At 33.5% G+C, this 72,089-nt stretch overlaps 3 protein-coding genes and 1 long non-coding RNA gene across 11 annotated transcripts; 2 read left to right on the top strand and 2 right to left on the bottom strand.

The window, feature by feature from the left end:
- The first annotated feature begins 836 nt into the window (after positions 1-836).
- Positions 837-10,638, top strand: LOC120077673 (uncharacterized). Of its 3 annotated transcripts, none has more exons than XM_039031628.2 (8): positions 837-1,513; positions 4,158-4,307; positions 5,015-5,164; positions 5,783-5,869; positions 5,956-6,072; positions 7,048-7,329; positions 8,440-8,957; positions 9,915-10,638. In XM_039031628.2, exons 1-8 carry the CDS (start codon positions 967-969, stop codon positions 10,527-10,529), a joined length of 2,466 nt encoding a protein of 821 aa, XP_038887556.1. In that variant the 5' UTR covers positions 837-966; the 3' UTR covers positions 10,530-10,638. The 3 variants fall into 3 exon arrangements, with proteins under 3 accessions (XP_038887556.1, XP_090169827.1, XP_038887555.1); XM_090313701.1 differs by having other exon boundaries at positions 843-1,513; positions 8,443-8,957; XM_039031627.2 differs by having other exon boundaries at positions 843-1,513; positions 8,437-8,957.
- A 13,760-nt stretch (positions 10,639-24,398) lies between these two features.
- Positions 24,399-30,068, top strand: EOL1 (ETO1-like 1). 2 transcript variants are annotated; one of them, XM_039031669.2, is made up of 6 exons: positions 24,399-24,780; positions 25,092-25,293; positions 25,377-27,098; positions 27,962-28,253; positions 28,737-29,046; positions 29,572-30,068. In XM_039031669.2, the coding sequence occupies exons 2-6, from the start codon at positions 25,166-25,168 to the stop codon at positions 29,790-29,792; spliced, it is 2,673 nt and encodes an 890-aa protein (XP_038887597.2). In that variant the 5' UTR covers positions 24,399-24,780; positions 25,092-25,165; the 3' UTR covers positions 29,793-30,068. The 2 variants fall into 2 exon arrangements, with proteins under 2 accessions (XP_038887597.2, XP_038887598.2); XM_039031670.2 differs by having other exon boundaries at positions 24,467-24,780; positions 25,097-25,293.
- A 203-nt stretch (positions 30,069-30,271) lies between these two features.
- LOC120077725 (kinase superfamily protein) lies at positions 30,272-61,809 on the bottom strand. Of its 5 annotated transcripts, XM_039031690.2 has the most exons (23): positions 61,371-61,809; positions 60,794-61,052; positions 58,881-58,986; positions 58,656-58,797; positions 57,579-57,840; positions 57,025-57,392; positions 55,236-55,309; positions 47,735-47,885; positions 46,875-47,055; positions 45,651-45,870; positions 43,676-44,170; positions 42,418-42,475; positions 41,935-42,022; positions 41,173-41,247; positions 40,953-41,036; positions 38,396-38,539; positions 34,927-34,999; positions 33,793-33,875; positions 32,782-32,836; positions 31,745-31,865; positions 31,487-31,664; positions 30,799-30,907; positions 30,272-30,562 (listed from the first exon to the last, which is right to left on the bottom strand). In XM_039031690.2, the coding sequence occupies exons 1-20, from the start codon at positions 61,657-61,659 to the stop codon at positions 31,797-31,799; spliced, it is 3,276 nt and encodes a 1,091-aa protein (XP_038887618.1). In that variant the 5' UTR covers positions 61,660-61,809; the 3' UTR covers positions 30,272-30,562; positions 30,799-30,907; positions 31,487-31,664; positions 31,745-31,796. The 5 variants fall into 5 exon arrangements, with proteins under 5 accessions (XP_038887618.1, XP_038887617.1, XP_090169961.1 ...); XM_039031689.2 differs by lacking the exon at positions 30,799-30,907; XM_090313835.1 differs by lacking the exon at positions 30,799-30,907 and having other exon boundaries at positions 40,953-41,031.
- Positions 39,328-39,773, bottom strand: LOC150035873 (uncharacterized). The gene is made up of 2 exons (XR_016529691.1): positions 39,642-39,773; positions 39,328-39,545 (listed from the first exon to the last, which is right to left on the bottom strand). It is a non-coding gene; the product is annotated as an uncharacterized LOC150035873 (long non-coding RNA).
- Positions 61,810-72,089: the final 10,280 nt, after the last annotated feature.

The raw sequence follows: 72,089 nt of genomic DNA, 5'->3' as shown, positions 1-72,089 counted from the left end.
TCGTCTACACTCTATCGTATACACTCTATCGTTTACACTCGTGGGTCTATCGTGTAGTGTCTTGCCTCTATCGTTTACACGCTCAACTCTGTCGTGTAGTCTCCTGCCTCTATCGTCTACACTCTCATCTCTATCGTGTAGACTTCTGCTTCTGTCGTTTAGTCTCTTGACAACGATGGTTTACTCTCCGCTTCTCTCTATCGTTTACATCTACAATGCCGGTTATATACCGAAATTGTAGCCTAATTAAAATTTATCTTTAATGGCGGCTTAAAACCAACACTAAAGATCCGTTTTTTTAAAAAAAAAATAAAAAATCAACATTATACATCCGTTTTTAGTTTTTCCAACCGACATTAAAGTCTAAATTTCTTGTAGTGTTCATTTTGTTATCTATGCAGGGAGTCAATTATTTTAATGAAATAAATATAAAGCCAATTATTTTAATGAAATAAATATAAAGTATGTTACAAAATTGTCGGCTAATTAGAAGTTAATTCTAAGTTTTCTTACTCATAAAAGCAGATGACGTTTTACAAAGCCCATATATTCCCTCACATACCTAAACCAAACTCTCACACTCTCTGCTTTATTCTGTTAGTGTGTTATATTATATGTACTATATGCTTTTCCTTGTATTCAAGCTATCTATATATATAATGAATAAATAAATCAAAAGCTTTGAGAAGGCAAACACATCTTTAAAAAGTTGTCACTCCACTTTAACCTTAATTAAACCAAGAAGGATCGAGGTAGATTCATAACTTGATATCCAAGTTACAAAATGGAACTCCACTTCCCCTCCCCATATATCCCAATAATACCAAATCTCACATAAAATAATAATTAATAATATATTTTTTAATTGAACGATACTGAGATGCATCTAAGCTGAACGCAGCAAGGATGCACCCAAAGGTTTTTATTTCACTATATAAAAGCATGAATAGGTGGTAGAGACTAATTATGGAGGTGTCGAGAAAAGAAAGGAAGGAAATAATGGAGTTGGAAAGCCTGAAGAAATTCTTGTTCAAGAACGCGATGAAAGGAAGATGGAAAGAAGTGGTGAAGAGGTACGCAACGGATGTTCGAGCTCGGGAGGTGAAAATCACGAAGCGTGGAGACACAGTGTTGCACGTGGCGGTGTGCGACGGGCAAGTCGGGGTAGTGGAAGAGCTGACGACAATAATATCGGCCGAGGAGAAGAAAGGAGGTGAGGAGAATAATAGTAAGAAATTGGTTGCAATGGCAAACGACAGAAGCGCCACGGCGCTGCACTTAGCGGCTACGCTCGGGAATGTGAAAATGTGTTATGATATAGCGAATGTAGATCATAGTTTGGTGGGGATTAGAAACAATGACGGCGAAACGCCGCTGTTCTTGGCGGCTTTGCATGGCAACAAAGATGCTTTTCTTTGCCTTCACTCATTCTGTGCTCACACAACGGATCACTGTCGAAGATCTAAAGATGGGCAGACCATTCTTCATTGTGCCATTATGGGTGATTTTTTCGGTCAGTTACATTTTTCTCTTTTATCTCTCCATTTTCATCTCTTTAGTTTTATAATTATTTCATTTTTAAAAATTAGTTTGATTTTCATCTTTATTGAGGAAATATTTTAATTTTTAATCAAATTTTAAAATGATAAAAAATGTACTTTAGTCTCTAAAGTTAGGTTAGTATCTATAATTTGATCGTAAAGTTTAAAAATGAATACTTTAATCCTTAAAGTGTATTTGGGCCACCAACTTCGGTGGATAGAGTAAATTATTATAGCTCACTCCATGTTTAAGCTTAAATTATAATTATAATTCACAATTAACCACAATATTATTATTTCAAATCCCTAATCTCACTATTTGTTATAATATTTATTATTTTCTACTCATCTTTTTTTTTTTTTTTTTTGTAATAAGCTACTGATTATAATCCACATACTATAATAATCAATCTAAATACCCGCTAATGTTTGTAAATGGTTTCTTGATTAATTTGACCTGTGTGACATGACATATTAAGTTGATATGGTATTCGATTCTATCCCATTTTATTGCTCTCTTTTTTCATTTTTCTTTTTCAATGTGGTTTCTACAATTGTTTCAGAACTGGGTTGCTTCTGTCTTTCTTGGATTAATCTTTTTCTTATTTAAACTTTATTCTTTTCTACTTTCTCTGGACAACAAGAGAGGAACTGGAATTTATTGATTTGGGTTATTGTTTGTGGGATGAGGGAGATGGGATTAATGAACAGTCTTGGTGGTTTTTGGGGGTTCAGAATATACTCTTGGATTAGTCCAATGGCTTTCAAATTTGATCCAATGTAGGGCATTAGACTTGACTATCAGAACTCGAATGGCCGAAGATGAGCATGTCTTTAAGAGAGTGTTTGGGACACGAGTGAAATAGTGAGTTCCAAAAAATTATGAAATCTAAGGAATCGTGAATTCTTGGAATTCACCGTGTAAGAAGTTGATAAGATATAAAATTGATGTTTTTTAATAGTGAGACCCTATAAATTCTTTGGATCAAACAATGAGTGAAGTTTATAATTCCTACTTTTCAACCCCTAAGACTAAATACCTTCTAAGAGATCACTTTTCTCTTCTATAACCGAAGATTTCAAAAGAGACGGCATAAATCCAAATCATCGAAAAACAAATAATATATTAGTAAAAATTATCACCTCACTTAAATTTTACCAACTTAACATGATGGCGTGAGTATTTTTCCAAACCTTAGAAATTGAAGTGTCACAAAAGAGTCAAATTCTTAGTCCATTTCAAAAAAGAAAAAGTTTTTAAAAAACTATTACTTTTTCTTTCAAAACTTAGCTTGGTTTTTTAAAATATTGGTAAAAGGTTAATAACAAACCAAGAAATTTAAAGGTAAGAATGTTGTTTATAAGCTTAAGTTTTAAAAACTAAAAATCAAATAATTACTAAACGAGACCTTAATTTTTACTTTTTATTTTATTTTATTTTATTTTTATTATTATTATTATTTTGTATTTGACTAAGACTTCAACGTTTTTTTAAGAAATGTGAAACCCATACCAAAGAAAATAATAGTGAATATTATTATTTTCATTATTATTTTTTTTATTTTATTCATGAATAAAATATGCATAAATTTCAAAAAGTTAAAACTACGAATAATTTCTCGCTTTTGGATTTGTTTTGTTTTTTATCTATAAAAAACAAGTTTATAGATACGGCTTCCAACAATAAGTTTCTATGTTTTGTTATTATTTTTTACTAAGATTTTAAAAAGTCAAAAGTTTGAAAACTTGTTTTTATGTTTTGGAAATTAAACCAGCAAAAATTAAAATAAATAAATAAATAAATAACGAAGCCATTACAAACGAGGTTTAATTTGTACTCAGTTTGCTTTTTTTCTTTTTCTTTTTCTTTTTCTTTTATTACAAACGTTTTTAATGTATTACTTTATCATTTTTTACTTCTAAAACGCATAACAAATCTTTCTAAATTTTTATGTGAAATTTTGTCATTTTTAATTTAAAATTTCAAAGAATAAGAAATAATAAATAATAACCAAACATATTACTGTTTTTCCATAAAGAAAAAACAACAAACCTGAAACATTTACCAAAGCACGTAATTTCAATTTTTTTAATTAAAAATGGAAAACAAGAAATAGAAACATTATTATAAAAAAAATTCTTAGCTTACTTCCACACAAGCATATTTTCTTTTACATCCCCTTTTTCCTTTTTTTGGGTCAAATTTAATCCATAATCTTTTTAAATTTTCAATTTTACCCCTGAGAAGACTCCTTCATTGTTGATGCATTGTTAAATAATTGTCTGTTAACATATATTTAGACACATGTATTGTATACATATACCACCATTTTCAATTTTATTATTATTATTATTATTATTGCTATTAAATTGTATTTATGTTCACTTAAAGACTAATAATTGATAAATTTTAACTCATAGAAAATATGTCAAATTATTTATAGAAATAATAAAAAAAAAAAATTAATAGACAATCTATCGATGATATCAGTTTCTATCTGCCTCTACCAATCTCTATTAAAAAATAAAATAAAATTTTGCTATTTAAGGTGAATAATTCCCTTATTTTTCCATTTTTAAAAATCCTTCTTAATAATTTGATTAATGGATTAACAGAACTGGCACTTTATATCATAAAACTATACAAGGAGTTAGTGAACTCAGTGAATGTGCAAGGTTTCACTCCACTCCATCTTTTAGCCACCAAGCCTTCAGCTTTCAAAAGTGGAACCCACTTAGGAAGATGGAAGATGATTGTTTATCATTGTAAGTATATATATCTATTTAATCACACCTTTCTACCTCTAAATTTAATACAAATTTTTATTATTTTGTCTATTAATATCTAAATTTTTTATCTTAGATCCTCTTTATATAGACTAGTATATATCAATATGAATATAATTCAATTACTTAAAATATGTATCATCAATCAAGAAATCAAATATTCAAATTTTCCTAATTCCATCCGTTTTAAACCCAAAAAATGATAGTCGTATAAGACTAAATATATATATTTAAAGTGGATATATATCCTTTCCTACAAAATAAAGAACCAAATTGAGGACCTTTTATCAATACTATTAATCTATCTACGAACGTTTTAAAATCGTCTAAAGTTTCAAATATTGATGTCAACGTCTCAATTTTATGGAAATAACGAATAAAATATTGATGTTGATGAAAATTTCTAAAATATTATAAAAACATAATATGAAAATATTTAGATTAATTAATAAACATTTTACACTTTTTAAACAAGTTATTATTTTTTAGGATAATTGTATTGGATAGTACTTTTAAAAATAATAATTAAGTGTAAATACATGATAGTCCCTTACTAACAATATGATCTATCACGGATAGATTTCAAAAGTAAATCTAGATTTTGTTATATTTATAAATTCTTTTACATTATATTATATTTATAAATATTTTGGATCTAATTACTCTATTTGCAACGACCATGGAAGGTGTATTTGTTGACGAAACGAAGATGGATCCAACGTCATTTCTTCGGGGTTTTCTGACAAAGCCGCTATCGTTTCGCCGACGATTGCTTCCACCCAACTACACAACATGCGCCCACTTCTTCAATTTTTTGTGGAAAGCATTTCGATTGGGTTAGTAATTTCTTTTAATTCTCTCTTTTTTCTTCTTCTAATGCACAAAATTATCCTCCCTTTAACTAAACTTCTCGGCAAATTATTTAGGATAATATTTAGGTGCTATCTGGGTGGCGCTTATTTTTGTATAGCTCAGACAGTTGTCTAATAAAAAATTAGCGTGTGATAATTTGGAGCATATGTTAGATGCAGCCTAGTTGTTCATTATGTAATTAAGATGGTTAAGGCAATGTGGTTGAAAACTTTGATCCGTTAAATGTATGCAATAACAACCCGTTAAATTGATATCATATAGTTTTAAAAAGAGTAATTCTTTGGTGCATCTCGAAGTGCAACTATCTTCGTGTAACTTTTTCCATTCACCTAAGGAGAAAAACTCCAACATGTTTTTAAAAGGAAAAAGAAAAGTTTGTCACGTGATGGTTGGACAATTGAATGTGTTACACTCATTTTTGTACAATTTATTTAAGTTTCTAGTCATAAATGAACGTAGCAAAATTTTCTTTTTAAGAAAAGATATTATTTTATAATTATTTTTTTCATTCAAGTATTACTCTTTTTTTTTTTCTTTTTTTAAGAAACCATATACAACATTATTTGGTCTTTTCTTTGTAGTGTGTAGTGTGGGGAAGACGGAGAAAAATCCAAACAACAATGATGAAGCTAAAGACACTATAGATGCAGAGAATCCTCATCAAAAAGGTTTTGAATTTGAAATTTTAGGTTGAGTAGAATTTTAATCTTATTATCTTTAACTGAATTGCTTATAATTAATATTATTATTACAGATGAGTATGATTTAACGGTGAAACATCATGGGCTTGCAATTTTCCCAGAAAATTATGCAACCTGCTTCAACTTTCTCAAATTGGTCTCCAAGGCCGTGCTCATAATCATGGGGCTAGGTATTTATAATGAATTATTAATTGTCACCTTAGTCATGGGCCCCCTATATATGTCCGTTTAGAACGTCATGATTGAAAGGAACTTTAAATTGTAACGAATTTTTAAGGATGGTTTAAATAATTTATTCATAAATATAGCAAAATTTTATTCACTGTGCGATGGCCATCTAGAAGTGTAAGTGATAGATGTCTATTGCAGTATAGCCATTTGTCCGTTTATATCGTTAATAAACGGTGACCTTTTCCTATACTTGAAATTTTTTCAAATCTGGGGTGATTTCAAGTCTTGTTTTTACATTTTTTTTTTTAAAAAAAATGAACTTTTCAAACTAAAATAGTCAAATATTTCAGGATTCCGTAGAAGTTAATTTAGAAAGTAAATTACTTATATAATTTTGCCATGGTATCATTTTTAGTTAACAAATTATAAATAAAAGTATGTAATTTAGGGGTATATATTGGTCGGTATCAATTTTAGGAGAAAATTGACACTGAAAACCAACCAAAAAGGTGCGTGAAATCCAGTCGATCGGTTATGTAGTGGACTTGAAATTTAGGCAACATATAAAAGAAAATAATAAATCAATACCAAGACAATAATATTTATACTTACTTTTTAGGGGGAAAAAAATAATTAATATTTATATATCGGTCGGTCGATTTTCCAAAAATTTTTAATGTGAAAATCGACCGTCCACCTCATCTCGATCGATTTCGATTGATCAGATTGGTTTTTGATGTCTTTATCCTCACCTCTATGTATTAGTAAACTTCTTAACCTTTTTTTATTTCTCGGCTATCAACCATTCAAATACAATTTTAAATACATTCATTTAAAATATTTTCCATTTTAAAGGGAGTAAAAATACAATAAAATAAAATCATTTCTAGATTAAGGTGTAGTATTATTTAATTTATTTCTTGACATTCATGTAGCTAGTGAAATTAATATGTTAATAAATATTATATTGAAAGGATCCAGAGGAATAAAGAAGATTGAAGAGAAGAAAGAGAAGCACATGTGGTCATATGAAGTTATGAACCAACTTCTAAAATGTGCTTCAATTTATGAATATGATGACAATGGAAGTACACCAATGGAAACTACACAAGAGGAAGAAACACAACCTTATAACTTTGCCAATGGCAATGTCACATTTGATGATTACAACATCTCTCAACATGGAGTACCTCCACCACCACCACAACAACAACCAAACATCATCTCCGACTTCTACGACAACGTTAACCACGACGGTATGAACGTTAATATACCTTATTTTCGATTCAGATTCTCTTATTGAATTATGTTATGTTATATATATTTGCTTTCTATGTCATTGATACGAATGTTGGTCATTATATAGGTGTAATATCTAAGATTCTTATATGAAAGGGATAACCAATGACAATGATATAGGTGGATTGATATATTCCAATGGATATATATGATTTTGATATATTCAGTTTGTATATTTAAAAATATGGAATGGGTAAAAACAGAATAACTAAAGTCGTGTTTGATAGTAATTTCATTTTTTTTTTGTTTTTGAAATTTATGTTTGTTTCATATATCCCAATTTTCTAAATTATGGTTTTCATCATTTTTGTTAAAAACAACACTTGAATTCTAAGTCAAAATCTATAAACAAAAACAAGTTTTTAAAAAACTATTTTTTTTAGTTTTGAAAACATATGGGACTTTTAAAACTTTGAGCAGGAAGTATTAGATAACAAAACATAAAACATAAAACATTATAGGTAAAATAATAATGTTTATAAGTTTAGTTTTAAAAAAAAATGTTATATTGGTTAACTATTTGATTTTTTTTGTTTTTTTTAAAAAATTATATTTGTTTTCTAACAATTTCTTACTCATAGTTTTCAATTTCTTATATAAATTTTAAATTTTTAGTTAATTTCCAAAAATAAAAATAAGTTTTTGAAAACTACATCTTTTAAATTTTCAATTTTTGGCTTTGATTTTTAAAACACTCCTAACATGTGTAGAAAACAAATCATTGAAACTAATAGATAAAAGTGATGTTTATAGACTTAACTTCAAGAAACAAAAAACTATATGGTTACGAGTTGTAGTTTTCAAAAGGATAATTGTTTTAAACGACAAAACTACTTGAAATATTTACAAACATAGCAAATTTTCATTGTCTTTCAGTGATAGACAATTTGATATTTATCACTGTCTATCACTGATAGTCAATGACATTTTACTATATTTGTAAATAAATTAGTTCATTTTTCTATATTTAAAAACAGTACTTTCGTCTTATAGAAATTTCAATCTCTTAAATATTAAAGAGAGTAATAATAATTGTATGTGGTTAATTTCATGTTTGATGATAGTAGTAGAAAACAAAGAAGGAGCAGCAACAACAACAATTATTATAGAATCAAAGAGCAGCATTGCTGATAAAATCCTAAAACATTTCCCAATAAGCATTGGAGACAAGAACAAGAACAAGAAAGTGATTCTTAGAGCAGCAACAACTACATCAAATACAGGGGAAAAAATAGAGCTTCATCATAGTCAAAATATGCAATATGTAAGACAAGAAACCCCTGTGTTGATAGCAGCAAAGAATGGAGTGGTTGAAATGGTAGAGAAAATCCTTCATTTATTTCCTGTGGCAATTCATGATCTTAATGCAGACCAAAAGAATATTGTTCTGTTGGCTGTGGAGAATAGACATCCCCATATTTATGAACTATTGCTCCATAAAAATATTCTAAAAGAAAGTGCTTTTAGAATGGTGGATTCTCAAGGAAACAGTGCTTTGCACCTTGCAGCAAAGCTTGGAGATCATAAGCCTTGGCTTATCCCTGGTGCTGCCTTACAAATGCAATGGGAACTTAAATGGTATAAGGTAATTGGTTAATTTTGTTTTATGTTTTCAAATTTTGACGAATTCAGTTAAGTGACTATGAATTTGAAATCGATTTAGTTTCAAAATTCTTTGTTGTATCTAGATTTTGAATTTGAAATTTTACGTTTTCATTGATTATCTAGATTTTTTAAAATCTAATTTGAAACATATATATGAAAAAATGGAAAAACTGCAACTTTTTTTTTTTTTTTTGTTGAATTTCTTGTTTTCAAGTTTTTGATTTCTTATAAACATACCCAAAAGTTACTATATATAAATTCAATCATCATTTTTCATAAGAAAAATATTTACTTATTAGTTGAGTTACATCTATTTTTTTTCTCAATCTAACAATCGATCATAATTTACCACGTAACAAATTTTTATTTTTATTATTATTATTATATTTTGTCTTTGTTCTACTTTGTTCTTGGACTGAGTTGCAAAATATGAGTGCATTCCTGCTTAGCTACCAGGTAAGTATTGTTAACAAAATATAGCACCATTTGTAGCAGTTTGTCAAAGGGACCCATGCCACAATTCATTTTTGTTACAATTTGAATAATGGTTTAAATTGGGATTCGGCTTTAAAATCTACTATCAAACACATATATGAAAACACAAAAATACAAACTTTTTTTTTCTATTGAATCCTTTATTTTCAAGTTTTTGTTTTTAGATTGCCTACCAAACATTTCCAAAAGTTATCAAATATAAAGCCAAGAATCATTTACTCATAAGAAAAAATACTTATGTGCTAGTTGGGTTACATCCATTTTTTTATCTCAATCAAGCGACCAAAGATTACCCATTTTTTTAAAAATAAATATAATTTGTGTTTTTTTCCTATCGCATTATTGGTCCGAGATGCATAAATGATGACGTAGTCTAGCTAGCAGGTAAGTATCGTGATCGATCATAGTATTATTAACAAAGTATAGCACCAATTTGTGACAGTTTGTGAAGGGATCCATGCCACCAAACTTCTTTCCCACATACAACAAAGAAGGAAAGACTTCAAAAGTAATGTTTTGTGAGACTCATTGTCAGCTAGTAAAAGATGGAGAAGCATGGCTAACAAGCACCTCTGAATCATGTTCTTTAGTAGCTGCCTTAATCGCAACCGTCGCGTTCGCCACCTCTGCTACTGTCCCGGGCGGCAACGATCAAAATCAAGGCACCCCTTTACTCCATGGCAAACCCGCCTTCAACATATTTGCCATAGCATCACTCATTGCCCTTTGTTGCTCAGTAACTTCTTTAGTAATGTTTCTCTCAATCTTGACCTCAAGATTCCAAGCAAAGGACTTTGGAGGCAATCTTCCAACAAAGCTTTTGTTGGGATTGTCGTCTCTTTTTGTGTCAATTGCAGCAATGTTGGTTTCGTTTTGTGCTGGGCATTACTTTGTGCTTAGTGATAAGCTTCAATATGCTGCATTGCCTGTGTATGCAGTGACATGTTTGCCAGTGACATTGTTTGCCATTGCGCAATTTCCTTTGTATGTGGATCTTGTGTGGGCTACTATTAAGACTGTTCCTACCAGAAGCTATTCAGCTATCTCACCGATCTAGACTTTTCTCCAGTCATTTGTGGGGTTGAATTTTGGAAAGGAAACTATATTTGGATGCTTTCGGGTGTTGGACCAATAAATTGATTCATTGTCATTTGTCACGTGGTAAATTCTTCTTCCTTTTTTTTTTAAATATTTTCAATTCATCTTTTGTGTATAGTTGGTGGGAGATGCATGAAGATGAGTACATTATACCCAAATTTTTCTCCGTTGAAAAAAGCTTTACCAGCTATATATCTCATCTAATTCCTATGACGTTTTGAATTTTTCATAAGTAGGCATTTTTTATATTGATATAGTTTTTTAATATTTTTTGTTTTTTAAAATTTATGTGTTTGTTTCCTTTCTATTTTTTACTGTTAAAAATAGAAAGGAATCTAGCGTACAGTTACGGATGTTAAGAACAATGATGTAACACTTTGCAAAGCAACACAAATAAAGTCAGAGAAGATAATCATATATGCAATACATAAATTGAAAACCCAATTCAGTGAAATATTACTTACGTCTGGGGGCAGTGTGCCTAAGGAAAATAAATCCGCTAATATAAAGTAAAACAATTACAATATTGTACTTATCTGTAAAAACAATATTAGAACAATGATACATGAAAGCTTGACTTCTTAATTTGACACTTAGGACTCCCACAAATGTGAAACTCCCTCTCAAAACATCTTAGGATCCTCCAAATATAGGTATATTAGTACATGAACATTCAAGCTCCCCCAAGTGTAAGACTTCTTCTTTTCAAGAGGTTTATCTTTCTCTCTTTAAGTGAAGCTCACTCTACTCTATAAACTTAGGATCCTCCTTGAAGGGATCAAATCCCCCAACGGAAGCGAGTGATCACTTATTGCTTGACATTTGTTTTGAAATTTACATCACAAAAAAGATAAAACAGTACAAAACATTGGTCACAATGCTGCAAAATTACAAGTTAAGCATCAAAATTAAAAAAAAAATAGAGAAGAAAGAAAACATTACCTTTGAAGAACTATTTTTCAAATTTTCTCCAGGTCTTCACCAATTTCAGAAGAAAAAAATCATCTTCACTTTTGAGATCTCCCATGAATAGTATGAAGACGCTACCAGAAAGTCTTCCTCGCTATTCTCTTGATAAGGACCAGTTTCTGGGAACCGACTTTTTGAAAGAGCAAAGAAAATGTGTGATTTTTGGTGAGTATTGTCATAGAGATCTCTTTCTCTGTGAAAAACTTGAGAGAATTTCTGAAGGAGACAATAAACTGCACAAAGATAAAGTAACTTCTACCCTTTCTTTAACGTGAAGTGTGGATGAACTCCTACTTCATCCACTTCCTATTTAATTAATTAAATGAAATCCATTTTAATTAGATCATATAACTTCTCCCATTCTTTATCATGAAGAAGTGGTTAAAGTAACCACTCATGACTTTAATTAAACTAGACATTTTAATTTAGTTAATCATTATTAATCATAATAATTAATAATTAAATTAATTCGTTAATTTACAAAAATTAAATATCTTATATTTATTTTATTATATATTTGAGTTTTGTGCAAATATTTATCTCTCTCATGATCTATAGTTTTAATATGAATCTAATTCACATTAAATTTTGACCTATAGTATTAATATGAATCCTACTCATATTAATTATTTGAATAATATTCAAATAATAAATCTCCTTGTATTATAAAATTTAGTTTTGAATCTCATTCAAAATTAACTTCATATTACAATGTATCTAGATACATTATATTAATTGTATCATATCCAGTTAATGTTATTTCCTTATCTTATTTGAACAATTCAAATTTCAAATTCTTTCAAAACTCGTGCTCGTTGTTTACCCATTGTGAGCTAACAAGGGACCTAATAGTAGGGGTGTTCAAATAACCCGAACAACCCGGACTATCTAACCTAAAATGGAAGGATGGATTGGGTTAATTTTGTTCTTGGGTTGGGTTGGGTTCAAGTTTTTCTATTTTTGTTGGATTGGGTTGGGTCGTGGGTTGGCTAAAAATAATTTGGGTTGACCCAACCTAATCCAAATTTTATATATATTAATAATATATATACATCTTTGTTTAAAGTTTGATTAGTTTGCATTAATTAATTTGTGATTTTTTAATTTTTTTTAAATTGTTATGATATTTGTCTTTGTTTAAAGTTTGCAATAAATATCATAGATATTTGGAATTTAGCATTTGAATTTTATGAAATTTTAGTTATTAGTCATGTGTTGTATATAAATTTATATATTTTTAATTAAAAATAAAAAATAAGTTATAACCCTAAACTCAACCCAACCTAATTGGGTTTGAGACTTTATTTGGATCATTTGGGTTTCCAACCCAACCAAACCGAATTTTCAGGTTGGTCCTAAAAACACCTTAAACCCAATCCAACCCAACCCAACCCATGTACATCCCTAGCTAATGGATATAGATTAGGAGCTCCAATGACTCGACATTAACTAATTAAACTCTTTAATTAAGTTAATGAATATTCATTCACTGTGGGTCACTCCGCTAAAGACCCACAGCTACGCTCTACACACTGTAAAATATTTTTGCGTCCATAGATTTAACCATTACAAGTAAATCGATCCTTCACGAGTTATTGGTAATTACAGCTAGGTCAAATTATCATTTTACCCCTATAATTGCATCTTACTCCTTAAGTACTACTGATCCCTCTAATGAACAACCAGTTTATAATCCTATTATAAACCAAATCCTCTTGGGCCAATGAGAGAGCAGATGCCCTTTGTTCAAGACCCGGAATCAACACTTAAGCAACTACTCATCTATTTACCCTAAAGGTATGAATGAGTGAATTCCATTTTGTGTAGCTATGTTCCCAGCTCTCTATTCAAATAAATCCCCAAAATGGTAGGCTTATTGAGTCGACGAGTCGAGCCACTCTCACCCATACAAATCGAAGAACTACCCTTACAAACAGGAGCCAATAACTCACTCAGGATTGAGATCGAGTTACATGATTATCCTATGAAATATGAATCTCTTCAATCAGTAGTGTTATAAAGTGAGTAAATATTTCGCAGTCCAGTCTTATACAAACTCTTTGTATAGGATATCCCCACTCGCATGTCTCCGCATAAACGATTTGGATCACATCTTTTGTAATACTTTACAACAATTGTAACATTTATAAGGTGGGTCGTATCCATTGTATTACCATGATAAAGCACCCAGCCTTATCCATATACTATAGACCCTTTAGGTTTTTACTTGAACATGATCCACCTATATATCTACTATATACTGTTCAAATCTCACTAACCTTGGATTTTTCCTTAATGAATAATTTCTTATATAAAATAATCAACCATTATTTCAAATAACTTATCAACTACGAGGATTTAAGGCATACATCCCAACAACCTTAAGTTAGAGAATCCTTCTCCTCTCCTTTTACTACTTTATCAGTAGTCTCTATATGAAAACTATTGAGATACAGAACTCATGGTCTTCTCCACGAAGATTACACACTTGCAACTCACCTCAAAAGATCACACGACAGCGGCAATATGGTTCTCTAACCTCTACTACAAAAATTGGATTACTTGACGTTTTTCCAATGACGTTTTTCGAGTGTCAAGTATAGTGTGATAACTTGACTCCGAAAAAACGTCAAGACAAATGTTTCTTGATACAATTTTCGTGTCAAGAAAGATAATACACTTGACATTGGTGGTATGTCGAGTTTATTGATTCTTGACATTGATTGTGTATCATATATGATAACTCTTTGACGTTTTTTATGTGTCAAGTATATGTCTTTTTAAAAAAAATAAAAAATTAAATGCCCCAATCGATATTCTCATTTTTTGCCTTGTATTCTAACAATACAATTAAATCAATTAAATAAACATTATACATTGAAGATCTATCAACTCAATATATTCACTAAAAATCCATATGTTCAACTATGACCTTTCATATGAACACTCCTCACAAATTACAACAATATTTCTCTTTCACATGTACATGCACAAAATAAAATCTCAACTATTGCTTTTGTATACAAAACTCAACTTTCAATAAACACAAAAGTGAAAAATTGTTTAATAAGTAACCTCTCAACAAAGTACATTATTTAATCTATACATTGAGCTTTGAAGTCTAAAGATTGAGAATAAAGGGTCAGGCAAGTCATATTTAAGCAAAGTCAACCTGTAAAATAGAATAAAGGGCGATAACATCAAATTTCAAAATATATAAATAAGCATCAAGATACAACAACGACAAAAAGTCACGCACAAGGAAAAATGTACATAATTGGCTTACTTTATGCAATGGAAAAATATCATACTCGAAACTTAAAAAATATCTACAACTTAAAGTTATGGACTTACTGAGATTTCATTCATTCTCTTTTGACCATATCCAGCCTCAGGAGGAACAATTACCTTTCGCTGCAAAACAAAGGAAGATGGAAGAGATTTGAGAAAATATAATAAAGATGAAGAAGATTATCAACAAATCAAGCATAGGCTAAAATTTAAAATAGAAGAATGCAGATACCTTTCCCCCAACTTTCACAAAAAAAATAGAGAATATTGGAAGCTCAATCTTATCTACAAGCAATAAAAAATTTCTTCAAAATTTTATTCATCAAAATAACCAATTAACTCTAAATAAATTACCCAAAGTGTGGCTTGATTCGAATGCCACCTCAAAACTACAACAAAGTAATCCAACCTACAAAACGTTCAATAATAATGGTTACAAAACGCAAATTCCAGCAACTATGTAATAATTTCAAAAGAGTTCAAGGCCTCAATACCTATCAAAACATCTAAACATCATTAACTTTGCTGGACAGTGGCTCCAATCCTTTGAAATCTTTGAATTGAACATCAAAAATTAAAAATAGCTCAATTATTAGACCAATACTTCAATAGGTAACAAATAACTATTAATACTACCCTCCAAACTTACCAAAATCTTGCCAAGATCGGTCTCAAACCTATTAGACAGAAACTCAACTCCTTCCAATACTTCAAAATCAATCATTAGAGAAGATGCTACAATTCTTCATGGCTACACAACTTTGCTTCCAACAATCTTTTTTCATATGGTTATCTAAGTAAAATATTTAATTAAAATATGTTTGATAAGTACAAGAGGAATCCTGCTTCAAATTAGCCTTAGAATGATATCTGATAAAGAAAATTTAGAATTCACCTAAGCACAAATGGAAGGCTATTTAAGTAAAATATTCCAATACTTCCAACATATTTATTGATACCCAAACAAAACACTTCACAGCAAAGTATTCTATTTCGAAAGGTTATTTAAGTAAAAAATTTAATTAAAATCCCAAACAAAAAATTTTGAAAACTTCTTACACAAATCAATCAAAGACTAAACAATTAAACCTTACCTTAACTCCTAGCAGAAAATTGACCGAACTATTTGCCAGAGTTGGCAAATCTGAAAACTCTCTGCAGAGCTCCCAGGAGGACTGCGTTTGGATCACCAATGTCTCAGTCAGATTCCATTTACACCGCCGGATCTGTAACAGTAAGCGTTAGAGACCATGGATCTTTGTTTGGCTGCCGATAGAGGTTAGAACCGCCGCCAGATCGACGGTGGAACAGGAGAGGGAGAGCGGCAAGGGCTGGCGGACAAAACGACGAGGTGGCGCAAGCGAGGGTTGGGCTGACGAACAAGGGACAATGGGGTTTGCTAGGCTGACGAAGGGCAAGGGGAGGGGTTGCTGGGGTGACAAACGAAGAGAGGGATAGTGGATCTGCAAGGTTGACAAACGGAGGTTGGTTGTACGACTGTCGGCGGTGGGGAGAGGGAGAGGAAAAGTCGACTCCTACGAAGAGGGAAATGAAAATGGGGAAGGAGGGAAACAAAAAGTAAAGATTAAAAAAATATTATTTTTTATATTTTACTTGACACGGAAAATATGTCAAGTAAGAGCTTCTTATACTTGACACGAAAAACGTGTCAAATAATGGTTTGCGTGAAAATATCTGAAAAGTTTCGTCAACATCCGCTTTTTTAGCTCTTTTACTTGACATTTTCTTTTCTAAAAGGTTATTACTTGACATTTTTTCCAAAGAAACGTCAAGTAATTAGAAACTACAAGTGTCAAGTAATGTAGATTTTGTAGTAGTGAACAATATATTATAAGCCCAACATATAAAGGAACAAAATCGAATAGAATAAGCTGCCAAAATTTTTCCGATAAGGAAACTATCAAACTGCAAAATTTTCATCTTAACATAATACCAGGTTACCAAAAACCACACATGTTGAGATATTCCAACAAACACCTATTGAAAAAGGACAACAAAGAGCATATAGTAAACATAAATAATCCTTAAACAAATATTCCAATAACACAACTCTAATAATTATAATTTTCATTTTTTTTTAATGAAACACTTGGATTCTTAGTTTAATTATAAATAAAGAAATAAATAGACATGTTTATGAAAATTACATGCATATTTTGACAATTACCCATTTGGTTTTTGGTTGTTGATTTTGGGAAATTTTGCTGATTTTGGTTCGACTTTTTTAGTAGAATTTTCACCTTTTTTAACCGAATATATGAAGTCAAACTCCATCTTTTTCGGCCAAAAACATACGAATTCGACTTTTATGACAATTTTTTCTCTCTCCTTCCAAGATTTGGCTTTCTTCTTGTGTTATGAAAACCATAATTTGTTGTAACATTTATAAAATACTCTTGAAAAGTAGATAAGAAAACAAAGAAATCATGAATGGATGTAGTGTTTATAAGCTTTGGGAAAAAAAAGGAAAATAAAACTACTCTAAATAACAGATGCTAAAAACAATGTTGTAACACTGAGTAGAACAACTCAGAGAAATAGAGAGTAAAGCAAACAGAAGCAACACAAGTTCAATGAATACCACTTACATCTGAGAGATGGTGTGCCCAAGAAAGATAAATCCACTAATGTAAAGTAAAACAATCACAACATTGTAATTATTTATTGAGACAGTCAATAACAATGGCACATGTCTACACCTTGAAATAACACTTAGACTCTCCCTAGATGTGAAATTCTCTCTCAATATATCTTAGGCTCCTCCTAAGAATGAGTATTGTGGATAAACGCTTAGGCTCTCTCTAAGTATGAGACTTCTTCTTAATGTGTTGTTTATCTTTCTTACTTCAAGTGAAGATCACTTCACTCTATGAACTTAAGCTCCCCTTAAGTTAGAGAATCACTCTCAACTTCAATATGAACTTAATAAGTGTTCTTTAAGTGAGAATGTATAGGCACCAAACACACAGCTTTCAAAGAGAAGGACACACAATAGTAAGGTTTTCAAGAAGATCACAAATGATAGCCAACAATAATCCTTTTCTCACCAGAATCGCTAACCTTAGCAAACAATATCACGACCCTTAAATATGCACTAAAATGAAAAAGGAAATCCTAAAGATATTTTGGATCTTGCAGAAAAGGAACCACAATCGAGGAAAGTAGGCTACCAAAATCTTTCTGATAAGGAAACAAAAAGATTTTCAAGAAACACATCTTAAAAACAACAGTAGCCTATTAGAAACCACAAGTGTTAAGATATTTTGTCCAACATCTACTGTAAAAACACCACAACACGACTTAAATAAATACTATCAACCACATAACTCTAACAAGCTTGATTTTTAAAAAATAAATGGTTATCAAACATGTCTTCTTTTTTTCTTTTTTTTCTTTTTTAAAAAAAATCTTGACTTTGTTTTTGAAATATTAGTGGAAATGGATAACAAAACAAAATACATAGGTAAAGTAGTGTTTATAAGTTTAACTGTCAAAAAAAATAAATCAAATAGTTATCAAACTGAGTCTAAGTAATAACCCTAAATCGATGAGAAGATTTCGATAAGTAATAGGGAGGTGATGATGAAATATTCCAAAAAATAATAATAATTAATTTTGTATTATTACAATTGAATGATATTATGCTAGTCAAAGAGTACAGCATACATCTATTCTAAAATGTAAGGAGATGTTTGGGAAGTTGAGTTGAGTTATGAAATTTGAAGTTAATATGTTGAAGTTAGAATGTTGAGTTGAGTGCAAAGTTGTGAATGTGAAATTCATCGATAAATGTGCAAGGAAAAAAATGAAAAATAAAGTTTTTCGATACTGGACAAACTTTAATAATAAAACACAATTGAAGTTAGTTATTTAAAACTGATTAATGAATTCAAAAGGCCAAACAACCCCTTAAATATTTAATTTTGCACACAAAACAAAAATAATATAATAAAGAGTCATTTTGAATACAAATCAAGTTATCAAGATATTGTACTACCAACTTAAAGGTTGAATTCCCACACTTGTATGTATTGAAATAACAAAAATGAAATGGTAATATGAAGTTTACGAGCTAGTATTTTAAATGCATGTTTGTGAATGATTTTAAAATTGTCAAAATCACTTTTGTCATATTCAAAATCACTTTGGACAAAAGTAATTTTAACCATTTATAAAATCACTATCAAACATGTCCTAAATAATGAAAAATTTGTAATTAAATTCCTTCTCTTAGACCAACTAGCCTATTTGGCTTTTCAAATTACTTTGAGTCGACTCTCTCACTTGACAACCAAGATAGAAAGATTGTCAAATATAGTTTTGTAATGACATTTTTTTTAGAGGAATTGAACATCTGATGTCGAAATTGATAATACCAAAATTTTATTGGAAGTTCTCATTTGGGCTAATCTTGTAATATAATTTGGTTGTACAAACTCCAAATCCCAAAATCCCATTTTCATAAAAAGAAGAAATAAAAGAAAATCCCAAAAACCCTCCATATGAAAATTTTCTCTACATAGTGGTGTGTGCATTTATAGGAACCCTATACAACACCCGAGGCCAGATTTAAAAAGAAAAAGGCCAATGGTCAACCAAACATGCTTTTTGAAAGCTGAGTAACCCTCCCATTTCAAACCCTAAAATAATATGATATTTGACAAACATTTTATATCAGGAAAAATTAATTTTGTGTTACTAACTTATATTATACGTTTTATTTTTTTTTTAATTGTTATATAAAATTAGATTTGTACTGTAATCATAAGTTTAGTCTACAAACTAATGCATAATTCCTAAAAGTTAGGATTTTGAGATTAATAAAACCTAGGAATTTCTCCCATAATAATAATTCTGTCAAATTAAATTACAAGTTAAATTTTGTCAAATTTTGTATATTTTTTGTTTCTAAATTTTAAAATATGTTGAATAAGTCCATAAACTTCAAATTTTACGTTTAATAGATACCTGAACTTTAAAAATGTTCAATAAATTCTTCAACTTTCAACCTTTTGTCCAATATAGATAGACATTTGAAGTATTCAAATATTTTTTTAAAAAAATAATTGATTTAATATAAATAAAAACATTTTTTTTTACTCTAATGAGACCCTAAACTTTTACTTTTGTAGAGAATATATCTGTGAATTTTTGAAAAATGTGTAATAGAGTATAAACTTATTGAACACAAAATTAAAAATCCAATGATGTATTAATAAAAGTTGAAAGTTTAGAACTGATTAGGTACGTTTTAAAGTTCAGTGACCAAATTTTTTTAAAAAATAGTTCAACAGTTTAGGACTAAACTTATAATTTGAAAATTTTAAACCCTGTTTAGTAACTATTTTTTTTTTTTAAATTAAGCCAATGGGCATTATATTCAATTCCAAATTTTTTCCTTTGTTATCTACTTTTCACCAATAGTTTAAAAACTCAAGCCAAATTTTGAGAACACAAAAAAGTAACTTTCAAAAAATTGTTTCTATTTTTAGAATTTGATTAAGAATTCAACCATTATGTTTAAGAAAGATGCAATTCATGGTAAGAAACGTGGATGATATAGGCTTAATTTTCAAAAATAGAAACAAAAAACGAAGGCTCTATTTGATAACCATTTTGTTTTAAAAAATTAAGCCTATGGACACAACTTCCACCTCTAAGTTTCTTTTTTTGTTATCTACTTTTCACCAATGGTTTAGAAAATCAAGCCAAATTTTAAGAACTAAAAAAATAGCTTTCAAAAAGTTGTTTTTGTTTTTAGATTTGGTTAAGAATTCAATCATTGTATTTAAGAAAGATGAAAAATCATTATAAGAAATGTAGATGAAATAGGTTTAATTTTAAAAATAAAAACCAAAAATCAAATAATTATCAAATGGAACATGAATAATAACCGGATAGGACGTTAGGGATTTAACTAAAAATATATGAAAATGGAGAGAGGAAAATAAAATTTAATATAGGAATAAGTGGATAATCTTGTAAGTTCCAATCACATTGGAGGATAAGTATAACCAAGTAGAGGGTGAGGGGCAATTTAGTAATTTGAGGCGATAAAATTGCGAAAACATTGGCACTTGGCTGGTTTGATTGGGTGGCCTGATTGCCTAATGGTATGAGTTGTTAATTGCTTTTCTGACCCCACGCTAATTGTTTCCGTGTGCTCACTCATACCATTTCCTAGCATGCTTTTCCCCGGTCCCACGTAACACCAAATTTCCCATTTTGTCCCTCATTCAAAATTTTCACCTCCTTTTTATTTGCTCTAATTAATTATTTATTTTTAGATTAAAAAAAATAAAAATAAAAAACTATTTACACAAAATAGCAAATTTTCAATCTTCTTTGATAGATCGATAGAAGTCTAGCTGTATCTATTAGTGATAGAAACTAATAGAAATCTATTATTGATAGATATTGATAGAAGTTGTCTATCGATTTTTTTTCTATTCCGATAAATAATTTGACTTTTTTTTATCTGTAAAATTTTTTCATTATTTTTCATTATTATGTTTATGTATTAACTCTTCGATAAGCTTGCCTAACCTCTCAAAGGTGGGTTTGGTTGGATAACTTGTACTCAATTAACTTTGAATAAAAATATTACATTGAAAATAAAGTCTATGATTTGTATTAGCTTGACATTTAAGAGAGGTGGTTAAAGAATTGAGAGTTTTTGCCCATGATTCAAAGAAAGAATAATAGAAAATCAATTAAATCCTTAAAAAAAAAACTCAAAAAAATTATTTAAAAAAATCTTGAGATTATCTAAATATTAATTTAGTAAAATTTGACTGTAATTTATAAAAGAGAATTAGGTGCAACATCCATCCTCACAAAATACGGAGGAAACTCATTGAATAAAGAAAAAAAAATAACAGAACAAAGATCCCTAACAATCACTAAAATCTCGTCCATATTGTTAAGTTAAATATGCGAAAAGGGGGCTAGAAGCATTAGAATCTGAACAGAGGTAAAAACATAAATTACTATGGTAAAAAAAAAATGTTACAAATATAAGAATAAAATATTTGTGACAAATAATTGAAATAGGAGTAATTGGATTGAAATGATTTGTGTGTAGGGAACGAGGAAGGGGTGAAGAGTGGGTCCCACATCCCACAGTTACATGGAATGAGGACCCCAACATTCCATCAACAATCCGTTCGTACCAAAGACAACGGTACGAGCGCAACATACCAACATTACTCTCCCATTCATTTATTCTAAATCGCGCACCACATTGACACATTTGTGGCTTTCGATAAATTTTGGGCAATTTTTGTAATAGACAAAATGTGAATTTTGACCTTCGATTTGTTTCATGGTATCTATTTGGACACTAAATTCCGTTTTTTTTTTTTAACTCTAAACTTATATAAATATTGCAAATTTAACCTTTTAACTCAATTTTTCCTAGCTCACTTACAAATAGAAAAAAAAAATAATGACATTTTGATAAACTCGTTAATTTCAATGAGAATACAAATTAATCATTGAATAATATATTCAAAATCAATAAAAATGATGTTGGGAGCAAAGAGTGAAGTTATTTAGTCTTGATTAATCATGAGCACACTTTTTATTTTTAGAAGAAAAATATCAAAGCATCACACAGTTAACAAGGCCAAATCAGCCTCAATCAAACAGTAGAGCTAATTAGGAAAATCATTCTACCAAGAGTGAGAATCATCCTCTTCAGCAGCCTATCGAGCTATACCATTAGCCATCAGGTTCTAAATACGTCGATATGTCGAAATTGGATTACCCACTATGCTTTCATGAATAGAATATCTTTTGCCACAAATTTCACCATGGATAACGTCTTTTCCTCTCTTATCAACAATCGTATTGTTGTCACATTATCCAACTCCACCACCAGAGGCAACTGCACTGCCAAACTTGGTGTTTGCAACCCAACAGTAAACAGTCAAACCTCTGCAAACAAACACATCAAATAGGCTTCCCCCCACCACAATTATCACACCATTATGATCCTGAAAAATCCAACTGATACCACCCTTACACTCCAATGCGTCCCAAGCAACATCACAAAGACAAGGCAAGCCACTGATCAAGGGCACCTCTGCCATCCTGTTCGTTGTCAATTATCATACCACCTATCATCATTTTTTTTGGCCTGCGAGCACACCTGTCTCCAAAAACTCCACAAATAACCCCCAAACCGAGGCAATTAGAGTCGTCAATGAACCATCATCTCCATTTACGAGTTTCCTAGATGGGCACAGCAACTCTGATCTACAATGCTCTCAAACTCATTCGAAGTGATATAACACCAATGAGGTATTCCTACCACATAAAAACAAAAACAGCATCAGTTGGTAAAAAATGATGCCAAATGTCCTTAATCACATGACATTTCCAAAATAGGTGCATTGTCATCTCCGATTCATCGTGACACAAAGGACACCCATTATCGACATTGATACTCTTGAAAGTCAAATTCTTCCTCATTGGAATAATGTTGTTTAGGATTTTCCAACAATAAATCTTCACTTTGTGAGGCAACTGACACTACCATAAACTTTTCCACAAAGTCACACCAATTCTATACTAGAAGACGATCCTAAACTCGTTGAATCCAATATGAGCCCCAATTTATACACACTTTGAATTGTGAAAATCTCTACTTAAGGGCTCAATACACCTCATTATCCCTCCACAAAGAATCAATGGGAATGTCGATAAAAAAAAACCCCTAACCCAAGACAACAAGGAGGCCACAAACGCATCTCTAAAAGACTCGTGCAGCAACAAAAGTTTACTCCTACCTACACCTGGAACCCAAATATCATCCTAGATATTAATAGAATGACCATTACCCACCTGGCACCTAAACCCCTTACTGAAAAAGCTCTCAACCACACAAAATGGTTTGCCATGTATGAATTCAATTCGAACTTAATGAAGCTAACATGAATGATCCAGTCTGAAGGTGTTGCCCTCTCAACATTCACCCAAGAAGATTCTCAAGGTTTCTCACGAACCTCCAACATTGTTTAGCTAGCAAAGTCTTATAAAGACCGACTTTTTTTTTTCTTAATAAGTCATAAAATTGATGTTTTTTAGTTATGAGATCCAATTTTTTTTTTTTTTATCCAAACATGTCCAAAATTACAACAAAAAAAAAAGCCATATTATTGTTTTTCTCTTAAAAAAAATTATAAATTTATCAATTTCACATATTTTATAATTTATTAAACCCATAAGAAGGGACTTTTTAAACGACATTTGAAGTAAATCTTACTAATAATTGAAATAATTTTAATTTTTAATGTTAAAATTGTAATACCAATATAAATTTAGAGTCAAAATGGATGAAATCGAAAATAGAGTTGAACTTAAAAGTCAAAATCGATCTCTTTCCTATCTAATATAATACAATACAACCAGAGAACAATGACCAGATTAGAAAAGAAACAGAAATTCGAATGAAACGACAGCGTTTTAACAAGCCTTGTCAAACTTGAGAAATTCCATTCAATTCCAGCAGTTAAAAAAAGAAAAAAGAAAATGATTTTTGTCTAAAAAATTTCGAATAAAAATAATTAATTTGTAACAATATTTTCCCTTTTAACGAAAAACAGTGGCTGCAATCTTTTCTGGAGTCCCAACGGAAAGAACGTGAGAAAGGAAGACAAAAAGAAGACAACTTTCCTTTTAACCAAAACGCAAAAAAAAAAAAAAAAGAAAAAAAAGAAAAAAAAGAAAAAGAGAAAAAAAGAAAAAATGTTAAACTCCAATTTGTTCTTCCTTTTCTCTTCTTTCAATTTCATCTTCTTCACGATTCCAGAGTTCTTCTTGTAATCTCCACCATTATCTTCCACATCTATGAAGGACTTGGATGGATCCTGTTCTTCGTTTCTTCAACCACCTTCTTCTGGAAGTGAGATCTTACGTTATCTCTGGTCAGTTTTTTGGCCCTAATTTTCTTCTGTGATTCCCTACAATTTTTTATTCTTCGGATCCTAAATTGCTCGGATTTTAATCCTGGAACAGAACTGGTTTTGATTTTGATTCATTGAGTTATTTCGATTTTGCGTTTTTGTCCCCCTTTTTCTTTAAGAGATTTTGAGCTGCTTTTCCGTTGTTTGAGAATCTGTGTTGAATGCTTGGGGATGGAATTTTCCGACCGGATTAGGTTTTTGCGATCTGACGATTTTGTTTTTCTGTTTGTAATCTATATGTTTCAGTGTTCTCTCTTTTTGGTATTTGTTAGGTTAGTTCGGTTGGGGAAAGATAGCAATCTGGCATTTTTAGAGATCTGGAAGTCGTGTTGATCTCTTGTGCGCGATGAGGACTTTCTTCCCTTCCGAGTCCTGTAAAGAAACGCAGCTCAATGCTTTCTATCCACAGGCTTGGCTTCAGGTTGAAAGAGGGAAACTTTCCAAACTCTCGTTACAGTCCTCTTCTTCTTCGATGTAAGATGCGTTTTTGTTTTCTTCCATTGATGTTTTGTAGTATAGTATTTATTAATTCCTTAGGGTTGATTAAATTGTTGTAGAGAATCTCTTATCAAGGTCCCCGAGCCACCAATTCTGCCGTACTTCAAACCTGTTGATTACGTACAAGTATTAGCTCAAATTCATGAAGAACTTGAGTCATGTCCTGCCCATGAGAGATCGAATCTCTATTTGCTTCAGTTTCAGGTCTTTAGGGGGCTTGGCGAGGTTAAACTTATGCGAAGAAGTCTTCGCTCTGCTTGGCAGAAAGCTAGCATTGTTCACGAAAAGCTTATATTTGGAGCATGGTTAAAATATGAGAAGCAGGGGGAAGAGATTATTACCGACTTACTTGCAACCTGTGAAAAATGCGCACAAGAGTATGGACCTGTTGATATTGCTACCCAATTCCCTGTAGATAATGGGGTAGATGCTGGAAATCCCTATGACACTTGTGCAGCTGATGGGAACCCACTATCGAAACATGTCACGTTTAGTATTAATGATGAGGACATCGTTTGTGATAGGCAGAAAATTTCAGGTCTCTCAGCTCCTTTTCATGCTATGCTTAATGGGTGCTTCACTGAATCAAACCGTGAGGTAATTGATCTGTCTGAAAACAATCTTTCCCCTTCGGGTATGAGGGCTATAAGGGAGTTCAGCAATACAGGGAATTTGGGTGAAGTTTCTCCAGACCTTTTGTTGGAAATATTGATTTTTGCAAATAAATTTTGTTGTGAAATTCTCAAAGATGCATGTGATAGAAAACTAGCATCTCTTGCATCCACTAGAGAAGATGCTGTGGAGCTCATGGACTATGCCCTTGAAGAAAGTTGCCATATTCTTGCTGCATCATGTCTGCAAACTTTTCTAAATGACCTTCCTGATTGCTTGAGCGATCATCGTGTGGTGGAAATATTTATGCATGCTAATAGACAACAAAGGTCAATTATGGTGGGTCATGCCTCATTTTCCCTTTATTGTTTATTAAGTGAAGTTTTCATAAACCTTGATCCTCGATCAGATAACACTGCTTGTTTCCTAGAAAGGTTGGTGGAATTTGCCGAAACTGATAGGCAGAGACTCTTTGCCTGTCATCAATTGGGATGCGTGAGGCTCTTGAGGAAAGAGTATGATGAAGCCAAACGTTTATTTGAGGCTGCTTTTAATGCAGGCCATATTTATTCTGTCGTTGGGTTGGCTCGGTTAAGTCACATAAATGGTAACAAGCAATGGTCCTATGACAAGCTGACCTCTGTTATCTCTACTGGTGTCCCACTTGGGTGGATGTATCAGGAGAGAGCATTATATTGTGATGCCAATAAAAAATTGGCAGATCTTGAGAAAGCAACTGGCTTGGATCCAACTCTGACTTATCCCTATATGTATCGAGCTGCTTCCTTAATGAGGAAACAAGATGTTCATGCAGCTCTTGCCGAAATCAACCGTATTCTTGGATTTAAACTTGCACTTGAATGTTTGGAACTCCGGTTTTGCTTCTACCTTGCTCTTGAAGATTATGAAGCAGCCATCTGTGACATTCAAGCCATTCTTACTCTCTCCCCTGATTATCGGATGTTTGAGGGGAAAGCAGCCGCATCTCAACTCCGAACTCTTGTGCGTGAGCATGTTAACAATTGGACAACGGCAGATTGTTGGATTCAGTTGTATGATAGATGGTCTTCAGTTGATGATATTGGGTCTCTGTCTGTAATCTACCAGATGCTTGAGTCTGATGCAGCAAAAGGTGTTCTGTACTTTAGGCAGTCCTTGCTTCTTCTACGGTATGCTATTAACCTCAGCTTGTGACTTTTTTTATTTTAGTTATTTTGGTTTGGTGGTCAGCGATGATTGGCTGGATGCAACTTTCTGTAAGCAATTGTTAGAATAGAAGGCCTAAACTTTTCCTGATGGGTCAATAAGTCATCTTTTTGTGTCTAGGCTTTAGATGACTTCTTTTCTTTATTTATTATTATTCTTGTTTCTATAATTATTTATTTATTTATTTTATTTGGACACGAAGTTATAGATGGTTTTTTGGCACTGTTTACTTAAATTAAATTTTGGTAGATTATTGGATATGTGCTAGGTTTTTTTAGATATGATAAATCAGTAACATCGAACATGTAAACTTCATTGTAAAATCTATGCATGCTGAATGCATAACCAGCGACAAGACAGGTATGCTCTGGATTCAGGCTGTTGATTTCTAACTTAGACATGCTGCTCTTTTCAAAGTAACGTGAAGAATATGCTTTCTCGCACATTCAACATTTGATCAGCTTTGATTAAAGGCCTTACATCATAACTGGTAGAGAGTGAGAACGTTATTTATGCTGGAAATATCATGCTGAGACGAGAGATCTGGATCTACACTATATGAATATGAGATTTAGCTACTTCTAATTGCTTAAATTCTTTAGTTTGTCTTCATAGCATTTCCTATATATTTGAACTGAATAAATATAAAAGAATTAATAATATAGTCCCTTATTTTGAAACTTTGCCATGTCATTGCATATCCCTTCCTGCTCTGGCTCTCACTCAGTTCTGTGCAATACACATTTGTGAAGTGGGAAAGCTAATCTTTTCCAAGTGTCAGTTTCTTTTTCAAGTGTGTTGAAGATTTCTTTCGTTGACTTATCAGGTTGAACTGTCCAGAAGCTGCCATGCGGAGTTTGCAATTAGCTCGTCAACATGTATCCAGCGAACATGAGAGGCTAGTTTATGAGGGCTGGATCTTGTATGATACAGGCCACTGCGAGGAAGGGCTCCAAAAGGCTGAGGAATCAATTAAAATTAAGAGATCCTTTGAAGCTTTCTTCTTGAAGGCCTATGCACTGGCTGACTCAAGCCAAGATCCGTCTTGTTCTTCCACAGTTATTTCCCTCCTAGAAGATGCTTTGAAGTGCCCTTCGGATAGGTTGCGCAAAGGTCAGGTATGGTTTTCTCAAGCACCTACATGTTCAGAATGGAATTCCACCATGTGGTATTGATCGTTGATTGAATATCTTTCAATATTACTCAAGATGAATCTATTACTTGTCTTATTAAATTAACTAGATATCCTTTAAAATCTTGACATCTTTGTGAGAGAGAGAGAGAGAGCTCTACTCTAATTATTTACAGTTTGATACCTTGTAATTACCCCTAACCATCATTGCTAATTGGAGACCTTTCTCTAGAACTGTAGTCTTTTAAGTTCTTGTCTCTTTAAATTTTTAGCTTTATAAGTTCTTGCCTCTTATTGTACGTTAGTTGCCAACCAGTAGTACAAGCAGTATATGGAGTATTAGCATGAAAGTTTACTATTTAATATTTAGTATTTAATATTCATTGTGATTAGGCCAGTTTGTCAACTAGTTGTGGCTTGTATTGAAAATTTGCCTTTTTAAGTCGTGGAACTGGCATTGCTTTTCCAGGCACTGAACAATCTTGGAAGTGTTTATGTTGACTGTGGGAAGCTGGACCTGGCTGCTGATTGCTACATTAATGCCCTCAAAATCCGTCACACTCGAGCGCATCAAGGGCTTGCTCGGGTTCATTATCTCAGAAATGATAAGGCTGCTGCATATGAGGAGATGACCAAACTAATTGAAAAAGCACGGAATAATGCATCTGCATACGAGAAGAGGTCTGAGTATGGTGACCGTGACTTGACCAAAGCCGATCTAGATATGGTCACTCAATTGGACCCTCTTCGGGTGTACCCATACAGATACCGTGCCGCAGGTTGTTATATCCTTCATTTTTTACTTTCGATTTATTCTGGAATTAGGAGATCATTTTTTGCCTTATATTTCAAGCCATATTAAGCACAAATTATTTGTTGTGAGAATGATGCCTAACAACAATATGAATTATAAATTACTGTCTTTAGCCAATCTAATCACTTCAGGGTATTTAGCTAGCCTTGATGATAGTAATTACTTGAGGAACTGTTGGCCCACATTAGAAGTTGACACAATAAAGCATAAATGTGGAACGAGGACATAGGGCCATGTGATTGATAATCATTATCCATTTTGACCTTTTAGATGGATTATATTAGAGACCCGTTGCCTTTTTGGTCTGAATGAGCCAATAATTTTAAGTTAAATTTCTTCCGTTTTGATTTGCAAATGTTGGAAATGTATAGTATTTGCTGTTCCTATTTGGCGATTGCCAAAGGATTTAGCTTGTTTGCCTATATGCCCCTATAAAAAACAAAGTAGCTTCCTGTTTGTAAGCTAAATTGACTTTTTTCTGTGGGAGCAGTGTTGATGGATAGCCACAAGGTCGATGAAGCGATTGCCGAACTATCAAGGGCGATAGCATTCAAAGCAGACCTTCACCTTCTACACCTTCGAGCGGCATTCCATGAGCATACTAATGATGTTTTGGGTGCTCTACGGGATTGTCGAGCTGCTCTTTCGGTTGACCCAAACCATCAAGAAATGCTGGAGCTTCATAGCCGGGTAAACAGCCATGAACCATGAATGTAGAATGGGTGATAAAAACAAATGTCAAGTTGCAATGTCATCAGCACAATGTATACTAGAGCATGTGTATGTAACGACCATTTCATAGATTTTTTTCCCCATATTTCAGGTTTTGTAAGTTATAAATTTGTAAGGTTTTTGGTAATTATAATCAATTAATGTAAAATCATCTGTTTCCATTTCTGTGTTCTTGATGTATTCTGATGAATTAATGTAAAGCGGCTTAAAACAGTGGGGAAGAAATCAAATCATTTCCAACTATTAAGAAGAAAATGTGGGTTTATTTTTGCCGGTCCTTCCCAAGAACGATCTTTAACTTTTTCAGTTAGTAGAGCTTAATTATTGATAGATTATTAAGATGATAGAATTTGTATCAACAAAACTTGACTAGTATTACATGTATTATTTTATAGCTCGGGCTTATAAAACATAAACAGATACGATTATACGATACGGATACGATTGAATATGGATACGTCTAAAGATACGTCATTTATATATATATATTTCTAAAAAATAAGGATATTAATACATTGAAGATATATTTTTTTTCTTAAAAAAATATAAATTTAGCATACAAGTTAATAACAATAGTACAAAATAGAATGTAAACACTAAAATACAATACAAAAAAAAGTAACATCTAAGATGTTAAAGTACAATAGTTAAAATCACAAGTTTATTACACAAGGATTGGCAAGAAAACTCCGAGAAATAAGCTTCAGCTTCGATCAAGACAGCATGTGTAATCCAACTGCTCTGTAGACCTGATCGAACATGGGACATGTCAAAGAAAGTACAAAAATATAAACAATATAACATTCGAAAGCACCCCTTCCGTCACATATCAAAACACTTTTTTAGAATGAAAAAAAAAAAAACTTTTTTTGATATTTGTGAGTGCGTGAGTCAATTTACATGTACAGAACAACTCACTTGACCATAAAAAAATAATAATAATAATAAATAAAATAAAATAAAAGAGAGAGACAAGAACTAAGACCTTGGAACCAGTGCAGGTAAATAGAGAGCAAAAAAACAGACCCACAACGGCCCTAGCTTGGTTGTGAGCAACAAAATATAGGTCATAGGATATTGCATATTGAGGCCACCTGCTCATTGTTTATTTGGCAACCAAAAATTGGTCATTCACTTGTACAAAGCCAAGTAAAAGAATTTTCTCAGTTTTTTTTCTCCACATTCAAAGTTCACAAATCCCAAACTCAGTCAAGTTCTTTTATTTATTTTTTCTTTTTAAGAACCCAAACTTTAATACATAAAAGGATATGCAAGGGCATACAAAAAAAAAAAAAAAAAAAAAAAAAAAAAAAAAAAAAAAAAAAAAAAAAAAAAAAACAGCACTTAAATCCTAATTGACAATTACAAAAGACCTCAAAAGACCACTGCTTCCGTTGGAAAGTATTATGTATTAAATCTAATATTTATCCCAAAGAACATTCAAGTCTGGAGATGCCCTCAACGCACCACAAAATCGTAAGCATACAAACATGTCAAAGAACTTCCCCCTTATCCTTGAAAGGAGGGAACAACACAAACTCCTGAAGCGACTGGTAATCCTTTCACGAACAGTGAGGTTTTTGGTTCAATAGTTTCAGGGAGTGATCTCATTTTATATTATCGTTCGTTACATAAATAAGCTATTAGTACAACATCAGCAGAGCATCTCGAACCTTGGTCTAGAAAACATCATCGGTATGGTTGATTACATTACTCAAAGAATCGTAAGCCTGGCAATAATTGGCGCTAGACAGGGCCTCTGAATAAGCTCCATCCAACTCGTATCAGGTACTCGTATTCAGAAGAATAAAAAAATGCATCAATCGAGCTTCTGATTGTCGGCAACAAAACCTGCATACATGTAAAAGAGAATTATACATATTGTAAGACAACATTCACTATTATATGAGACCATTGAAAAAGCGGGGTACCTTTGGTGGAAGAATAACTAATCTATGTAATAACATCTCTCAAACCGCAAACTCATCCTCCTTTAGGAGAAGGGTGGAAGTAAGGATGTTGCAAAGCATCGTCAACATTTAAACGGTCCTCCTACAGTTCACATGCATTTCAAAACATACTAGTTAACAGATTACTTCAGTGATCTGATAGGGAACCATGAAGCAAAAAGAAAAAACTATTTACTGAGAACACAATCTGGCCCAGAATTCTTTCAAACGAGCTATTTATCCCTCACCACACTACACCGATGACATTGATAGGGGAATACATATAGAAAAAGCCGGAGAAGTTTAGTACACAAATATAGAGGTTGAGCACTTCCTATTGATGACAACCCAATTTCTTTGGTTTGAAAATAAAATTCTGGATTTGTATAAGCATGTCTTATTAAATGCTTCTGGATAAGCCTAAGGATAAAAATGCCAAGGTCTTATACCAATACAATAGCTTTTCCACGTCAAAATTTTCAACATAAAAAACACCATCTGCATTTTTTCACAGGTAATTCAGAGACAAAGATTCTAAAAGTATAAACAACTTCCAGGAGAAGGTTTTCCCTCGATCCAATTTATACCACCACATGCAAGATCAATGTTTACAAGGCTATTGAGGCAATATTCTAACTTATAGCCATGAGACTTGTGCATTCTTTGAACATTAAGAGGCTTACGTCTTTATGAAAATGTAACAAGTCTTAAAAAGTCTCTACACCTCGTGTAATAACTAGAAGAATAATATTAATCTCCCCATTCTTCAAAAATATTAAAAGATTTAGTGACAATTCGAACATATATATATATATATATATATATACTTTTATATGACTATTATCTTCAGTAATACTTGAGGCTTACAACTCATATAGCCTCGGGGATTACACCTCACCTCTTCAAGAGGAAAAGTCTCAAGGCACCTTTAGCCTTTTAAAACATTGTGCAAGATGGGTGATTCCAAAATCAAAATTCAATAAAGACAAAACCTTCATACTTCCAAACTGAAAACTCACTGGATTCCATTGTAGTAGATTGCGGACCAATCGTAGAGCCCAAACATTTGGAAACCTGATGCCAAAATAAAATTATGATGAGTACAAAATTAGTAGGAAATCTAGAATGATGAAAGAATCTGTCACATTCCCTTTGTTACATTATGCATGTTCCTTGATGGCTGAAAGCCTATAGAGAGTTGAAAAAGACAAATTCCCACATTGTCTCACAAAAACATATTTTTCGTTGAATCAATGAAAGAGGTTAATGCTCGAGATACAAAGAAACCAAAACCAAAACAAAAAGCGAGGATCTAAAGTGGATTCTCTAAGTTTAAGCTCTCTCCTTGTGTAAAAGTAACATACGCAGCTCATATAGAGGTTTAAACGTAGGGTTTAAGATCATGCTTCAGAGAGAGATATGGACCTAACAACAAGGGTCCACACATCTTTAGATCTCTCAAAAGCTTTAGAAACTCTATTCTTCTTCTCTAACCATATACATCATAGCATTGCACAAACCCCATAAGCGATAAAAATCAATCATTCTCATGACAAGGCAAAGGAGAAAGGAACTCCTCACCATCGAGCAAACTAAAAGCTGATTTCCTCAAAGAAGGCATCACAAATAGAACTACCCAAGAGAGAACTCCCAAAAAGTGGTCAAAGCCCTCAGTCAGCCAAAATTCATTCTTCTCAACATTTATCCCTGTTTTTCTTTTCATCTTTGTTTTGAATATCACTCCATTTTCACACAATACCTTCTAAGGAACATGTGCTAATCCCCCACAATAAAAGTAAATTGCATGCTCATACGATGCCCCATAACAAGTATGTATTAAGTTAAACTTTCAAATTGTCAAAGAACACAAAAAAACATAATAATAAGGGCGACTTTTGAAAATATAGATAATAAGATGCACATTGGTATCAGAAGCATTTTGAGTTATTTGTATAAGAATATGCATTACATCAGAATACCATGCAGAAAAGCAAAAGAAATAAAACTAAAATAAATAATAATCAACCGACCCTAGTTTAAGCGGATCTCTACGCTTTATTTGGTGAGCAAAAACTTCTTCAGAGCATTTCCAAGATGCTGGTGAACCTCCATGCTGGATTATAATGGTCGAAAATCTCATTAGTACCAGCCAAATGTCAAATCACAAATTGAAACATTGTGTACATCAAAGTGCAATGCGTAAAAATTTCAAATGTGTGCATATGCAACTGACATTAATATGAATGCATGGATATCTTATTTATTATTATTATTTTTTTAAAGTAGAAACATTTCATTGATGTGTGAATGCATGGATATCTTATCGATGTCAGTACATATCAAACTATTTGCACGGTAATCGGTATAAACCGTTCGTCTAAAGAGCAACTATGTAAAGCAAAGTGAAATGAGAGAAAACGCAAGTAGGTATGACTGTATGAGTGCATGTATACATTGCTTTTAAATGACTCAACTGTGACTCATCCGAAACAAACAAAAAATCAAAAGGACGAAACCTACTGTGTAAGCCTGTGAAGAGCGTACCCCACCTGCAAATAGGTTACGAAGCGACTACGTTTGAAGTATACTATTGGTTATTTTAGTTTCTCACCTTCCATACAAACTCCCATATTAAAGAGAATGTAAGAACATTAGAAATTACTGGAAATGTAAAGAAGCCAGAAAAAGCAGAGAAATAAGGTAAAAAAAAACACTTGAGAAAGAAAGACCACAGTTTCAAGAACTAATATAACAGCAACCACCGAAAACCTCCCAAAGTCATGAGTACCACAACTACTGAGGAACCCTCTCTACCACAGAAAATAACATTTACTCATACAGAAATAGAATGCTATATTTCTGTTCCAGACACCACCGAGCAGAATACCTTATCTCACACATTGCCAGTCTTTCTTACATTCACAACCACTAGACATTTTCAAATCCCTCCAACTATTATCTCAACTATTCGACTCATAGACTAACTAACGTGCACAATACTAGTTAACCCAAACGCATGAGACAACAAAGTTGTTTAAAAACTATGCAAACGATAAGAAAGAGAAAAAGGAACACATCAATACTAAATAGAAATTCAGCAAGAAAAGGTTGCACACATCAATACTAAATAGAAATTCAGTAAGAAAAGGTTGCACATAACTAACATGACCATTTTTTTTATAACTTCTTGAGGAAATCCCAGGAATTAAAATGCACAACTCCATAAACGACCTAAGCCTGCAACAAAAAAACTACATAAGTAAACAATTTGATGCATCCTTCAAACGGTTTCCACAAATATAAAAAATTAAGCCCCACAAATGTGTTAACTTCATTATAGCTTTCTTCAATTTAAAGAATAATTATAATCCAGTACAACCTATAGAACAAATCCTATTCAAGTAAGGTCATCATTTTTTTAATAACTAATTCAATTGGTTTCCACAAATATAAAAAATTAAGCCCCACAAATGAAGCAACTCTCTAGCGCTATTGGAAAAAGTCCTTTAATTTTTTCCTTTCAGATTTCCCAAAGAAAGGCACATAGGTGATATTGTGATAACAAGCTTGGGGCGTTGAATTGAGTTGTGTTTGGAGAATTTATTGAAAATCTAATTAACCCAAATTCAATTTGATGGAAACAGAATCAAATTTGAAATTTATCTAATTTATCTTTTGATTTAATTTGGACCAATTTGTGGATTATAAATTGGAAAGAAATTCCTAATTTGATAAGATTCCAAATAATGGTTAGCTTATTTAAAATAAACTTTCTATTTAAAACATAAAAACTTATTTTTCAATATTAATCTCCTCTTCTTTTTTTTTTTTTTTTTTTTTTTTTTTTTTTTTTTTTAGGGTAGAGTTATTGAAAACATCAGTGGGAGGGAGGGAGAAGAAGATGGAGAGAGAAAAAGAGAAGAAGATAGAGTTCTTTGATAAATGTGCAAGTTTCAATTGTAAACATCGTTGAAGTTGGTAGAGATGAGTTATATAGCACTGGATTATGAAGTTGATGTAGTATGTTTAGGATAAATTAAGGTATCTTGGTCAAATATTTAATTGATTGATTAGGATTAGTCTCATGATTAGGATTAGAATTAGTCTCCATGATTGATTAGGATTAGGATTAGTTTCCTTGGTTTATTAGGATTAGGATTAGTTTCTTTGATTAATTAGGATTAGGATTAGTTTGTTTTCAAGTTCTCTATAATTATAGTTTCTTTTGATTAATTTGTTTGTAAAAATAAAGAAGGGAAAGAATGAGAAATCTAAGGGAAAAGGGAGGAAGAAGGAGAAATGGAGGGGGAAGAAAGGTTGCCGACGACAATTGCCAATTACTACAGGCAACCATGCATTTGTCAAAGACAATCACAACGGTCAGTTGTTGATGGTCACGACGCCGGCCGTCTCTACGGTTGGTCACGACGGTCAGTCGCCAATAGTCTAGACGTTCGATCGTTGATGGTTGAGCACCAATGGTCGATCATGAAAGTTGGCCAACGGTCATCAACGACCATTGATAAGAGGTGTGAGATTAAGGAAATTTTTTCTCAAACTCATGGAAAATATTAAAATCCTATTCCAAACTCATGGGTTTGATTTCTTAATCCCAGGAATTTTATTCCAATGGCCCAAACATGGGCTTGGCTTCAAAAGCCAAACCCCCCAATTCCAAACCCATGGGCCAAACACCACCTTAGGCTACATCAGAAGTATGTGGGTCAAACAATGAGTTGATTACTTTAACCAACCCAACTTAACTTAAGTTGGTGGAACAAACACCACCTTAATGTTCAAGTTAGCATTTGACAGTAATTATTTGTTAAAGTATCTACATAGTATTTAGGAGGGATGAATCGGAGCAACAAGGGGCTGAATCTCAATGGATCATAGCAACAAGGCCTTTCTGCAACTTACAGTACCTTGTCACGTATTTAAGTTGTTTGCAAAGGATTCTACTCGATGCTCAGTGGGAATTACGTTACAAGACAACCCCTGCAACTCATCCGTCACGAGGGCTTAACCAATAACACGTGCATTTGGGGGCCAGAAGGCTTCTACTGCTGGTCGGAAATTGAGCAAAGGGCGCATGTGTTGCTTCTAGCCCGGATTCTAACTTGAGGCATTCGGTCATAATCCAACGCACGGTAGCTTCGTGCCACTGGCTTTTCAACCAAGTGCGATGATCAATTGTGCGAATCAACGGTTCCTCTTGTAACTAGGTTTTTTTTTTCACAAAACATCATCCATTAATATCAATAAAACAGGGTAGAAAAATTCAGTAACCTTGTCACTCGAGAGACTGGGGATAGCTCATGAGAAATGAGAATTCAAATTCACTATGGCAACATGAGATTTCCATAAGCTAGTCATTTCTTCACAGTAAATACCGATTTAAAACCTGGTTTCATCATTTTGGTTACGACAAATAGTTATCCTTCCAATATACTCCATATTCCTGCTTGAGAAAAGCAACCATTCTTCTGCGGTTAAAAAGTTACCCAAATCTTCAACACAGCGTCAGAGATATTCCTTGTTCAAGTCATCAAAATAAAGATGTTCCATTGCTTTGTTTGCTGAAATACGCATTGAGGGTTCATACCTCAACATTTGTGAGAAAGCAGATCTAGCCCTTTATCATCCAAGTTGGGACAGCAGTTGAAAGGCTTTAAGGGTTCCACGGGGGATACTCATGCCAGTTCATTACTATTGCGGTTGAATTATTATTGTGACACTGTCATTAGTAGGGTACAACTAACCTGTCTCACGACGGTCTAAACCCAACTCACGTTCCCTAAAGGTGAGTGGACGATCCAACACTTGGTGAATTCTACTTCACAATGATAGGAAGATCTAAATTTACCATAACTCATTAGCTTAAGTTTTTGGATTGATTGGTGTTTTATCGTAGTATTAGAGCAAGATGTCCCAAGTTTGAATTCATGTAAAAACATTACCTTCTCACTTGAGATTGAATTTCACTTGTTGAGCCTTCAACCAAATTTTAAACCCACAAGTGAGGAGGAGTGTTAAAGTATTGAAATTAGTCTTTTACTTCCGTTTATTGAGTCAAATTATATGGGTTGAATAATTGAACACAAACTTATCCACATTCGGATCAAACCTTTAAATCAATACTTTCATTTTTTAACTCAGTTATCTAAAACAAATTAATAACAATTAGATAATTCATTTGATTGTATTAAAATCTCAAATTGTGCATAAATAAATAAATAAACTTTCTAACTTTAGTCAAATCTCAATTTCATAATTTAAGGAAACAAATATTCCTTTAAGACTTCGGGAAAAGAAATAAAATTAAGTCGAATTTTAACGGTTCAGTAAAATAGAATGGGGAAAAAAGAGGGAAAAAAAAAAAAAACCTTTCTTTCAGAATATCAGACTACTCAAACGCTACATAACTTGACATCTTGTACACAGTCTACATAAAGCCAGACTGCACAACCGTGCACCCCAAACATTCTCCAAACTACATATGCCCTTTTATTCATACTCTTTAATACTCCCCTCCCCCCGGGGCCCGGGGTAAGAACTAAGCTTTCATTCAGATAAAGCATGACTGTAACAACAGACAAAATGATCACATAATTTCATATTGAATAAACTTACTTGTATGCTAGCTGCTTTACGCCTTCATTCCAGCCTTGAAGATGCTGGTCCAAGAGAACGCGGGTTAAATCACTTACCTGAAAAACGTTGGGTGATCCTAAGATCAATTCTAGCATCACTACACCAACGCTCCACATATCATACCTGTTAACATGAAATGGGGATAAATTAACTTTTTTTCCCATCAAGAGCAATAAAGCACAACAAAAGATAAATCATCTAGACATACTAGCCACAAACCATATGAAGGAGCAACCAAAAGATAATCATAAGGACGCCAAAAAGTAAGAAGTAACGTAGAAATAGAAACGTAAAAGTATCACAAAAAGATTTTGGCCCTTTTGGGATTTATTTTAGAATCATTCAAGATGGTTACAAAAGACTTTAAACCCCTTTTCATGTTTAAAAAACAAAACAGACATCTCTGGCCAACCAATTTTAAAATTTTAATTTATTTTAGGAAAAATTACCTTTTTAGTCCCCGAGTTTTTTAAGATAGGTGCATTTAGTCGTTAACCTTTCAAATTGACCATTTTAGTCCCCGAGTTTATGAGAATGTGTTTAAAAGGTCCCTTTCCACTAACAGAATAGTTAAAACAAACAGATTGTCCAACTAGACTTCTTAATTGCTGATGTGGCTTGCTGACCAAGCTTATGTAGCTTGAAAATTAGTTTCCAATTTCAATTACATCTTTCCCCAAGAAAAGGAAGAAAATAAAACCCAATTTGAGCCCCAACAAAACACAAGAACCTACACAAAAAAAAGAACGACGTTGGCCTCCAGTGAAGATTCAACCGATTCTGATCGATTTCGAGATGGAGAAATGCATATCTCTGTCATCAACCATACCAAAAAAAGTACCAACCATAGGCAAAGCTTGGACCCCGGCAATGGTAGAGATGGAGAACAGAGGTCATAACAAAATGTTGGGGTTACAGTTAAGAAGGAAGAAATCCCACCAATCTCGGATATATGAAATCCACAAAAAGAAAAATCAACTTAAAGAAAAACTGAAATAGAAAGAATACCAAATAAAAAAGGAGCTTTCTTTCTGGAACAAAAATGGCGAATTTAATTTACTGAATACAAGAGAGAAGACTACACTCACAATATTCCTTATAACTCTGAATAATACCTGGAATATTTCACCTATAATCAAAATTATATATTTAAATATCCATTTCTTTTAGTTGGGTTCTGAAGAAAACAAAGGAAGAGCCCTTTTTTGGTGGATTTTTATTTTACTTGAAGATCTAGAAGAAGATGTTCCCAAAATTCTTCGACTCGTGCAACCAAAAGGATGCAAGTTACATCAAGAAGTTGAAACACCAATGGCTTCTCTCTCTGAAAATGGGTGCCATCGGATGACCTCTGTTTTATCCAGAACGATGATGAATGTTAGGTCGATATTTTGTTACGGCTCGATTACTGTTTTTCATTTTTCTTTTGTCTTTTTAGAAAAAAAATTGTATATAAGATTTAAAATCCAATTGTTAACCCAGCTTAGTCATCAAGCCACGTCAAAGACTTAAAAAGCTTACATGGACATTCTGTTTGTTTTAACAGCTTTGTCAAGTAAGGACCACCTTGTAAACCTATTATAAGAACCTCAGGGATTAAAATGGCTATTTTGAACCTTTAGGGACCACATGCACTTATTTTAGAAAACTCAGGGACTAAAAAAGTAGTTTCTCCTTTATTCTAAAACAAATTTAACATCGACTTCCTGAACCAAACATCATGACCTGCCATTTTAGGTTTAAAACGGAAATTTACCCAATACTGATTTACAGCCGTTCTTTTTTTCTTTTTCCAAAGAGCAGTTGGCAGCAATTATGTCAATGGCTACATCAATCCCAAACTTAATCATTAGGACCCATATAAAGGAGGCATCAAAATTTGTCCTTTTTATATTTGCAACAAGCAGACATTGAGATGGGATGAAAGAATACAAAGAAAAGTAGGCAAACTAGAACCAAAAGGGGCTCCGATCCAATAATAAAGGATAATTATAAAAGTTTATACACACCACGTTGAAGTCCATAGAGAAACATGAAACCTGACAGAGGATACAACATTTGTGTCCCATCAAAAACCTTGAACACCTAGAAACCATCCAATTTTCTTTTCTGTACCTTATTCTAAGAAATTTGAACTATTCTGAGCAAGACATCAAATAAAGAACCACCCTTTCCTTGGCACCTTTTCCTTCTACACCACCTTAATCAAAAGGGATATTTAACTTTGGAACTCCATTGTTCAACTCTAGATCGACAGATATGAAAGTCCCCTAAGCTTCCAAGTTCCTAAAAACCCTACACTCGGCCATAGTTGGCCTAACAGCAACAAAATAGTTCTAATAACTAGAAGAGGAAAATATAATTTCAAAAGTAATGTTTATAAATACTTGGTTAATACATGAACAAAGAGTAAGAAAGCTGTAATTGTTTTTCTAGGACACAGTTATAGTGGTGTACAACACCTATATATAGAACAGATCTTGTTCAAGTAAGGTTGTAGAAAGCTGTAATTGTGATCAGATAAAACACAACTTACTTCAATGTAGCACTAGACATCTCCTGATACCAACTTGAATTAAGCAAGGCTTCAGGAGGTGTGTAATCATAAGTCTGTTCTGCTCTACACAGAAATTTTATCGTTAAGAATTGACAATACAAACACCTAAAGAGAAAAAATAATGAAGAAATAGAAGATACAAGTAGAACCGTTGCAAAATTTTTAAATAATAATAATGCCTCAAAGGGGAATGAGATACCTAGAAGGCCCCATAGATCCATAAAGATGCTTAACTGTGAATTCATCAATAGCACTACCGAAGTCAATAATGCGCCTGAAAAGATTGTTTAAGTGACAATTTCAGCGAAACCATAAGATATCCAAGTAAAAAGAAGGTTAAATTATAAAAAATACCCCTAAACTTTCAAAAGTTTCAAAAATACCTAAGATGGCAGGATACCCTTGCCGTTAGTTTTTAAGTTTAAGGGCATTTTTAAAACTTTTGAAAGTTCAGAGGTATTTTTGACACAAAACTTTAACGGTTTCCATCCAAAATTAATGACAATGGTATTTTTTTCACAAAATACAAAGTTTAGGGGTATTTTGTATAATTTAGCCCAAAAAGAATTATACTCCAAAGAAATAAAATAAAATGGAAAGCAAGATCATGTTCAAGGTATGAATATCCACCTTAATAAGTAGTAGAGAAACTATCGGAGACTAAGACCAACAATATAACATTGCAAAAAAAAAATAAAAATAAAAAGGCCTCCTGATGTATAGTAAACTGCCCAGATACCACAAACTTAGAGAAATACGAGGTAGCTAGTAACATAAGGTAATTGCAAGACATCATCAGAATCTGTAACGTGCCAACTTTTCCCCCACACTCACAGAAGTATCATGAAGCAGAAGAATTTCCTTTTTTTTTGGATCCAATGAAACAGAAGAAATTTCAATAAAATAAAACTTAAAACAAAATTGTAATAACAATGGAAATCATCAAATAAATTTAAGATACATTTTAGTAGAGAAGTTCTCATCTCCCCTTTGACTTCCATTCAAGCATTTTCCAGTAGCCTGATCTTCAAAGCATATCACCATGTTCTCTTCCATATAAAAATCAATGAGTTAGCCCAATAATTTATATTCATATGAGTTCTTACCTTAAATAATAACAATAATAAATTATAAATTTTATAAAAAATAATTATTAAAAAAAAAAAAAACACCTTACTCCCCCTGGTGAGTTTTTTTTTTTTTTTTTTTTTTTTTTTGCCTTATATATTCTTTTATTTTGCCTAATGAAAAAGCTTGTTTTGTTATAAATAAATAAAAATGACAGAGGATGGGACAACAATTACAATTTGAAATTAACATTATAAAGTAACGAGTGTCCGTATGAACAAACCAGAAATTTGATTGAAAAATGAAAATGATAAAAAGCCAAAAAGAGGCAACGATATTGCTTCAAATAGTCGATACAATGGCCGGTCTCCCTTACCAGGTTTAATATCCCTGTGAGTGATATTGCGGTCATGACAAGACTTGAGTGCCATCAACTGAGAAAAATCAAGTAAACATCTCAGATATATTCATTCTTGCCCAATTGACAGGGATAAAAGGGCTAATACCAGACAAACATGTCCAGAGGGAAAAAAAAAAAAAAACTAACGTTATACTAAATATGTATTTCTAAAGTAGATTGGGATTTTCTTCATGCCTTTCTTGAAAAAATGGGAAGTTTTTGGAGGAAAATTGAGCCAAGGGATTAAAAGGGCCCTGCTTCTACCACCTTCACTATTCTATTCAAAGAAAAACCAGAGGAAGAATGTAGCTTCAAGAGACTTAAAACCAGAAGCATTAACCCCCAAGACATTGTTGCTCTTTTTACCCTCCTAAAATTCCAGAGGTTATTAAAACTGACCAAAGATCTTTACCATGCTTCAGCTCTTAAAGTTGATCATCATAAATTGATGGCAGTGGGCATCGATGCCACTGGAGAAGATTGTGGCAGTGGTAGTCTGAGAAGTACACTGTTTTTTTCTAGGGAAAATTGCAAAAAATGACTAAATGGAGGTTGGAGTGAAGTTCTCACTTCTATGCTCATATTAGCTGCCAACTTATGTTTCTTACCAGTTCTAAGAGGCTCCTGTAAGAATGACTAAAGATGTTGACAACAGTATGACAGGAAAAACTGGAGGAAGTCATCTCATTAAGTGGAAGGCGGTATAGTTTCCCTGAGAAGTTGGTGCTTTAGGTATGTCAATGGCTACTACAAATGGTATTCTTTTGGTTCATTCTCTAGACGACTTGGTCACACTCTAGACCCCTTATCATGGGATACAATTGGGGCTTTCATCACAGCCAAAAGTAATCCATCCTCAGTTAGCCGTGCAAGTGTCTTGAAAAAAATATCAGATAACTCTTTAAGAGATCCAGAGTGAAAGAAATAGAAAGATCATTCTAGAATAGCTCAAGGTCTCTCCAGTTCTATGGAAAAACTTTTTCCTTCATCATTTCTGGATTTCATGCTCCGGACATTTTATAATTGTTCCCTTCCACCGCCACGTTTGTTGGAGTGCCTTTTTACAAAACTTCTATTTGTAAATTTCATAGATCAATGGAACTTTTTCTCTTAAAGAAAGTAGTTAACAGAAAATTAAAAATGTATTTATTTGTATACATTACTGCTGCTAAAAATTTGGGAGAACAAAATTCATTGGATAAAGAAAGACATGTAAAAACAAACAGACGCATACCAACTGACGTATCAAATTTTTCATCTCCTCTTGTCCTGCTTCTGTTGTTTTCAACCAACGCCACCACTTAGAAGGTCGTAATATTTGAACATGGTTTTTTTGCTCAACTTTTTCTTCATCAGCATTTTCAACAGAATATATGAGCTTCGAGAGGGACGTCCCTTCATAATGAAATACCAGCCATATTTCATTAGACCGAGATTCAAAAGATTCTACATATCTCACAATATGATTTAAACCTTCTTCATAGATTACTCTCCTTGGTCTAAACCAATTCAGAGAAATATTTTTAAAATGCCTAGTTTCCCCTACTGTATAACCCAGTGATTCATCCTTTGTCAATAAATCTTTAGGTTCCCGTGGTGATTCTTCAAAGACAAAGTTTGATGCTCCCGTCGACAACACATCTCCAAGGCATGTAGAAGCATTCAAAAATATTTCACCAAAATATTTCTCCCGTAAGCCACTTAAATAGACTCCAGCACCTCTTTCAACCTGTTCATGAACATCAACTCATTATGCAGCCTGCAGGTAACAATTTTTGCAGCATATATTTATTAATAGACAACTTTCGCTATGTATAATATTGATATTAAAATTAACCTTGAATAATATACTTCATTTGAATAAGAAGATACTTTCCAAATGAATGATCAGTCATAACCTAGAACTAGCATGTAAGACCTCCAATTATGAAAGTATATGAAAGGAAGAAGGGTAAGAAGGGAATTAGACAAGCAGAAAGTGGCTAGGGGAACAGCTGAAGAATATTGTACGTGTGGGGACCATCTGAGGGGTTTTTTTGTAGGGTTTTGGAATTCAGTGCGAAAGGAGGAATGTTTTGGGAGTGAGAGCTCACTTAGAGGAGAGATGGCTCTCTCGAATAGCCAATTGGTTTCCTTCCTTTCTTGTTATTTTCCTTATCTTGTTCTTGCTCCATTCGTGGTATATTTTGGGCTTGTTAATCATCGAACTCTTGTGTGATATCTGTTGATATATAATATTAGAACACACGGAGGCTGATATCCCCTGTTCTGGTGGTGTTTGGGTGTCCTTCTTGAGAGTGTTTGTGTATTTTCTGTGTGCAGGGACCCGATACCTAACAAGCATCACTACATCACTACTCGAAGTAAGTCATATCTTAATAACTTGCTCTAGGTCTTCAAGATTAATTCATTTGGCATAAATTCGAGAAAACATTCAGTTCAAGATGTAAAAGATGCCTCAACTTGGACATACATCAACAAGAATATCAATTTTAAAACCCCAAATAAACACAGTTCCATAACTGCATCACGTATTCGATGTCAATATATAAATAGCAGACACTAGAGCCCAATACTTCTTCCGAAACAAAATTCTACCTCGAGCAATGCCCACCAACATGGGCAGGAGAGGCATATAAAAATGTTCTTTTCATTCTTGTCACTGCTAAAAGCTTGAAAACTTCTGTGTTGATTGGCACATCTTCAGAAGGTTCTTCCAGTGGACAATCAAGAGAGCTTTAATTGATCAAATGGTTTAAGAATTCTTTGAGAAACTTATTTTTATCACATTTAACCGATCAACCCAGGTAGTCCCAGACTCCCAATTGTCAAGCTTATGATGAAGATGGAAGTATTAGATTGGAGTATAACACAAACCTACTATCACGTCTTAGAGAGCAATGTGGGATGGAAAGAACTCTTCTTAAATCACCAATTGACCCATCAGCTGAAGGTAAATTTAATTATATATCATCTAACACTCCCTCTCATTTGCGGGCTTGAAATGTAAAGAAGAGCCAAATAAGTAGAAATTAATTAATTGGGGAGAAAATAACATTGTAAGGACTTGAACACAAGACTTCCCTGGACCACCTACTTAGATCACCAATTGACCCAAAAGGTAAATTTAATTATATATCATCTAACAATAATCAAATCATTATGGATCTAAGTGCAAAAGTGAAATGTAAAGCATCTAAAAAAATTACCATAACACGCTTCATGATAAACAAGTTATCGTCTGGAGAATGGGCTTGAGAACTATTTGAAGAGCTGCTATAATTTCTGGCATTGGTGTCTCCAAAAGATGAGTTGCACGGAACACTAATATTCTCTCCTGCTGCACTAAACGCTTCCTGGCAATTCCCGTGAAAAGCCAGCCATACTTCGCCATAGGAACCACGACCAAACCTTTTCTTCAACACATACCTAAGGACCACAAGGGAAGTTTATCGACTGTACCGTATATAATATATACGATGAATAGGATTAGAATTTTGAAGTATCAACAGTTGAACATATACATATGTGTGTGTGTGTTCTTTTAGGAAAATGTGATCGCTGCAAAAATTCCCCATGTAAGTCCAACGTGCATGGATGCAGTACACAGGATCCAGACCCCAGGGGCACACCATTTGGCTGCCCTCCAAGAAAATAGATACTCAAATGAAACTTTAAAATATAAGTGAAAAATACAGAGTAAAGGGGCACAATTCCAAACGATTACAACAATGGCGAAATTTTTCACTGCAAGTGTTTGAAGATACAAATTATCAAAAGGGGAGAAGAGAATTACAAGTGAAATTCAAGCCTTCAAAAGGAAGAATGACATTACATGCAAAATCCAAGATCTCCAAGACAACTGTTCTTTTCTCTCTCCATCAAGATCAATCAAGGATTAAACCACAAGAAGAAACATAATACCCAATGAAGGATACAAAAATCCACCACGATTTGTCTCTGAAATGGAGCACTCTCTCACACACTCATCTATCCTAGCCCCCCTCACTTCACTATTATTCTAGTCATTCTAAAGCAGCTTCTTCTTCTTCCCTCATTCTAGATTTAAGATTTTTAATTGCCTCAATTTATTCTAGATGGGCTAGTTTTTTCTGTAACTTCTTTCCTTTGAGGAATCCTTATCCTTTTGTTTTTTTTTACAATCATCTTTAACTTACCATATAAATTTGAAGACAAATCAGAGATTATGATGCATTGAGTTAACATAAAATTCTCCATTCCTCGTTGATTTAAAAGTGTGAATTTCCTAGATTTTAGATTTTTAGTTGCCTCAATTTATTCTACATGGGCTAATGTTTTTATAATTTCTTTCTTCTGAGGAATCCTTATTTTATGTTTTACAATCATCTTAAACTTACTAATACAATTATTTTTCTTCCATAAAAAAATAAAATGCCAGAAAATTTATACACCTCAATACAGGTGGTGAATGCTCAAATAGTTGATTGTCTGGACCAGGATCGTGAAAAGGAATTGATTCAAGCAAACCAATAAAACTAGCAAAGCCTTCAGGATTAAAGCACTGATCTTTAGCTCCAATCATTCCAAGATGAAAGCACAAGCTTTGGTCAGTGTACACATTGACAGATCCACCTACAGTACACATTGGAGAAAGCTTAAAGAGTGACTAGAAGGGACAGAAGGAGAAGAAGAAGAAGAAGAGAAAGTATAAGTACATAAAGGAGAAACCTAAGATGCCAGGATAGAAGGGAAAGAAACAAGCAAGAAGAGGAAAGAAAGTACCCACAACAAACCAAAGGAGTCGAACTAAAAAGGTTACAGTTTATTTAAATACCAAAGAGAGAAAAATTATAAACGTTCTCTGAAAGTTTGCCAATTCCTTTACAACCAAAAATACCACGTGTCATTTTCAAATCATGAATAAAGAAAGGAGGGTGGAGGGGAAGAGAAAAGGGAAGAGATAAATACAGATGAACCATCATGTGCCAGTTTCATAAGCATTAGGATCAAAACGCTCCTCTACTATAAGGTGCTCATACATTTTAGCTGAGATATATAGTTGACCAATAATAATAGATTAGAGAATGTAAGACATATGTGGCACTGAAGCCAAAGAAAGAAAATGGTTCATAAACCAACAGTAACGGACTTGGTCCCTTTACAAAAAGAAAATGGTTCACAAACCAACAGTAACGGACTTGGTCCCTTTACAAACTAAAAATTTCCAAGAACCTTGTGGTCAGCCGTTAAACAACACCCAAAAATAATAATAATAAATAATAGTAATAAAAAAAATAAGCACTTCATTTACCATATGGCTGATTGAGGGATTCTGGAAGAGCGTGGGGTAGATCACATAAATATTCTTCCTCTTCATTTTGAGTTCGCAACACATAATCCCTGTATTCATCCAGATTCTCAGACAGATAAAAACATCCCAGACTATTGTGCCTTCCTTCAACCTAGACCACGTCACAGATCATAAACCAGATTTTAGTAACAATGGGAAAAGCTTATGGCAGTTATAAACAACACGATCAATAACCTTGAAACAGACTAAAAGGTAGAAGATTTTTCATTGAGCAGGCTATAAATACTGCAGACAAAGAAAATGAGAGAGAGAACTCGAAAGTCTACTCCCTCCTGAAAAAATCAATTTTTTCACGGGTAAAGAAATGAAAAGCTCATTTCATCATCACAGAATTTCATTCATAAGTACAAAATTGCAAAGTGGAAAAAGGCATCCTCAAAATAAAAATAAAAATTATATATATATGTATAAAAGAATGTTTCCTTTTTGTTGAATATTTGAGTTGCCTTTATGTCCAACCGGGTTTTTTTTTGGGGGGACTTTCAAAAATAGAAAAATAAGATAAACGGTTTACACAAAACAGCAAAATTTTAATCTTCTTTGATAAAGGCTGACAGAAGTCTATCACTGATATAAGTCTATCAGTGTCTATCAATGTTTTTTTGCTACTTCTATAAGTAGTTTGACATTTTTTCTATCTGTGAAAATTTTCTGAAGAAGAAATGATATGTTCATAAGAACGCCTTTGACATCGATGACCATGAATTTGATGTCTATGCTAAATGTAAAAAAATAATAATAATAATAATAAGTAAATTGTTACGAAGTACTACTTATTTAATATTTCAAAAACAATTTTTGGGACTTTCAAAATTTGAAAAATAAGGGAAACTATTTACACAAAACAACAAAATTTTAATCTTATTTGATAGAGGTTGACAGAAGTCTATTAGTGATAGAGACTGATAGAAGTCTATCACTCATATAAGTCTATTAGTGTCTATCAGTATTTTTTTGCTACTTCTATAAATAGTTTGACATTTTTCTATCTGTGAAAATTTTCCTAAGAAGAAATGATATGTTCATAAGAATGTCTTTGACATCGATGACCATGAATTTGATGTCTATGCTAAATGTAAAAAAAATAAGTAAATTGTTAAAAAGTACTGCTTATTTTGTAATATTTCAAAAACAAAAAGAAAGTATATTTATTTTTTCCTATCAAAATTCAACATTCTTCCATCTTTCAAACCGTAACAATAGCACCGTGAAATAGGAAAATGCAAAAAAAATATAAACAAGGACTCAAGAATTTCCATGAAACAACAGAAAAATTGTTGCACTAATGTCGAAAAAGAGTTGGTTTGCCCTAGGAGCTTATTTGTAATTTTTTTATGGGCTTAGGGCTTCCTATCTGTCTATTTATTTGATTAAGTCTTCCTGTATTTTGTATCACTTCAATAATAAAAAAACAAGTCTCTATCATAGTTTTTTCTCCCTGGTTCTAGGGTTTTCCACGTAAACTATTTATGGTTCTCTTCTTCTTCCTCTTTTATTTTCATCATGGTATCAAAGCCAGGCGATGAAACCCTAGCCACCATTGATGAGTCCCCTTCGACGACCAACTCCAAGATGGCTGCCACGATTAAGGAGGTTGTCCAACAGTACCTGGAGGCTGCCTTACCGCGCCTTTTTCAACAGATGAGTGCCGCCGGACAGACAACCCAATCTGTCGACGGACAGATCGGGTCGGGCCTAGCCGTGGAGGATTGCGCCTGGCCGTGGAGGATCGCACCCAGCAGATTGATGACACCCAAGTCGTGCGCGGTAAGGAACCTATCGACGGCGACGCCCAGACCTTCAGCAGCGTCAGATCGGTCGAAGCCCAGCCGTCAGCGTAGTAAACCCATATCACTTTGAACTCTCGGGTGCAGACCGGAAGCTGCGTCGATCTCCTCGGCTCGACCAGCCGTGGCTTCTTCGTTGAACAGCAGCCGTCGGTGGTTGGTCTAGCCCTGTCCGACTGCAGTGGCGTGACTCACAGCTCCTTTCCAGCGAGTTCTCTGGCAGCCGTGAATGGTGTTTTCCCTGGTGAGATTCAAAAACGATTTGCTTCTCTTCAGTAACAGCTCGCGGATCTTGGGACCGTTCTTGGCACAAACTCACAAAGTGCTCAACCAGAGCCATCCAATCTTCAGTTGTATTCCAAGAACCCGGTAAATTCTTTCCATACTTTAGCAACAGAGATGGCTGCCACGATTAAGGAGGCTGTCCAACAGTACCCAGAGGCTGCCTTACCGCGTCTTCTTCAACATATGAGTGCCGCCGGACAGACAACCCACTCCGTCGACAGACAAATCGGGTCGTGCCTAGCCCTAGAGGATCGCGCCCGGCCGTGGAGGATCGCACCCAGCAGATTGACGGCGCCCAGGTCGCGCGCGGTAAGGAACCTATCGACGGTGGCGCCCAAACCTTCAGCAACGTCATATCGGTCGAAGCCCAGCCGTCAGCGCAGCAAACCCATATTGCTTTGAACTCTCGAGTGCAAACCGGAGCTGCGCCCATCTCCTCGGCTCGACCAGTCGCAGCTTCTTCATTGAACAGCAGCCGTCGGTGGTTGGTCCAGCCCTGTCCGACTGCAGTGGTGCGGATCACAGCTCCTTTCCAGCGAGTTCTCCGACAGCCGTGAATGGTGTTTTCCCTGGTGAGATTCAAAAACGATTTGCTTCTTTCAGCAACAGCTCGCGGATCTTGGGACGGTTCTTGGCACAAACTCACAAAGTGCTCAACCAGAGCCATCCAATCTTCAGTTGTATTTCGAGAACCCGGTAAATTCTTTCCATACTTTACCTACTACAAATTTGTTGTCTAGATTAATGGGACATTCTGCAGGAATTATTATTGGAGAAAAGCTGAATGGCCAAAATTATTTCTCCTAGTCATAATCCATCAAAATGGCTCTGGAAGGAAGATAAAAATTTGGGTATCTAACTGGAGAGATACCAAAACCTAAATCTGGTAACCCCCAAGAACACATCTGGAGAGCAGAAGATTCATTGCTACGATCAGTTCTGGTGAGTAGCATGGAACCTCAAATAGGCAGACCGTTGTTCTATATGGCGACTGCCAAAGATATTTGGGATGCGGTGCAGCAGTTGTATTCAAAGAAGCATAATGCATCCCGTCTATATACCTTACGCAAGCAAGTCCACAAATGCAAGCAAGGAACTATGGACGTGACATCATACTTCAACAAATTATCCCTGTTATGGCAAGAAATGGACTTATGCCGTGAAATTATCTGGAAGTGTACACATGACGGGACTCAGTATTCCAAAGTTGAGGAAGTTGATCGAGTGTATGATTTTCTGGCCGGGCTAAATCCAAAGTTTAACGGTGTTCATAGCAGGATATTGGGCCAACGTCCTACACTGTCACTTATGGAGGTGTATTCTGAAATACGCTTAGAAGAAGACAAATCTAGTGCGATGGATATCCAGAAGTCACATCTACTGACGCTGCTGCTTTTGCCACAAAATCCTCCAGGTCTGATAATGATAAGAAACCTCCACCTGTTTGTGAGCACTGCAAAAAGTCATGGCACACAAAAGACCAGTGCTGAAAGCTGCATGGGAAACCTCCAAATTATAAACGATGTCAGTCACAGGACAAGTCCGGCCTTGGACGGGCTCTGGTGAGCGACTCGATGAATGACAAAGCCCAGGCTCAACCTCAAGCAGATGGTCAGAGTAACTTAAGTGTTATCAGGGTCAGTGCTATTGCACACTCAGGTACGGCTCAGTCCTTCGGTCTTATTAGCATTAATGGTAAAAAGCCTTGGATTGTGAATTCAAGAGCAACAGATCACCTAACCGATTCTTCTGATCATTTTATATCATGCCATCCGAGCGCCAGCAATGAAAAGATTAGAATCGCAGATGGGTCCTTTGCCCCTGTTGCAGGAAAAGGACATCTCTCTCCTTTTGAGGGTCTAATATTGCGTGATGTGTTGCATGTTCCTAAGATTTCATACAACTTATTATCTATCAGTAAAATTACAAGAGACCTGAACTGTCAGACTGTTTTCTCACCCGACATTGTTTTGTTTCAGGATCTGAGCTCGGAGACGACGATTGGCACTGCTCGGCATGATAAGAGGCTCTATTTCCTAACTGATGATACTTCTTCTACGGATGGTTATAGGACTAGTTTTATTTCTTTGAATTTTTCTACTGCTAAAATTGATTTTATGTTATGGCATTACCGTCTTGGACATCCTAATTTTCAATACATGAAATATCTTTTTTCGCATTTATTTCATAATATTAATATATCGTCCTTACATTGCAATGTGTGTATCCAGGCCAAACAAAGTTGTGTCCCCTTTCATTCTCAGCCTTACAAACCATCTAGACCTTTTAATCTTATTCACAATGATGTCTGGGGTCCCTCACCAACCACCACTTCTACAGGCAAGCGTTGGTTTGTCACCTTTATTGATGACCATACCAAACTGACCTAGGTTTTCCTTTTGGCCAATAAGTCTGAGGTGCCCTCTGTATTCCAAAAATTCTATGCTATCGTAAAAACTCAGTTCAACACAAAAATTGCCATTTTGCGAAGTGACAATGGACGTGAGTTTGTTAATAACTCTTTCCGAGACTTCCTAGCTTCTAAAGGGATTGTCCATCAAAGCTTGTGTGCCTATACTCCTCAGCAGAATGGAGTAGCCGAGAGGAAAAATAGGCATCTGGTAAAAGTCGCTCGTTCTCTTATGATATCTACCTCTCTTCCTTCCTATCCGTGGGGAGATGCTATCCTCACTGTAGCCCATCTCATCAACCACATGCCTTCCCGTGTTTTAGCCTTTCACACTCCCCTTGACTGTTTCAAAGAGTCGTATCCCAACACCCGGCTAATCCCCGACATACCTCTCCGGGTGTTTGGTTGTGTTGTCTTCATCCATACTCACGGTCCCAATCGTACGAAATTTACCCCTCGTGCCCAGAGATGTGTCTTGTTAGGTACCCTCTCCATCAATGTAGGTATAAATGTTATCATCCCTTGTCTCGAAAATATTTTGTTTCTATGGATGTCACCTTTCTTGAAGATCAGCCTTTCTTTCCATTAATTCTCTTCAGGGGGAGAGTCCTAGTGAAGAGGCTAATTGGTCCACGTATTTCGTTCCCCTAGAGGGTGTCGGTTGAACCTGAACATGTTGGTCCTGTTCTTCCCACCAATCAAGCCCCTTGGATAACATACTACAGGAAGAAACTCACTGATCATTCCGTTCATTTCACAAACATCCCTGTTTTAGATACTGATGATTGTGTTGAGACTAATACTTGCAGAGTGGATAAAGATATAGAAAAGGGTGACAGTGCTAAGAAAACAGAAGGGATTGAGGAGGATGAAGAAACTGATGGAAAGAACAACACTGAGGAAATAACTTCAAAAAACGAGAACAGTGCAAGGGAAGGTGATTGTGTGGAAAGTCCTTCTAAAGAAAGGCCCATGGATCAGACGGCTGGTTGCAGTAAGAAACTTGGAGAGGAGAAAAGTCGTGATGCATCTCTCGATCTTCCCATTGCTTTGAGAGAAGGGACTAGATCATGTACGAAGTTCCCTATGCATAGTTACATGACATATAGTAACTTATCTCCCGAGTTCAAGGTTCCAAATAGTATACATGTTGCCATGGAAGCTCCTGAGTGGAAGGCTGCAGTTATGGAAGAAATGAGAGCTCTAGAAAAAAATGAGACATGGGAACAGGTTGCTCTTCCTAAAGGGCACAAGACGGTTGGATGTAAATGGATGTTTACTGTTAAGTACAAGTCTGATGGCACGATTGATAGATACAAGACGAGACTGGTTGCCAAAGGCTTTACTCAAACCTTTGGTATTGATTACTCTGAGACATTCTCTCCTGTAGCCAAACTCAATACGATCCGGGTGCTGTTATCTGTTGTTGTTAATAAAAATTGGCATCTTTATCAATTGGATGTGAAGAATGTGTTTTTTAATGGAGAACTTGAAGAAGAAGTCTATATGAGCCTTCTACCCGGCTTCGAGAACCAGTTTAAGCACCGGGTTTGTAGATTAAAGAAGTTGTTGTATGGGTTAAAAAGGTCTCCAAGAGCCTGGTTTGACAGATTCACCACGTTTGTTAAAGCACAGGGGTATGATCAGGGGCACTCAGACCACACGTTGTTTACAAAGAAGTCTGGTTCAGGAAAGATCTCAATACTTATTGTTTATGTAGATGACATTGTGTTTGACCGGTGATGATACTGTTGAAATTATGAGACTTAAAACACAGATGGCCGAAGAATTTGAAATTAAAGATCTGGGAAAATTGCGGTACTTTCTTGGGATGGAGGTGGCTCGATCGAAGGAGGGTATCTTAGTCTCACAACGAAAGTACACTCTGGATCTTCTCAAGGAAACAGGAATGACTGGGTGTAAACCAGTGGACATCCCTGTGGAGTATAATGCAAAATTGAGCAATATTAACAATTGAGCTCCTGTCAGTAAAGAGATATATCAGCGATTAGTCGGGAAGTTGATATATTTATCTCACACGAGACCTGATATATCATATGCAGTGAGTGTTATCAGTCAGTTCATGAAGCTCCCTACGAGGAACATATGACAGCCGTTGAACGCATTTTATGATATCTGAAGGGCACTCCTAGTAAGGGCCTACTGTTCAAGAAGTCAAGTAAACGTTGCATAGAAGAACATACTGATTTGGACTGGGTTGGATCTGTTGATAGAAAGTCAATGTCTGGGTATTGCACTTTTGTCTAGGGCAATCTGGTCACTTGGAGAAGTAAAAAACAGGGGGTGGTTGCCAAAAGTAGTGCAGAAGCCGAGTACAAGGCCATGAGTTTAGGGATATGTGAAGAAATCTGGTTGAAGTATTGATAGATCTTCATCAAGACAGTGAGCTTCCGATGAAATTATTTTGTGACAATAAAGCAGCAATAAGTATTGCAAACAATCCGGTCCAGCATGATAGGACCAAACACGTGGAAATTGACAGACATTTCATCAAGGAGAGACTGTGGACAATGGAAGCATATGCATTCCCTACCTTCCTTCTAATCAGCAGATTGCAGATGTCCTTACAAAAGGGTTGTTAAGACAGAGTTTTGATTATTGTATCAGCAAGTTGGGTCTTACTGATATTTACATCCCAACTTGAGGGGGAGTGTCGAAAAATGTTTGGTTTGCCCTAGGGGCTTATTTGTAATTTTCTCATGGGCCTAGGACTTCCTGTCTGTCTATTAATTTGAGCAAGTCTTCCTGTATTTTGTATCACTTCAATAATAAAAAACAAGTCTCTATCGTGGGTTTTTCTCCCTGGTTCTAGGATTTTCCATGTAAACTATTTGTGTTTCTCTTCTTCTTCCTCTTTTATTTTCATCAATTAATTTTTTAAATAAGTAACTTTAAGAAAGGAAGACAAATCAAATAAACAGATTTCTTTAAGCCTTACCAATAATCTGTTGAACTTGGACATAACAGGATGAGAATGCTGCAACTGCACAGCACTGGAAGAGACACCCTTGCCTGATCAGTGCAATAAAGAAAATTGAATTTGAGCCAATAAATAGTCAATAAAATAACTAGATTGTTAACTTCTACGTAAATAGTAAATACCTAATAAACAAATTACAAACCTAGAAAATTATTCAACTCGATAAGAAATTTTCATTTTAAAAAATGACTTTGCCTCTAAAATTATAATGGAATTCTATCATTACTTCATCCAGACATGAAACAAGTAGAACATCTCAACAAGGATACTCTATACTATGTTGTTTAATCCTAAGAAAATGCACGTTCTCAAAAGTCCAAATAATATTTTTAATGACAATATTTCCAGCAAGAACCACCAAAAATTTTACTGCCTCCAGAGAGGAGACATTTTCCTCCTTTTTTTTCCAAAGTATTTTCCAATTTTTAATTGCATATCGTATTTTTCCCATTCTTACAAGCATTTTGAATGCTCAAAACTCCAACAAAGTGTGGTGCACGTGAAATATAACCAGATGATCAATTCCTACAATTTTAGTTTAACATGTGGGGTGAGAATTTAAACCTTCAACGTCTTAGTCAAGAATATAATACCTCAACCAGTTGAACAATCTCAGATTAGCAACCAAATTCCTACATAAAGGTACAAATTTTAAATTCCCATCCTCGTTTGGTCTTTGGAGTCTAAGAAGTTAGGCAAATCTTTAGGATAGGCAAATATTTGGGATGGAACATAATTTTCTTGCCGAAGGCCAAATTCAGTACTTTGGAGGGAGGGGAGTTCTAAACTATATAACACGCATTCTAGTAAATCCAGTTCTTGGAACCCGTCAAGTCTTTAAACTTCAATTTACATGGGGTTTCTCTCTGTTCTTTTTTGTAAATTTCAACTATCAATTAACTTTTTTCTTAAATAATTAAATTTAAAATAAATAAATAATAAACCAGCATCCATACATGTTGGGTAAGCTTACCATCCAAATCCACTTGTTATCCATGCATAACTCTACCCCAAACAAAACTGAAATAAATATGAATGGTTGAATCTTACTCTTGCAATCCTCCTGATCAAAGCAGCAAAGACTCACAATTACTCTCTCAAAAGCTCTTCGCTTTCTCTCATAATGAACCAAATACCTATAGCATTGAGTGCATGAAGGAGTCAGCAAGGTTCCTTGATAGCTATGACTCCCCTGCCAATGTTATCTGAAACCAAAAAGTCTAAGGGCAATATCCTCTCTAAAATTTGAAACAAAAATTTTATACCTCAAAACACAACCTTTACCGATCAGATTACAAGAAAGAGATTTAACAGAGTATCTTCTTTCCTTCTCCTACAACGGAACACTTCCATCATTCTCAATTATTAAATTCAGCAATCCAGGAATTTCAGAAACTCACGTTCCCCTCCTTCAACAAACTTATCATGACGATATTCGAACTATTCATCAACCATCATGAGTCCCATACATCACCTGGTGGTCTGAATTTTGGTTCCCCACCTATAAATCTTCGAAATTGGACCAACTGTAATCATCCACCCAATTATCTATCCAAATTTCCCTCTTTAACTTTAGAATTTCCCAACACAAATTTTCATAATTCATAGTTTTCAGTTTTCATAGTTTATATAAGTAGATATGGAAAATAGTCTAGTTAGAAAAATGGAACTTCTATGAGCTGAGATTCCTTTCATCTGTAAGGTATATCCATGTAGACATTATAATTTTAACAGCCCAAAAAATTACCTGAGTGCTCTTTAATAAGATTTTCTATTCCAGATATGGGAAAACTTGAGTCTCTCTGTGCAACAAAGCTCCCCTCCTGAAATCTCCGAGAAGAACTAGCAGGTCTTAAAGGAACCACAATAGTGGCCATGTTATCCATACTTCCCCGTTCAAAGGCAGTGCTAACAATGCAATCCGCCAGTGAGTATGAGCATGAAGGAGAATGTTCAGAACTTGACATACCATCATTGTGTATTTCCCACAACAAGTCACAAACATCTTGTGGGCTCAGTTTCTCAAAAATGCCATCAGATGAAGCCACCAAATAGCTATCGTTGGCAGACAAAGGTTGCCAGTCAGTCACCTCTGGTGCAGATATAACCCCATAGCTGATAATTGATTAAAATAAATTAGTTATTTGGTACAAATATTGATGATTATAAATTCTAAATGCCTATTAGTTACTAATCATACATTGCCAAGATTTTTAAATCAGTTTGCATTAAGTTCAAGATCTATGGTGAACTAAAGTGAAACATTCCCTCAAATCAACAGAATTATTTTGTAGATTTCACCTTTTAAAAGACACATCACCAATTGCTCTGGTTATAGCCAACTGACCATTTACTCTTGGCACACCACCCCAGTCAACAACATGACCCCCAGCAATCTCCACCCTAGATCTTTCATCCTCTCTATCTGGATGATGATCTCTCGTCAATTCTTTGACATAAAAATGCATCAGCCCATCATACGAATCTGGTCTAGAATTTCCATATCCCCTTGCACGTGAAGCACCACTGTATCTTTTTTGCTTGTATAACCTTACAAAGGTGGCTTCAATTCAACAAAAACAATTAATAGAAAACTTTTACTATGATTTTACTGACATGAGAAAGAAGAATGTTAAGATAATGAACAGATAAATTAAAAATATGATAACCATAAACACACACACACACACACACATATATTCAACTAATAAGTACCACTACGATTTTTCATAACTATCTCATTTTGGACCCAATTTTTCCAACATTTGGTTAGAAAGAAAAATGGTTTTTTCTAACTTAAAACCAAGGTAATAAATTTGGTTAATTAACAAATCTACCAGATATTTTGGGTATATCATACCATAGTACCATAATAGACCAGAATAAAGTTAGTTAGGCTCAATTCTGCTTGGGTCTTGAAGTGAATGAAAAACAGTATAAGTATCAATTCTATATCCAATAAAGGATATTAAATAATAAATATTGCAGGCTGAAAACACTCAACCATCACAGTGACAAAAGACTCAAAAAACTATTTGCCCAGAGTACGTATATGTGGTTCTACTTCTGAAAACCAAAAACAAGTACAATGAGAGCCAGAATAGTTATTCTTAAAAGGAAGGAACATGCAATAACCGTGAATCAAACAAAACCAAATTATGAGTTTCAACATCACTGATTTAAGAAAGGCAAGAAGAAGAAGAAAAAGAAGAAAAGAAGAAAAATAGAGGATGAAACTAGATTAGTCAATAGCCTGATTCTAGTTGATGCTTCAATCTGTTAAGAAGACCCCTAAAAAATTAAAAGAAAAAGAAAAGACCAGCCTGATGCAATTAAGGACATTTATAACGATCTTATTTCAAGTGCTTTCCTGCTGACCTTTAGCCTCTGAAGGTGACTGAAATTTTTCAGAGCACAAGAAAGCCTTTGAGTCACCAATGTTCGCTACCAAAATTTGTGCATCTGCTAATAATATAACAGTAGCAGTAGAACCGGAAACAAGATTATTTTTATGTGCTTCCTTCATAATACAATAGATTTTGTCAGCATCCAGTGCAACAATTCTCACATGAATAATAGAAAGAGACATCAAATACAACTTACCTCGGAAAATGTTTTGTCAATATCTTGTATAGCTCTCATAAGTGCTTCTTTCAAAATTTCCAAATGAAAATCATCGTCAAAATCTGCTGGAAGTAAGTATTTAAGCCTGGAAAAGGATAAAACTTTGAACATAATGAATTAAATACTCTTAAACTGAGATATATAAACATGAGGTAAGCCCTATTAAGTTAATTTCCTATCCACTTTAGTTGTCAATTCTCTAACAGAAGCACATAGATAAGTATTCATGTATGGCACTGCAGTTCAAGCCATGAGCCCCAACCTAGTAGAAACTTATGCTGCTGCATAAAAGATCAATCAAATAGACCTAGTTCTAACTCACTTGATATAACCACCCATTAGTAAATTAAAAATTCCCATGGACACAAAACTACTCATTCTTACTGTATTACTTGCATCAATCCATACCCTTGAAAAAATCTGTTGTTTATTCCAATAATTTTTTCAAAATTAAGAAATTAACACATGCTTCAAGGAAGTCGTTCCTATGCCTGTAATGGACGTAGGAATGCCCAAAAATGGGGAAGAATTTTAGCAAAACTCTTAAGGTGTAAAAGAAAATTGTCCAAGAGGTGATTGAGAGTGGTAGCACAATATGTCTACTTAATTCATCGCTGTATTTTTCCAGTCTCCAGAATACCTTGCAATGTTCCTGAAAGCTACAAAATAAAATTAGAAAATGCAGAAGGGATTTGGCTATGGTAACAAAATAGTTGTGGAGATTACAAGTCAAACCCAATACTCTTTGGCATTCAGGGATCTAGAGTATTCATGGGATCAACCATATTAGTGGGTTTTCAAGAAAAAAGAGGAATATCTCCAAAACAAGCTCATGGAGGAACACTCTAAGCTAGCTCAATCACTTGGTGGAAGCTAACTCAATACCCCAGTTCACTTAAGGGAGAATGAGCGGAGGGCAAAACAATACACCAACCGACTCTGTCAAAGAACTTCCAAATTCGAAGTGTTGGGATTGTAATGGTGGTAGTTGGAATTTGCCTCTAAAACATGGGCTGACTAAGCAAGGAGTTCAATGAAAAGTCATATGGAAACTCTAATAGTATGCCGGATCAAATGAGTGCTCCATGAAAGCTAGGATAACTTCACGATCAAATTTTGTACAGATTTTTAGAGGAAACAAGTGAGGAATCCCTCTCGAGAGGGTGATGAAAGCAATCTGAAGAAAAAACCACCAAAACAGAAGTACCAAGTCCCTTATGTAGACTCTTCTTCTTGGAGGCATTTACACAAGGGAGATCAAACAGTGAAGATGGCCCAAGACAATGCTCTTTCCAACTTGGGGTCACTCCCCCAGCCTAATTGGAGAATACCAAGATCACTTATTCTTCCTTTGGCCTATGAAATCTCTATAGCTGGGTTGCTTCTTTTTTATTATTTAAAAGGTATATCAATCTTAGTATAGCTTGACTAATTGAGGCAGTATATAGTCCTTGCCTCAAGAGGTGCGAGGTTTTGAATCCCCACCACTCCTATGCATAGCTGAACTGAAAATTAGAAAATACAATAAAACAATAATAGCAAGGTAAAATGGGATGCCCTCAAATACTATGCAGCTGCAAACTTGCAAATGAGAGCAGAATTCAATGAATGAATGGGGTGAAGGCTTGAATTTGGGAATTGTGGCAAGAATGCGACAATAGGACTTTTCAGACAAAGGAAGTGAAAAGGAAGATATGCGGACAATAGAAATTTTAATAGGGGATCTTTTGATAATTAACTTTCATTCTAGGAATGCAAATTCTTTCTCCTTCCAAACAAAACACAAAATAATTGACATTTTAGAAAAAATAAAAAGAAAAACAATAACAATAATGCTATTAAATCCATAGCTACCGAAGTTAGAAAACATTTAAAGCTATAAGCACAAGCACCTTCCGAGTTCCAGATCACGGTTACTAATTTTGTCGCTCCAACTAAGTTGATTAAAGAGGATACCATGTTCCCTCTCATTTGAAGATGTCTTAATGGATCTCTTGAAAATTCCAGAGTAAGTGGCATCAAGAAGAAAATAAGTATGCACAACAAAATACTCCAACAAAATCTTCGAAGCCATCTCACTAGCTTCAGCACCATTATGACCATCAAAAACTGCTATAATTCCAACAGGTACCTCCTTAAGACCTGTTTTACCTACAAATATTTAAAGATATCACTTTATCATACTCCAAATTAGAAGAAAAAAACAGTCCACGACGATTTGATTATCATTTAGTTAACACGCAATCGGGAAAAGGGAAATTGTGACATATTAGTAAAAGCGAGAGACATTTCTATGGAAAAACCTCACTAAACTAAGTGAATGACATGCATAAGCTCCTAACTCCATGGTTTCTCGAATCTTAAACAGACACACCTTGTATGCAACAGAGCTCCTAGTTCTTTTAGCAACATGCATATTCATAAATCTGAATGAATATTCAAATCCAGAAAAGGAAGAGATAGCGGTACTTGGAAAGGGAATTCGAACGTCGAGAGCACAAAGAGCGCGATCCTCCTGATACTTTCTTCGACCCTGATGCATTGCAATTTGACAATGAGGGGCGCTGGGAGATTGAAAAGTGTAGTCGGAGAGCTTCCAAAGAGGGCATTTCGGGGATTGAAATACGGCCGGAGCGCCGCCTTCCTTGTACACCATCAAGCACGTTGACGATTCCGCAGAGCAGTGCGTTATCGCGTAGACCATAAACCATAGAAGAACCGTATAGAAATCGGTTACTTCGATCTTCTGGAAAGCCATGGTTACTCATGAGACTGAAAATCAAGGAAATTGGAAGGAGAGAAACGGATGAGAAGTATGAAAGGGCGCGCGGTGGCGGGATTGCTTCAACCGGATGAATGCCGGTACGGTGATGACCGGGTTTTTCCTTTTTCATTTTTTAAATAACGTATTTATTTTACTCATTTAAACAATATTTTATTTTTTGAAGAAAAATTAATAATATAAAATATATATATATATATATACACACACACATATATATACTTAAATTTCTATATACTATAAAGATTCCATTTTATTTTTACCCTTGCAATTTTCCTACTTTGTCCTTTGTCACAACTATTGGAGTAGAGATAGTTATACTCAAAGTGATGTATTCACTTACATGCAAATACGATCTAGATCATAAATATGAACATCATGATCTAACAACAAAGACATGTTTGAACAAACAGACGAGTCTTTTCCCCATTACAACTAGTTGGGTTGAAGTGATATATCTATTCGTGTATGGGTGTGATATAGAGTACAAGTATGAAAAATCATGATCTACTAGTAGAGATATGTTTAAACGGACAGTCACGTTCTTTATCACGTTACAACTATTCAGACTAAAGTAATATTTCTCATGTATGGGTTTGATTTAGACCATAGATATAAATCATCACTTGGATGGAGATGTGTTTGAACAAACAATCACATCTTTTGCCTTTAAATATTTCATAAATATCTATTTTATCTTTTATTTTCAAGTAATTAAAACTAGGGAAATTATTTCAAATGGTAAAATATTTACAAGATATAGCAAAATTTTGGAACTATCAATGATAGATGTTGATAGACACTGATAGACTTCTATCAGTGTCTACTATCAGTGTCTATCAACGTCTATCATTAATAGTTCTAAAATTTTGTTATGTTTTGTAAATATTTTGGTTATTTTTTTTATATATTTAAAAACAGCCCTTAAAACTATACGTGTAAAATAATATATAAAATCATTTGATATATTAATTAATTCTCAATCATGTGTAGACTTTCTCAAGTGTCAATTTTACCAAATGGACGATTAGAGTAAATACGCATGAACGATTCTAAAATAAAGTTTTAACTAAAAGTCTAAATTGATTCATTTATGAAAATTTAGGGGTTTAATTGTTATAATTATAAGTATCACATAAGGTATTTCCAAACGAAACATAATGAAGAGTGTAAACTAATATACTTACAAGAGTTCAGTTATTGATTCATCTATGAAAGCTTTGAGGTTTAATTGGTATAATTATAAGTATCACACAAAGTATTCCCAAATGGAACATAATGGAGAGTGTAAACTGGTACACTTACACTAATATACTTACAAAAGTTCAAGATTTAAATTAATACAATTATTATTTTATGGTTTGAATTAATACAACCCCTAAAATTTAGGGTTATAAATTGCTATTTTTCTAAGTTTTTATACATCCATACGAGTGTGGACCTTTAATATTTATATTGTTGTTTTTAAAACTTATTAGAGAAATATTGTTGTTTTGAAACTTATTAGAGAAATATTGTTGTTTTGGGAGTTTGAGGCTAGAAGTCGAGGGTTGAGGATTCGACTAATGTAGAGGTCGAACGTTGAGAACTCGACAAACAAAGAAAAACTTGGAAACAATACGTAAATTAGGGTTGTCGAGGGTTGAAGTTTCGACATACATAAGTCGAAACTTCAACCCTCAACAAGGAAGATAAGTGGATGAAGTAGATTATAAGAGAGAGCAAGATTGAGAGCGAGATTGTAACACAATCTCGCTCTCAATCTTGCTCTCTCTGAACATCTCGCTCTCTCAATCTCCCTCTCTTTTATAATCTTGCTCTCAATCTCTCTCTCTTACAATCTCGCTCTCTCTTACAATCTCGCTCAGAATCTCGTTCTCTCTTACAATTCAAAATTCTGTTATTGTTGTTATTTTTTCATTAATGATTACTAGCTTTTTTTCTCATTGGTCATGTATATATATATATATATATCTATGGAAAATAAATAAATTTATTGTATATTCAATTTTTTTTATTATAAAGTTGTACATTATTCTTTTAATTAAGTTGTACATTATTCTTTTAATTAAGTTGTAAATTATTCTTCTAATTAAGTTGTACATTATTCTTCTAATTAAGTTGTACATTATTCTTTTAATTAAGTTGTACATTATTCTTCTAATTAAGTTGTACATTATTCTTTTAATTAAGTTGTACATTATTTTTCTAATTGAGAAACAAATATTTTTTTAATTGAGAAATAAATATATTTTTTTTTCAGATCATGGCTTTAAACCCAGGACCTGTTGATCCCGATGCTTTGTATGACCAGTCCATTCATCGATCATCTGTTGTATGGCAAGATTGTACTATTGGATAAATATCTTGCAGGCGTTGAGAGGCAGTTCTCCAATGCACTATCCCGCTCCACCCTCGAATACCACCGCTACTGCGCCCATCTGGATTTTATGAGATTGCCAAATTAGGATTTATTCAGTTGAACTGGCATCTGATCATAGCCTTGGTCGAGAGATGGAGGCTCGAGACGTATACATTTCATATGTCTGTTGGAGAGTGCACAATTTTGTGAGCTCATAGATGATGCAGACGAGGAAACCATCATAAGATATGCGCGAGCATATATACTACAAATGATGGGTGGAAGTCTATTTTCAGATAAATCAAGTCATTTTGTTCACTTGATGTACCTGTCACTATTAGCTAACCTCCATGATGTGGGGCGATATTCGTGGGGTGGAGCATGCTTGGCATGGTTGTATAAACAACTATGCAAAGCAACAAGACCTGAGGTTCGAGAGATAGTTGGGCCTCTCATACTTTTGCAACTATGGGTTTGGGAACGATTTCCAACAATGGTTCCACAACTACAACATGTTAATGGCACTCAGTTAGTTAGACGAGTCTACGGTTCTCGGTATGTTGTTTTAATTCAATTTAATTTTTATATCACTGATCTAGTTAATTTAAATTCTAAATTATCAATTTAAAAATTTAGGTGGAAAGACAAATTTTGTGTGACTAGAACAACCACACATGTAGTCAGCCAGTATAGATACATATTTGATCTGCTTAAACCCGAACAGGTACATTACACTGAACCTAATTGATTATTTTATACACATTTTTATTGTATTTGTATTTAATATTCTTTAATATAATATTTTGTGTTTCAGGTTATTTGGGAGCCGTACAAAATTATTATGAATACTTTGCCTAATTTTTGTACGAATGGTCAAAACATATGGCGGACGATGAGTCCTCTCACATGTTTTCACATTGGTGAGTGTCATCTTCCTGACAGGGTGATGAGACAATTCGGTTTTCAGCAGAATGTCCCATGTCCTATCGCCTTGTAATACTGAACCCGTATTGCATGATATTGACCTAAGGACTGGAGAATGGTCCGGAAAAGTTGCATATTTGGTAGTGCGATGGCACTATCGTGCAAGGTTTATTGCAATGGGGTTTCTCTTGAACAGTTTGACACAGATGTCACTCCAGAATATATTCATTGGTATAATAATATCACAAGGCATTACGTCACTCGTCAGAGAGCAGTTGTGGGTCATCTGGTAAATGAATATTATCTAATTATTTTTAATTTAAATTTATTTTAAATATTGTCTAATTGTTTTATAATTCACAGAGATCGAACAACCGTAGACTCCGTGAGGTTGCGAATGATCCAAACCAGGTTATTGCTATATGTAGTGACAACCAAAGCTATATGGAGGAAATTCATTATATGTACGATATACCTATTGTTCCTCCACTAGCTCCTAGACGTAGAGGACCTGTTCGGGAAGATGATGAGTTTGATGAGGTTGACGTAATGTGGAAGAGTTGCCCCCTATGATGCAGACGCAGAGTCAAACTAATTATGTTAGTCCGATGATGATGATGTCAGCATTTGATTCAGGACATTATGACTCAGAGGCTGGTCCTTCGTCTTCATACGTGCATGGACATGGTCGGGGTCATGGAGAGCATAATGAATATTTATATTATGAAGCGCCTGCAGAGGTACCAGAGCAACATCAAGAAGAACCCGAGCAACCTCAAGTTCGAAGTCGACGACGACAACCAGCTCGAAATCGATGACGTCCGCCTTATGGGACACATTGATTTTTGTAATTATTTTTATATAAATGAGATATTTAATTTACATTTTTTTATTTTTATGAGATATTATTTTTTTAATATATTCTTTTTATATATTATGAATAGTAATATTTTGATATAGAAGCTTTTAAATGTCACTAACATAAATAATAACATCAGATAGTCTAAATCTAAAAAATTAGGTAAAAAAACTTCAATATTCAAATTTACATATTTTAGATAATAATTTGGGGACATAATAAATCAAATCAACACTCAAAACCTTCACATGCAAGTTTATAAATAAGACTATATTATTGATATAAAGAACAAAAATTTTAATCATAGTACTGAGGTCAATAGTTTAAAAGATTTTACAATAATGATCTTGGATTCATTTTGTACATTTGGTACCAAGATTTTGATAGAGTTTTTTTTTTCTAAAAAAAAAATTATAAATAATAATAAAATATTTTTAGAAATTGTTTTTATAAAATGGAAAATTAAAAAAAAGAAAAAAAAAAGGAAGAAAGAAAGAAGAAGGTGGAATGTGTAATAATTAAAAAAAGAAAAAAAGTGAAATTTATACGGATATCTCGCTTTCAAAATCTCGCTCTCTCTCAAAATCTCGCTCTCTCAAAATCTCGTTCTCTCTCAAATTTCGCTCTCTCTCATAATCTCGCTCTCTCAAAATCTTACTCTTCCCTCTTTCGTTCTCTCCCAATACAAAATTATTTTTAACACATCAAATAATTATGAGTGTTATGAGGAAGGTTTCCGGAATGAGAAAGGTCTTTCGTTCTCTCTACATCAAATAATTATGAGGAAGGTCTCTTGAATGATAATTAAACAGACTCAATAATAATGTTAGGGCAAGGTCGAGGGTTCAAAGTTCGACGTGCAAATGTGGAAAGGATCTAGGTCGAATTTTCAACCATCGACTTATTTTTAAAAAAAACAACAACAATATTTTTACAAATAGTTTGAAAACAACAATATTTTCTTAAATAGTTTCTAAAAGGACAATATCCTTTTAATTTTCCCTACGAGTATAGTAGAGTGAATGAATGTATCAATTATCATCTCAAATGATAATAGTATTTTTTATTTTTTATTTTTTATTTTTTATATCTGCGAGTATTCGAACCAGCTTGTGTACACTTCGACTAATTTCATAGGACAACTTGTTTGACCCTACAATATTTGAGTGTCAAAGAAACTCGTGGAACAAACAACACTAGTTTAATATATCACTTTTTACAATTATTGATTTCTTTTAAAAAAAAAAAAAAAAAAAAACTTAAACTTTAAATTTTTGTCCAGTAAATTCATGAATTTCAATTTTGCCTCTAATAGATTATAGACAAGTTCAACATGTATTGAAATTTATAATTTTATTGTACTATGCTTTGAAGGTTTAAGTTCTTATCAAACACAAAATCCAATCTTATGTGTAAGAAACCAAACTTTTTAGAATTTTTAAATATGTTAGAGATTTATTTGACATCATAATTATAAATTTAATGGATTTTTTTTTTTTTTTTGGAAGTTCAAATTTAAAAGTCGGAAGAATACATTGTAATTTAAGGTTTAAAAAGTCAGCTATATTTTAGTGACTAACTTTCAAAGTACCTCTAGCTTTACATTTAACAAATTGATACGTGGTATCGAGTGTGTGAACATATATATTTATTGTGATCTATTAATATGGGTAAGGATTTAAATCAAATATCGTATATAAGCATTATGGAAGTGAATATTCAAGCTTCAAAATAATACATTAGGTACCATGTTTGCATTTGGGAAGCTTGATGAGTAAATAGATAGATTTTGAAAGTATAGTTTTGGCACTTGGATCTTATCCAGTGATTTTGACCTTCACCACTCTTCTCCTTGATCTAATCTTGATATTCTCCGAGTTAATCTGTAAAAGAGATCTTTGTACGGTTGCACCCATGTGGTGTCGAACCTACTGCATTTTGATGCTTAAATTAGTATTAGGAGTAGCTAATTCAACTATGCACAAAAAGAAGTAAGGTCAAATCTCTCATTTAGATATTACTTACCTTCTCCTTTGGAGTGGTCAAGTGCGACTATTTATAGGTCAGTCATTTAACACATGTCTATTGTTACGTGTGATAATAGTGGTGTCAAGGATGTTTCTGACGCTCGAGCTGTAGGATGTTAGTTCGAATCCGAATTGATTATTTTTCGGTTAGTATATATTCACGAACTTCGCTGGTTGATCTAAACCTTAAGGTACTGACATTTTTCGATTTGGGACGTGCTCTCCCTTATGCCCTTTTCCGATACTCTATAGACTTGGACTCATTCGGGGGCTTTAGAACCCTGTCTTAGACAACCTTCCACAAAAAGAATATATGATCAAAATATTTATCTTTCGAAAGTTTTATAGTTCTAAAATAAACCTTTCGAAAATTTATGAAATAAAATGAACAAAGTAGAAAATTAAATGACCAAGTTGGAATTTGAATATTTTATATGACATTGTTCTTCTAATTTATTTACTCACATTGTTTTAATACTATCCTTTTTCTTTCTTTCGTTTTTTCCTTTTAAGTACAACGCTAGCATTATAATATAATAAGGAAAAAAAACGAAGTTTTGGTAATTGACAGTATAGCTTAACATTATAATTACAATACCAATAACTAAAGCATTGTTTAATGGATAGAATTATTTATTATATATTTTTTTAAATTAAATGCTCTGTTTGATAATCATTTTATTTTTTTACTTTTAGTTTTTGAAATTAAGCTTATTTCTTTCTCATTTTTTCACTATAATTTGTATATGTTTTAAAAACAATAGTTGAATTTTTAGTCAAATTCTAAAAACAAAAACATGTTTTTAAAAGTTTTTTTTTTTAATTTTTCAAATTTTGGCTTAATTTTTAGATAATTGATAAAAAAAATAGATAACAAAAGAAATTTGGAGATGAAAATAGTGTCTATAGACTTAATTTTTAAAAATAAAAAATTAAAAACTAAATAATCATCAAATGAAGCCTAAATTTCTCACTAGACATTTGTTGTACTAAAGTAGTTAAAGTGATAGTGCCTTATTTATTAGTTGAAATTGATATGCAAGTAAAAATTGAAGAAAAGTTAGCTCATAATATGAGAGAGAGAAAAGAATGAAAATTTGATTTTTTTTTTTTTCAAACTTCATAACTAATTATTTCTTTATCTTGTAGCACAATCATTTGTGGTGGAAATCTAATCGCGGTAAATAGTGTATGTTTGATGTTAATTGAGCTATGTTTATGTTGGTTTCAATCTCTTTATTAATCAATAGAGACTAAAACATAAACGACTATAACTTTTTAAAATAAGTATTACAAAATTTAAATTACAGTTAAAATATAGACTCAAACTATTAATTGTCGCACTAAAATTAATAACACTAGCAAAAAAAAAAAAAAAGAGTATAACATACCATGTTTCACACAAAATGCTCGATGTCCAAATTCTAACCTCTTTTCCTTTCCGACTACTTGATTTTCATATTTATATTTGTGACATCCAATATACTAGGCCAAAATGAGTACATAATTTAGCACTAATTGAAATTTCTTATGTTTTTAATGGTTATGAGGGAGGAGAGGATTTCTGATCATATGATTGTTGGTTAAATGTTTCGTTGTTAATAATATCTTCCGTTATTTAATACGTTGTCAACTTTATCAGGTTTTAGGGGTTACCCCTTAATAGTGTAGTCAAAGTAAGCTAAGTCGATAGCTTTTTCTTCCACTCCTTAGGAGAAGGGCATGAATATGACCAAATAGTTGATGTCTTAGCTAGACTCTTTTCTTGCCGTCACCGATCTTCGACTAATCAGTAAAGGGGTGTCCTCCAACTTTTTGAAGTTGGAAGTTCAAATTTTGGCAAGATGTGGGAATCCCACATTGGTAATTAGAAAAGAGGAGGGGGTGGGTTCCAAACCTATAAAAGGAGCCCATACCCTTCATTTTTAAATGTTTCGATTGGAAAAACTTAAAGCTTACATGTACTAATTAAATTCCCTCTTTGCATTCTCTAGTTTAAGAATGGAAAAAAAAAAAAAAAAAAAGATATGAGTAGCAAAAGCTTTGAAGAGAGTGATTTTATAATTGGGGTCGAAGAGAGATCTATGTGTGATTGTAATAATTTTTCACATTGCATAATTTTTTTTGGTTCATGGTTTTTCTCCGAGTCAGAGTTTTCCACATAAATTCTTGTATTTTAAATTTTATTGACTTTTAATTTATTTGTTATTTTTGTTATTATTATTGCAATAGAAGTGAGATGTTTTTTTTCCAACAATTGGTATCAAAGCGTTAGGCTCGTAGTTTATTGAATTTCTAAGTATGCATTATCGTAGTTTACAGAACATTATGAGTATGCATAACTAATTAGTTTTTGAAGAAACTATTTTTTTGGTAATTGACAGTATAGCTATACTTAAAGTTTTGGTAATTGACAGTATAGCTTAGCAATAAACTATTTTTTTTCTAAGTATGCATTATAATTACTACACGAACATTATAATTACTACATTATTATTGCATTATTGTTTGACCTTCCACATCAAAAAATAATTCTTGAAACGGGGTGCGATATTGTGAATAGTGTGAGTTGTTCACTATTTGCTGTTTTGCTAGGAAAAGAAGCACATATGTCAAGCTTTATGAGTTCAGTAAAGTTTGATGTGGAGAAATTTGATGGAATAATCAACCTCGGCTTGTGGCAAGTGCAAGTCAAGGATGTGCTGATACAAACTGGGTTACACAAGGCTTTGAAGGGAAGACCAAACAGTGGTACTTCAAACACCCCCTCAAATTGAAGAAGTATGTGAATACTTGCAGCAGAAGGATTGTGCCCAATTTTAAATTTTACAGAACAATAATCAAACAAGTTAATATTAATCCGACCTAATTAAGCATACTTTTCAACAATTGGAGTGGAAAACGGGATTAAAAGGACTTACCCTTGAAGACTTAGTTCTTCACGAATCCACTCCCAATGTACTACACAAACTATTCGAACTCTCCCTTAAACTCATGAACACACGATCACAGCAACAAGAACGAACACCATCGAGAGCTCTTCTCCGTTATTCTCAAGAATGAGAATCACTGAGAAGCGTAGGCTTCAGTGATTAATTTTGAAGAAAAAAAAAATAGTTTTTTGTTTTTTGAGATAAAAAATTCACAGAGAGCATCTTTTTGCACACAGAGAATTCTCTGAGATTTTTCTTGAGTGGGACTCTAAGAAGAAGAAGATTACAATAACCATTTCTTTGCCACCCACGTTAAAACGAGAGAGAATGGAGGATTGAGGGGAGTAATTAAAAAATAATTCTCTCCCCTTGATTTAATTTTAAAAAATTTAAAAATCAATTTTTTGAATTTTAATATTATATATATATATCAAACCACATGTTATATCTAATATAATACATAACCTATAATTTATATTATATCACATCTAATAAAACATATAGTTTATTAATCTCTCATTTAACCTATAGTATTATTATGAATCATATTCATGTTAATTTTAACCTATAATTTTTTTATATATATATGTATCACATTTATATAATTAATATTTGAATCATATTCAAATATTTATTTCTCTAAAACAAAAGTTTATATTATAATGTATCACATACATTACATTAATTATATCTTATCTAATTAATTCCCTTTAATTAATTTGAACTGTTCAAATTAATTCAAAATTAATTTAATTCTCATTAATCCTTATTGAGATAACGAGGGAATCTTATGAACCTATAGATTGAAGCTCTAACGATACTTGAGTACTTAATTAAACTATTTAATTAAATTAATCAACTTCCATTAACTGTTGGTCATTCCACTAAAGACTGACAGTTGTACTCGTCACACTATAGATATATGTATTTGTCCATAATCAATTAACAGAACGTTGACCCTTCACAATTGCTCGTAAGTACAATTTAGTCAAAATTACCGTTTTGCCCCTGTAGTTACATCTAACTCCTTAAGTACTACTGATCCTTCTAATTAACAATAAGTTATAGTCCAACTATAACTGAACCCATCTCAGGCCAGGGGAAGGTGTGACGCCACATTATTCAAGTCCCGGAATCAACCCTTAAATAAGCAATTTCTCTACTTACCCTAACATTAAGGAATGAGTGAATTCTTTCTTGTACAGTTATGTTCCCAATTCTTAATCAAACGAATCCCTAAAATGGTAGGCATATTGAGTCGGCGAGACCGCCTTTTTAGGAAGGAGTTCACAACTCACTCA

This window comes from Benincasa hispida, chromosome 5 (genome assembly GCF_027475165.1).
Source record: "Benincasa hispida cultivar pf3 chromosome 5, pf3_genome.v1.1, whole genome shotgun sequence".
NCBI classification, from domain to species: domain Eukaryota; kingdom Viridiplantae; phylum Streptophyta; class Magnoliopsida; order Cucurbitales; family Cucurbitaceae; genus Benincasa; species Benincasa hispida.
This window is presented reverse-complemented; position numbering and strand designations above follow the sequence as displayed.

What these genes read in the sequence shown, in the direction of transcription:
- LOC120077725 (XM_039031690.2), bottom strand. Translation starts at nt 61,659, where the DNA reads ATGGCTTTCCAGAAGATCGAAGTAACCGATTTCTATACGGTTCTTCTA. An exon ending in TTGACAAAACATTTTCCGAG is followed by an intron (nt 58,798 to 58,880) that starts GTAAGTTGTATT and finishes TGTATTATGAAG; the next exon opens with GAAGCACATAAAAATAATCT. An exon ending in TTATCATGAAGCGTGTTATG is followed by an intron (nt 44,171 to 45,650) that starts GTAATTTTTTTA and finishes GTTCATGAACAG; the next exon opens with GTTGAAAGAGGTGCTGGAGT.
- LOC120077673 (XM_039031627.2), top strand. Translation starts at nt 967, where the DNA reads ATGGAGGTGTCGAGAAAAGAAAGGAAGGAAATAATGGAGTTGGAAAGC. An exon ending in CATTATGGGTGATTTTTTCG is followed by an intron (nt 1,514 to 4,157) that starts GTCAGTTACATT and finishes ATGGATTAACAG; the next exon opens with AACTGGCACTTTATATCATA. An exon ending in GGGAACTTAAATGGTATAAG is followed by an intron (nt 8,958 to 9,914) that starts GTAATTGGTTAA and finishes AATTTGTGACAG; the next exon opens with TTTGTGAAGGGATCCATGCC.
- EOL1 (XM_039031669.2), top strand. Translation starts at nt 25,166, where the DNA reads ATGAGGACTTTCTTCCCTTCCGAGTCCTGTAAAGAAACGCAGCTCAAT. An exon ending in CAGTCCTCTTCTTCTTCGAT is followed by an intron (nt 25,294 to 25,376) that starts GTAAGATGCGTT and finishes AAATTGTTGTAG; the next exon opens with AGAATCTCTTATCAAGGTCC. An exon ending in CAGTCCTTGCTTCTTCTACG is followed by an intron (nt 27,099 to 27,961) that starts GTATGCTATTAA and finishes TTGACTTATCAG; the next exon opens with GTTGAACTGTCCAGAAGCTG.